This window comes from Salmo salar, chromosome ssa17, assembly GCF_905237065.1.
Source record: "Salmo salar chromosome ssa17, Ssal_v3.1, whole genome shotgun sequence".
Lineage (NCBI taxonomy): Eukaryota > Metazoa > Chordata > Actinopteri > Salmoniformes > Salmonidae > Salmo > Salmo salar.
The window spans coordinates 729851-798661 of NC_059458.1; the positions used below are offsets into that span (position 1 = coordinate 729851).

A 68811-nucleotide genomic window follows, 5' to 3' on the forward strand; every position below is an offset into this window, starting at 1 on the left:
GTTAGGAAAGCTAAGGCTAGCTTTTTCAAACAGAAATTTGCATCCTGTAGCACAAACTCAAAGTTCTGGGACACTGTAAAGTCCATGGAGAATAAGAGCACCTCCTCCCCACTGCACTGAGGCTAGGAAACACTGATAAATCCACAATAATTGAGAATTTCAATAAGAATTTACGGCTGGCCATGCTTTCCACCTGGCTACCCCTACCCCGGTCAACAGCCCTGCGCTCCCCACACAGCAACTCGCCCAAACCTCCCCACTTCTCCTTCACCCAAATCCAGATAGCTGATGTTCTGAAAGAGCTGCAAAATCTGAACCCCTACAAATCAGCCGGGCTAGACAATCTGGACCCTCTCTTTCTAAAATTATCTGCCGAAATTGTTGCAACCCCTATTACCAGCCTGTTCAACCTCTCTTTCGTATCGTCTGAGATTCCCAAAGATTGAAAGCTGCCGCGGTCATCCCCCCTCTTCAAAGGGGGAGACACTCTAGACCCAAACTGCTACAGACCCATATCTATCTTACCCTGCCTTTCTAAGGTCTTTGAAAGCCAAGTTAACAAACAGATTATCAACCATTTCAAATCTCACCGTACCTTCTCCACTATGCAATCTGGTTTCAGAGCTGGTCATGGGTGCACCTCAGCCACGCTCAAGTTCCTAAACGATATCATAACCACCATCGATAAGAGACAATACTGTGCAGCCGTATTCATCGACCTGGCTAAGGCTTTCGACTCTGTCAATCACCACATTCTTATTGGCAGACTCAACAGCCTTGGTTTCTCAAATGATTGCCTCGCCTGGTTCACCAACTACTTCTCCGATAGAGTTCAATATGTCAAATCGGAGGGCCTGTTGTCCAGACCTCTGGCAGTCTCTATAGGGGTGCCACAGGGTTCAATTCTCAGGCAGACTCTCTTCTTTGTATACATCAATGATGTTGTTCTCGCTGCTGGTGATTCTTTGATCCACCTCTACGCAGACGACACCATTCTGTATACCTCTGGACCTTCTTTGGACACTGTGTTAACTAACCTACAGATGAGCTTCAATGCCATACTACTCTCCTTCTGTGGCCTCCAACTGCTCTTAAATGCAAGTAAAACTAAATGCATGCTCTTCAACCAATTGCTGCCCGCACCTGCCCGCCTGTCCAGCATCACTGCTCTGGACGGTTCTGACTTAGAATATGTGGACAACTACAAATACCTAGGTGTCTGGTTAGACTGTAAACTCTCCTTCCAGACTCACCTTAAACATGTCCAATCCAAAATTAAATCTAGAATCGGCTCCCTATATCGCAACAAAGCATCCTTCACTCATGCTGCCAAACATACCCTCGTAAAACTGACCATCCTAACAATCCTCGACTTCGGAGATGTCATTTACAAAATAGCCTCCAACACTCTATTCAGCAAATTGGATGCAGTCTATCACAGTGCCATCCGTTTTGTCACCAAAGCCACATATACTACCCACCACTGCGACCTGTATGCTCTTGTTGGCTGGCCCTCGCTTCATACTCATCACCAAACCCACTGGCTCCAGGTCATCTACAAGTCTCTGCTAGGTATAGCCCCGCCTTATCTCAGCTCACTCGTCACTATAGCAGCACCCACCTGTAGCACACGCTCCAGCCGGTATATCTCACTGGTCTCCCCCAAAGCCAATTCTTCCTTTGGCCGCCTCTCCTTCCAGTTCTCTGCTGCCAATGCCTGGAACGAACTGCAAACATCTCTGAAGCTGGAGACTCTTACCTCCCTCACTAGCTTTAAGCACCAGCTGTCAGAGCAGATCACTGCACTTGTACATAGCTCATCTGTAAATAGCCCATCCAATCTACCTCATCCCCATACTATATTTATTTAGTTATCTTGCTCCTTTGCACCCCAGTATCTCTACTTGCACATTAATCTTCTGCACATCTACCATTCCAGTGTTTAATTGCTATATTGTAATTCCTTTGCCACCATGGCCTATTTATTGCCTTACCTCTCTTATCCTACATCATTTGCACATGCTGTATGTAGATTTTTGTACTGTATTATTGATTGTATGTTTGTTTATTCCATGTGTAACTCTGTGTTGTTTTATGTGTCGAGCTGCTTTGCTTTATCTTGACCAGGTTGCAGTTGCAAATGAGAACTTGTTCTCAACTAGCCTACCTGGTTAAATAAGGGTGAAATAAAATAAATACAATTAAAATGAATCCATCAGAAGCGATGGTCCTGCTCCATTTTTTAGTAAAGTGGGAGACTTCTTCTGGGAGGGGTCCCTGGAAGGCATTGGCCATTCAGTCAATGAGTGTTGACATGGCGGTGATACTCTCAGCACATCGGAATGGTGTCCAGTCTGGGGAGTAGACAAGGAGAAGGTAGTGCTTTCCCCAGTAGATTGTGTAAATTCTTAATGTGTTTGCTAAGAGTAGACACTTCTTCTCTATAGTTCTCTGCGAGTAACCAATTGTGGCATTGGAACTCCGGTTGGTCCACATTGTCCTGGCAGAGAGCGTAGTAAATACAGCTCCTGCAGCGCACAAATATTTCTCCTTCCAGTCAAAGAGTGGGTGTTTCTCAGGGTCAGTGAATACCCATACTCGTGTCCTAAATAGTATCCCGTTTGAGTATGAGAAAAATGTATGTTTTTAAAAGTATGCAGCATTTCCAAAATTTAGTATACTTGAAATGCCCGCGTGTCATACTCATTTTGGCTTTGACCACAGCTGATCAATTAGATATGGGGATGCGCTATCGAAATCAACGAATAGTTGGAAACAACGCAATTACACATGATGTATTCTCAGTATGCGAAAATAGAATGTTTAATAGTATGCAACATTTCGAAAATCGAGTGTGGTTTAAATGCCAGGATGTCATACTCATTCCAGCTCTTCATCTAGTAGAATTAGATGCACACTTTTCCACAATGCATTGGAAGAGGTGGGCTGTGAGTGATGGGCCCTAGTTCTCTTCAAGTAGCCAACAACAAACTAGGCTACTTAATTGGGATGATGCCTGAAGCTTCTGTGTTGGTGTTCAAATGTAGGCTAAGTAATTTTTGTTCTCCTTAAAATGATCACAAGTATTGCATTGTAGGCCACATCTTTGAGAATGTAAGTGTTTTTATTTAATTTTTACCCAAAGTGGATTTCTGTTTTCTCACTGAAAAGTGTTTATTGTTCTCTTCATCAGAGCTTTTAGTCTTGTCCGTCTATGGCAAACAGAAAGTGTATTTATTTAAAATCTATGAATTATTTTAGATAAATGGCTATAAATCTTCAGTGGATATAAAAAGTCCACAAAAACCTGGCTTTTTAACAGGGGTGTGTAATGTAAAAGAATGAGACAAAGATAAATCATGTCAGAACTTTTTCTACTGTTAATGTGACCTATAATGTGAACAATTCAATTGAAAAACAAACTGAAATCTTCAGGGGGGAAAATGAAAAATAAAAACCTTACAATAACCGGGTTGCATAAGTGTGCACACCCTCTTATAACTGGGGATGTGGCTGTGTTCAGAATTAACCAATCACATTCAAACTCATGTTAAATAGAAGTCATTACACACCTGCCATCATTTAAAGTGACTGTGATTAATCACAAATAAAGTTCAGCTGTTCTAGAAGGATTTTCCTGACATTTTCTTAGTTGCATCTCAGAGCAAAAGCCATGGTCTGCAGAGAGCTTCCAAAGTATCAGAGGGATCTCATTGTTGAAAGATATCAGTCAGCAGAAGGGTACAAAAGAATTTCCAAAGCATTACATATACCATGGAACACAGTGAAGACAGTCATCATCAAGTGGAGAAAATATGGCACCACAGAGACATTACCAAGAACTGGACGTCCCTCCAAAATTTATGAAAAGACGAGAAGAAAACTGGTCAGGGAGGCTTCCAAGAGGCCTACAGCAACATTAAAGGAACTGCAGGAATTTCTGGCAAGTACTGGCTGTGTGCTACATGTGACAACAATCTCCCGTATTCTTCATATGAATGGGCAATGGGGTAGGGTGGCAAGACGGAAGCCTTTTCTTACAATAAAAAAACATCCAATCCCGGCTGAAGTTTGCAAAAACAAACATCAAGTCCCCCAAAAGCACGTGGGAAAATGTGTTATGGTCTGATGAAACCAAGGTTGAACTTTTTGGCCATAATTCCAAAAGGTATGTTTGGCGCAAAAACAACACTGCACATCACCCAAAAACACCATACCCACAGTGAAGCATGGTGGTGGCAGCATCATGCTTTGGGGCTGTTTTTCTTCAGCTGGAACCGGGGCCTTAGTCAGGGTGGAGGGAATTATGAACAGTTCCAAATACCAGGCAATTTTGGCACAAAACCTTCAGGCGTCCGTTAGAAAGCTGAAGAGGAAGTTCACCTTTCAACACGACAACGACCCAAAGCACACATCCAAATCCACGAAAGCATGGCTTCACCAGAAGAAGATTAACGTTTTGGAATGGCCCAGCCAGAGCCCAGACCTGAATCCAATTGAACATCTCTGGGGTGATCTGAAGAGGGCTGTGCACAGGAGATGTCCTCGCAATCTGACAGATTTGGAGCGCTTTTGCAAAGAAGAGTGGGCAAATATTGCCACATCAAGATGTGCCATGCTAATAGACTCCTACCCAAAAAGACTGAGTGCTGTAATAAAATCAAAAGGTGCTTCAACAAAGTATTAGTTTAAGGGTGTTCACACTTATGCAACCAGGTTGTGAGTTTTTTATTTTTCCCTTTCAAAGATTTCAGTTTGCTTTTCAATTGAATTGTTAACGTTATAGGTCACATTAAAGGTGGAAAAAGTTCTGACATGATTTATCTTTGTCTCATTATTTTACATCACAAAAACCTGGCATTTTAACAGGGGTGTGTAGACTTTTAAATCCACTGTATGTCAGTGGCTGCGATGTATAGTTCAGCCAGGAGTTGATGGACAGTCGGAAAAGTGAATGAAATGGTAGGCGGGACATCCCAGCTTCAAGTGGTTTCAGATTTCACATCTTATGTCACACGGGCTCAGAAATAACACTGCGTCCATGGGAACCAGGGCTATTGCTCAATTCAAAACATTTCGATCTATAAACGAAAATGTCAGCTGGAACTGGTACCAGAACCACGCAGGTCCCCTAAATAGGGGACCTTACATCTAAGTTAATATGAGATGAAAGGAGAGTTCCTAACGAAGTTCAGGAAGCCGAGCTAGAGCTCTGTGAGACTTTCACATTAACGGGGGAAGATGTTTTGACCAAGAGAGACCTTTAGAAAATATGCACATTTTCTCTAATACTAAAGATACAAATATGTATTTTACAGTTATAAGGAAGGTGAAATCTTATAGTTAATCATTTTATAATTTGATTATGCTATATTTAGAAACATAAGTAAATTCAAGCCTTATTCATAGTTTTGTTGAATAGGAAATACATCATACTGTACATAAAATGTGTACTGTGTACTTAAATCTATGTCCTTAAAAGTGACTACACCTCAGCAATTTATAAAACATTTTACTAGAAAGGTGAGATTTCAACCTTTCTTTGAGCATGCAACATTACTAGTTATTGTTTATTGCCCTTTCATGATAAAAAAATCACTTTTATGCCGATTATGGGGATTATACCGCTTTACATTTTCAATCCCATTGAACTGTTTAATGAGGCAGTCTAGACAGTGCAGGTAGGCCTAGACATAGCATGTGTTTGGTGGTTGCAGCCCTGTTCCACCCCTTTATGTTACTTTATTAATATATTCAAATGAACCCATTGTATTTATGCTAACTAGGCACGTATACTGTTCTATATTCTAACACAACATATTGTAAAAAATACCTGATACCATTACAACATTTATATATGAGTGTGTTCTAAGAAATCAAAGTGAAATTGACAATACATTGAATACCTGAATGTTCATCATAATCTCTGAACTTCATTAATTATTTGTCTGTGCCAGCAAAATGTTATATGTGCTATAATTTGTTCAATATCTGATGGATTTAAAACATTCTAAAAGTTTGAAGTATCTTCATCCATTGTCCAACTATTGCATTTATTAGAATTGTTTTTAAAACCTTTTAACAATTTTGATTACCGTTATTAAGGATATTATCACTGCCACATTTAAACTCAGGCATACATTATCAGGAAATTATCATGACATTATCATGAAATTAGCAGGATATTATCATGACATTAGTAGGACATTATCAAGACATTATCAGGAAATTATCATGACATTAGCAGGATATTATCAGGACAATGATGATTAAGTACAAAATTGTATCCACTCACTACTGTAAGTCGCTCTGGATAAATTACAATAAAAAAAATATATATATATATATATATATATATATATATATATATATATATATATACACTGCTCAAAAAATAAAGGGAACACTTAAACAACACAATGTAACTCCAAGTCAATCACACTTATGTGAAATCAAACTGTCCACTTAGGAAGCAACACTGATTGACAATAAATTTCACATGCTGTTGTGCAAATGGAATAGACAACAGGTGGAAATGATAGGCAATTAGCAAGACACTCCCAATAAAGGAGTGGTTCTGCAGGTGGTGACCACAGACCACTTCTCAGTTCCTATGCTTCCTGGCTGATGTTTTGGTCACTTTTGAATGCTGGCGGTGCTTTCACTCTAGCGGTAGCATGAGATGGAGTCTACAACCCACACAAGTGGCTCAGGTAGTGCAGCTCATCCAGGATGGCACATCAATGCGAGCTGTGGCAAGAAGGTTTGCTGTGTCTGTCAGCGTAGTGTCCAGAGCATGGAGGCGCTACCAGGAGACAGGCCAGAACATCAGGAGACGTGGAGGAGGCCGTAGGAGGGCAACAACCCAGCAGCAGGACCGCTACCTCCGCCTTCGTGCGAGGAGGAGCAGGAGGAGCACTGCCAGAGCCCTGCAAAATGACCTCCAGCAGGCCACAAATGTGCATGTGTCTGCTCAATCGGTCAGAAACAGACTCCATGAGGATGGTATGAGGGCCCGACGTCCACAGGTGGGGGTTGTGCTTACAGCCCAACACCGTGCAGGACGTTTGGCATTTGCCAGAGAACACCAAGATTGGCAAATTCGCCACTGGCGTCCTGTGCTCTTCACAGATGAAAGCAGGTTCACACTGAGCACGTGACAGACGTGACAGAGTCTGGAGACGCCGTGGAGAACGTTCTGCTGCCTGCAACATCCTCCAGCATGACCGGTTTGGTGATGGGTCAGTCACGGTGTGGGGTGGCATTTCTTTGGGGGGGCCGCACAGCCCTCCATGTGCTCGCCAGAGGTAGCCTGACTGCCATTAGGTACCGAGATGAGATCCTCAGACCCCTTGTGAGACCATATGCTGGTGCGGTTGGCGCTGGGTTCCTCCTAATGCGAGACAATGCTAGACCTCATGTGGCTGGAGACTGTCCAGGAGTTGGCGGATGCTTTAGTCCAGGTCTGGGAGGAGATCCCTCAGGAGACCTTCCGCCACCTCATCAGGAGCATGCCCAGGCATTGTAGGGAGGTCATACAGGCACGTGGAGGCCACACACACTACTGAGCCTCATTTTGACTTGTTTTAAGGACATTACATCAAAGTTGGATCAGCCTGTAGTGTGGTTTTCCACTTTAGTTTTGAGTGTGACTCCAAATCCAGACCTCTATGGGTTGATAAATTGGATTTCCATTGATTATTTTTGCGTGATTTTGTTGTCAGCACATTCAACTATGTAAAGAAAAAAGTATTTAATACGATTATTTCATTCATTCTGCTTTAGGATGTGTTATTTTAGTGTTCCCTTTATTTTTTGGAGCAGTGTATATTGAATTAACACATTATCATTGTATTAAGTGTGATAATCGTTGTCATAATTTTTCCTCTGAGGAATATTTAGAATGATAAAAGGAATTTGACAAAGTTTAAAAACCAACTTCAAATGGTTTGACTGTGTCTCTGTCTTTTTTCTCCTCCAGAGCAGGGAGGGTTACGACCTGCTGGGCTGCACACAGAACACTGAGGTCAGTACAACCAAAGTGTTACAACTAACATTCCAATATGGCCGATGGTGTTTCTACCTCGTAACATTGCTTGAACGAGAACGTTTGATGATGATTCTTTTCCTTCAAATTCTATAACAATGAATCCCATCAGCGGCAGTATGAGACATCAGTCTATCGTGAGCTAAAGATGGATTACACAGAGATTACATCCTAAATGAGACAGAGGGGGTATACATGGGAGCCAATTATTCCCATCTATTCACTGTGTTCCTTTTACTGGGAGGGCTCCCATTTGGCTCCCTGTCTAAGAACCTAGAGATTTATGACATCACCACCTAAATCTGTCTTCATCTCCTCCCAGACACACATACATGGCTCTGTTGAGCAGTACTATAGATAGATATCGTCACAACATCCTTGTTTACTGCTGAGACATATTACAGAGCCCTGGATTGCTTTCATACAGTGCTAGTGACTGTAGGTCTTCCTCTAGGTAGTTTATTGTTCAGTGCAAGTTATTGAACATGCATGTTTGACATGGAGTAGGTTATTTGGCAGGGGTCCTGTTAATAGAGTGATATTAGTAGTGTTTCCTTTAGTGATGTTGGTTCCCACAGTAGCATATGGGATTGGCAGGTGGCTAAGTTGTTATCCCTGTCGGCAAGCTACCTCAGGTAGACCAATTTAAAACACACAACAACTGAAATAGACTTTCACTATTCCAGGTCGACCTTGGAAAGGATAGCTGTAATTCCTGCCCAGATAGGTTAGTGTGGGGACACAGTCACTGGAAATAAAACGGTGTGCGTGCGTGCATGTCTGGGAGTTAGGTCAGTGCTAACCAGCCAGGTCTCATTTATTTACCATAGACAGTGTTGTACCTGGCCCCCCAGTGAACCCTGCAGCCCTAACGCTCTGCTGTGTCGTTACATAACTCTGTCTCCCGCTGAGAGCTGACCTGCAGCCTTGCACCATAATCTAGCAGGTTCATTTGAACACCCTTTGAAAAGGTAATACCCTTATGGGCAGCCCCAGCCCCGTCAATATATCATACTGAAATATCAACGCTGCCCCCAGGCCTTCCCGCTGCCCCAGGCCTTCCTGAACCTTTTGTCTTCTGTACCTCCACCAGAGAGGTGTGGCGTGTTCAGGAAAATCCACTTCCCTCCTTATTCACAGGCTGACGTCTCAGGAACCATTAGGTGGATTTGTCGTTGTTTCCTCTCCATGCTCTCAAACGTCACAGCTTCTCATTATGCAAGACTGCAAGCTGATACAGTGCAGTCAACTGGTGGCAGAGGGAGGGTGTGTGTGATGAGGAAGTTTGAAAATATGTAACTTTAGCATGGTAAAATGAGTCTAGCAAGAGAAGAGGTGTGTGTGTGTGTGTGTGTACAGTACCATCCCCCTGCGGCGCATGGAGATATGGGCTCAGAGACGTGCAGATTCAAATCCCCATACCTGAGGCAGAGTACACAATTAAGTAGAGGGAATTTCATTTAAGTTAACAACAGTTAGGGGTTCAACTTTTTTATCCACTCACCTCCTTGCATGCATGCACACACACACGCACAAGCACGCACATTTTACTATCCTTGTGGGGACAAGGATAGTAAAAGGATAGTAAACCTAACCCTTACCCTAACCTTAACCCCAAACCTTAATATAGCGTTTGTCCTTTTGGGAACCTGTCTATTTTCTTGTTTTTCTATCCTTGTGTGGACTTTTGGGGATTTCCGTTACCTACGAGGATAGTAATACACACACACACAGCTCAAGCAATTTCTTCAACTGTCAACACATTCAAAAATGAATAGAGGACGTGTACCGGAGATGCGTTGGTTGGGAATTGTGCAGAGGTGCGCGTTCGGGCTGTGTGTCCTTCGCGGATGCTGGTGTCAGAGCGACATAGCTATGTCACAATCGGATGCTGGACTATTGCGTCTCAGCCTATCTAGACTATGATTTAGGCTTAACTGCCTGCCTGCTTGCCTGCCAACCTTCCTGCGTGTGTATATGCATGTCTATGTGTCTGTCTCTGAGAGCAGGTAACAGTGTGTTAACCGGGGGGATCAAGGCAGCAGGTAGTCAGCAAATTTACCTCTGTCTCATATTTAATTTACTGTTTCCTCTGCATAATGCAGTCAGTGGCACAATGCCTGCTGGGGTGGTGCTGCTGGCTGCCTCTCGCTCACTCGCTTCAGCCAGGGCCCATATTAGGAGCACCGAACACACACACACCTTCCGGCAGCATCCCTTTTCCTGCTTCAGAAAATCTAGAAAAGTACACATTAAAGCTGTCACAGGGAGGCCAGGAACAGACAGAAATGCATGGGAAAAACTAAGCTGTTGGCCTATTTCTTTCTTTCTCCTGCTCTTTCCATCTTTCCCTCTCTCTCTGCCTCTCCCTCCCTTTGTCCTTCTTGCTGTCCTTTCACAGCATTTTAATTGAATTACCGTATGTATCATTGCCCAGGAGCTCACTTTACCTGACTTTCCTTCACAACCGTGAAAGGCGCAGGGCATTGAAACTCCTGCCGTTTGAATGCCACAGGCCCTCTCTCTCCCTCCCTTGCTTTCCTCCTTGTTACATTACTTTGGAGTAAAAAAAGGGTGAAAGTAAACAGTAGCAGTGCGTGAGTAAAATCACTCGGGAGCCCAGCCAGAAAAAAAGCCAATCTACAACCTATGTGTTGTGATAATTGCGTTGTTTGCTCTATATCCTGTTAGTTCATATGCCTTGCGACCGTGATACAGAGGCCTAACGCCAAGACGATAAGAAGACACAGTGGCAGAATAAATTCATCCACACCATTGTTTCATCACAAAATCGGAGAGTAACCTCTGTCCGATGAAGTCCACAAAGCATATTGAATGTAACAAACAGTTACATGACCTACAGCATGGTCAAGCAAGTTAATGTTTCTGACATTTTCAGACCACTAAACAACTATTGATTTAGAACCATGGGACGTTACTGCAAGTCGCAAAGAAAACAGGAGCTGCCTTGACTATGCCAGCGCCAATTCAACTTCAACATCATCAAATCACCTAAAAGATACCAAAAACGATTTAGTCCAATCAAAGTAAGCTAACTATGATGTGGCTGTCCATGGTTCTGATTTGTGTCTGTGTGTGTGTGTGTGTGTGTGTGTGTGTGTGTGTGTGTGTGTGCGCAAGTGGAAAAACATGATGACTCACCCTACTTGTAGAGAAACGCCAATGCCATCCTCCGCTCGTTCATATTGACCAAGCGGTCTATGACTCTGTCATACAGTACACGCTTTTATTTTTTGTCGTCCTAGGCTACCTGGCTAAAATTCTTGCTTGCAAGCCTAAATTCCTTTCATGGACAACAATGCGCCAGGCCAGCTAGTAAACATTAGCCTACTACATCTAGCTACATGTTTTACCATCCTCTCAGGCCAGGGGCACAATGTAAGAATTTATGGTTGAATCAGAATCAGATTTTTCTTTGCTCTCAATGTGATGTGATTGGAGTGAAGCCAAATCCAAACTGGTTTCCCTTGACACTTTTTGGGGCGTTCGTCAGGACCATTCACAGTTGAGCTCACTTAGTTTAGCTCAACGCTGATTTGCTATTTATACTTTTTTTTTAAATCAAGGGAGGCCAAGTGCTTGCTGGCTTCTCTTGCATTCAATGCTATGCGTGGCAACAATGTCATGTTACTTTTGACCAGACAGCATCAGATAGAGGATCTACACATACAGAGAGTAGAAATGTATTGCTCGCTTGGATGCTTTCTCCAATGAGATACATTCAGCCTCTTGTGAATTGAAGGAAAATTATGAAACAAAGGCAATTGTTTGGGGAAGCCTGGCTTCCCTTGGCATCCATGAATACACGCCACTGAAAGTAAATAAAACATGTTACCTCTCCTCTGTTGAGTTAGTGGGTAATTTGGAGAATTTGATTGCTGGCAGAGAAACGCCGATAACGGAGAGACCGAGAGCGCAGAATGGGGCTTTGGATCTCCCTGGAAAAGTGTTCATTTGGAGTGGGGCCATTGTTGCCAGAGGGAGGGACTGACAGTTCAAAGTCATTTGCTCCTAATGTTCCATTAATGCTTTTTTAGCCCTTTTAGAAACATTACACAGACCCTGGGACTGGGGAGTAGCACCAGCAGGACCTATATGGGAGGAGATGACCTTCACAGAAAGTTTCATAACAAGTGTACACAGAGATGCGCAGTATGCATTTTAAATATGCATTTCAGTTACTTCTGAGTATTTTTTTCATTCGTATTGTGCTGGGCTGAACTACACCAATGTATTTTGTAACAAGATACTTTCGAGAACTCTAATTAGTATTTTCAAAATACCAAGTACTTTTCTATACCACTTGTTTTATAGTGGTTCACCATTTTTTGGCCCCCTTTCACCTTGCATTGGTATCAGAAGTCTGATGGCACTCTGTTGTGTTATTTTTTTGTTTTATTTTATTTCACCTTTATTTAACCAGGTAGGCCAGTTGAGAACAAGTTCTCATTTACAACTGCGACCTGGCCAAGATAAAGCAAAGCAGTGTGACAAAAACAACAGCACAGTTACACATGGGATAAACAAACGTACAGTCAATAACACAATAGAAAAATCTATATACAGTGTGTGCAAATGTAGAAAGGCAATAAATAGGCCATAGAGGCGAAATAATTACAATTTAGCATTAACACTGGAGTGATAGATGTGCAGATGATGATGCAAGTAGAGATACTTGGGTGCAAAAAAAACTAAAAAACAATATGGGGATGAGGTAGTTGGGTTTGCTATTTACAGATTGGCTGTGTACAGGTGCAGTGATAAGTAAGCTGGGTCTGCTAAATTGACTTAATGCGTATGTAAAAATGGACAATCTCAAAGCATGCAGAGTATTATTCTTATGAGCTCCGCCCTGAAACAAGGTTTTGCCTAGAAGGGATATAGCTTTTGTAAAAATGTACTTTTCTTGGCAGATTTAGGGAACTTACACAGCAGGTTAGGAGAATTAACATAGCAGGTTAGGAGAATTAGGTTAAGCTGTATCTCATCTAGACATGACCCTGAAACAAGGCCAATAATAATACCCAGTGTGCTTTGTAGTTCATTTTGGTATGTTCATTTTCACATATACATTAACATTTTGGTCATTTAGCAGACACTCTTATCCAGAGTGACTTACAGTGCAACCAAGGTTGATAAACAACAACATATCACAGTCATGGTAAGTAAAACATTTCTGTAGCCGTTACGGAGAATGTTGTTGCTGCTCGGGCCGGCTACTTGAACATTTATTCCTATATTTTAAAATACATATATTTTAATTAAATACATTTCAAAATACAAGTATTTTGTCTTTTTATTTTAATGCAATTACAAAATACCCTGAAGATCAATGTATTTTGTCATTTTTGCCCATCCCTGAGTGTACAAGCCTTAGATGTTTTCTAATCTTCCGTAGCCGTTAGGGCATATGTATGCTAAATATTTCAAATTTATGCATGACTATGAGTTCAAGTGATCGTTAAAGAAAATTGTAAACACATACAGGCTTTAGCTGTTTTGGAGCTAAGTAGGTAATGTTTTCCTGTTTCTTATAAATGGCATGATTAGCTGGTTGTGTCTTTTGCTTTGGTCTATTTCTGAGTGTTGGCTCTGTTAGCATTCTCTATCAGTACTAATTGGTAGCACCACGTTCTGAATCTCCAACCCCAAAGGAGCCACTGTCCGTTGTCAATTTCATTGGAGTGTACACTGTATAGACTTCTGCAGTCATGTGCACAGCACTCTCTCTCTCATGACCAATGTTTAAGACATTTGCTATATTTAGTCAAACACAGATCACAACTCTTCTCTGTCACATGTTGATACCAAAGAGCCGTTCCGTCTTTATCATTTTGATACCAAACAGTCGTTGTCTGTCTTCGTGTAGCGTCAGAGGCACAGTGGCCCAATCAATGCCCACACACTTGCCAGTGCCCTCTCTATCTCTTTCCCTCCCCCTCCCCTTGTTGTGCCCTGTACCCTCTCGCTCACCCCCCCCCGGTGGCTCCATTTGGAGGCCTCAGTCTGCTCCAGTGTAAATTAAGATTAGCACGCATGGCTGCCTCCCTCTCACTATCAGGACTACCAGGGAGAGAGGTCCAAGGGCAGAGGGCCATGCTCCATAAACAGCCAGTGCTAGGAGCGTGCCCCATCCCCTCTGGTGCAGTTGTAGGGACCCGGCAGAGGGCATGGGGGTTCACTGGAGGCACCGGAGGATAGTAGAGGTGGTGAGAAAATGTGTCACCGTGTCAGATTGATGACATGTACACAGCAAATTTTCGATCAGAATTTCACCACACACAGTGTTACATTTGAACACTTTCTTAGAAAGTATATTTGACCATCTGAAATAGTTTTAAACTAATAATTTTCTAAGTGTTGACAAACTAACATGGGTGTTACACATTCCGACTTAAATTACAGGAGAAGTTACATTTTCTACAACCAGATCTCTATTTTTTATGTAAATGGTATATTATGGAAGGGTCCAGAAACCTTTTTTGTGATTTCACGTTTTTGAGAAACCTTATGTAGCATGGGGTCCCGAAAACACATGAACAAAGGCTCCCAAAACACCCAAATATGTCATTTCAGAAACAGCAAAGCTCTCAGTATAGTGATGCAGGTCTTTAGATGTTGTACACATGAAATTGTGTCATTCCAAACTTTATCTGTGGGCTGGCAGCGTAGCCTAGTGGTTAGAGTGTTGGACTAGTAACTGAAAGGTTGCAAGTTCGAATCCCCGAGCTGACAAGATACAAATCTGTCGTTCTGCCCCTGAACAAGGCACTTAACCCACTGTCCCTAGGCCGTCATTGAAAATAAGAATTTGTTCTTAACTGACTTGCCTAGTTAAATAAAGGTACAAATCTGTAATGTTATATTCTGTTTTGCGCTACTCAAGCCGATTCCCCTATCCAGTTGCTCCATTCTCCATGTATGCCTGCTGCTACAGGTAATTGCCAAAATAAAGGAAACACCAACATGTCTTAATAGTGCGTTGGGCCACGACGAGCTGCCAGAACAGCTTCAGTACACCATGGCATAGATTTTACAAGTGCCGTGCTTTCAATATACAAAAGGTGTCTTGACCCTTCTATAACATGCCAATTACATAAAAAATAGAGATTTGGTTTTAAAAAACACTTCTCCTTTAACACTTCATTAGAGCTGATGCTGTTACACTTTCTCAGTGTTAGGGAATTAGTAACTCGTTTTGGGTTGTTGTTTTAACACTAAGGTGTAAAGCCTTATTTCCATATTTATTTCCCAGGGTGCCTTTTGAGTGAATTTTAGAGGTACCAGTACCACCCATGACTGTGTTTGCTAGTGACAGAGACATGATTGTTGCAGTTGATGGCTTTCATGCTACCCTCCAGTCCCTAGACTTCCTGGCGCTGACGGAAACATGGATTACCACAGATAACACTGCTACTCCTACTGCTCTCTCCTCGTCTGCCCACGTGTTCTCGCATACCCCTAGAGCATCGAGCCAGCGGGGTGGTGGCACTGGAATCCTCATCTCTCCCAAGTGGACATTCTCTCTTTCTCCCTGACCCATCTGTCTATCTTCTCATATGAATTCCATGCTGTCACAGTTACCAGCCCTTTGAAGCTTAACATCCTTATCATTTATCGCCCTCCAGGTTCCCTTGGAGAGTTCATCAATGAGCTTGACGCCTTGATAAGTTCCTTTCCTGAGGATGGCTCACCTCTCACAGTTCTGGGTGACTTTAACCTCCCCACGTCTACCTTTGACTCATTCCTCTCTGCCTCCTTCTTTCCACTCCTCTCCTCTTTTGACCTCACCCTCTCACCTTCCCCCCTACTCACAAGGCAGGCAATACGCTTGACCTCATCTTTACTAGATGCTGTTCTTCCACTAATCTCATTGCAACTCCCCTCCAAATCTCCAACCACTACCTTGTATCCTTTTCCCTCTCGCTCTCATCCAACACTTCTCACTCTGCCCCTACTCGGATGGTATTGCGCCGTCCCAACCTTCGCTCTCTCTCTCCCGCTACTCTCTCCTCTTCCATCCTATCATCTCTTCCCTCTACTCAAACCTTCTCCAACCTATCTCCTGATTCTGCCTCCTCAACCCTCCTCTCCTCACTTTCTGCATCCTTTGATTTTCTCTGTCCCCTATCCTCCAGGCCGGCTCGGTCCTCCCCTCCTGCTCCGTGGCTCGACGACTCACTGCGAGCTCACAGAACAGGGCTCCGGGCAGCCGAGCGGAAATTGAGGAAAACTCGCCTCCCTGCGGACCTGGCATCCTTTCACTCCCTCCTCTCTACATTCTCCTCTTCTGTCTCTGCTGCTAAAGCCACTTTCTACCACTCTAAATTCCAAGCATCTGCCTCTAACCCTAGGAAGCTCTTTGCTACCTTCTCCTCCCTCCTGAATCCTCCTCCCCTCCCCCCTCCTCCCTCTCTGCGGATGACTTCGTCAACCATTTTGAAAAGAAGGTTGACGATATCCGATCCTCGTTTGCTAAGTCAAACGACACCGCAGGTCCTGCTCACACTGCCCTACCCTGTGCTTTGACCTCTTTCTCCCCTCTCTCTCCAGATGAAATCTCGCGTCTTGTGACGGCCGGCCGCCCAACAACCTGCTCGCTTGACCCTATCCCCTCCTCTCTTCTCCAGACCATTTCCGGAGACCTTCTCCCTACCTCACCTCGCTCATCAACTCATCATTGACCGCTGGCTACGTCCCTTCCGTCTTCAAGAGAGCGAGAGTTGCACCCCTTCTGAAAAAACCTACACTCGATCCCCTCCGATGTCAACAACTACAGACCAGTATCCCTTCTTTCTTTTCTCTCCAAAACTCTTGAACGTGCCGTCCTTGGCCAGCTCTCCTGCTATCTCTCTCAGAATGACCTTCTTGATCCTAATCAGTCAGGTTTCAAGACTGGGCATTCAACTGAGACTGCTCTTCTCTGTGTCACGGAGGCTCTCCGCACTGCTAAAGCTAACTCTCTCTCCTCTGCTCTCATCCTTCTAGACCTATCTGCTGCCTTTGATACTGTGAACCATCAGATCCTCCTCTCCACCCTCTCCGAGTTGGGCATCTCCGGCGCGGCCCACGCTTGGATTGCGTCCTACCTGACAGGTCGCTCCTACCAGGTGGCGTGGCGAGAATCTGTCTCCGCACCACGCGCTCTCACCACTGGTGTCCCCCAGGGCTCTGTTCTAGGCCCTCTCCTATTCTCGCTATACACCAAGTCACTTGGCTCTGTCATATCCTCACATGGTCTCTCCTATCATTGCTATGCAGACGACACACAATTAATCTTCTCCTTTCCCCCTTCTGATAACCAGGCGGCGAATCGCATCTCTGCATGTCTGTCAGACATATCAGTGTGGATGACGAATCACCACCTCAAGCTGAACCTCGGCAAGACGGAGCTGCTCTTCCTCCCGGGGAAGGACTGCCCGTTCCATGATCTCGCCATCACGGTTGACAACTCCCTTGTGTCCTCCTCCCAGAGTGCTAAGAACCTTGGCGTGATCCTGGACAACACCCTGTCGTTCTCCACTAACATCAAGGCGGTGACCCGATCCTGTAGGTTCATGCTCTACAACATTCGTAGAGTACGACCCTGCCTTACACAGGAAGCGGCGCAGGTCCTAATCCAGGCACTTGTCGTCTCCCGTCTGGATTACTGCAACTCGCTGTTGGCTGGGCTCCCTGCCTGTGCCATTAAACCCCTACAACTCATCCAGAACGCCGCAGCCCGTCTGGTGTTCAACCTTCCCAAGTTCTCTCACGTCACCCCGCTCCTCCGCTCTCTCCACTGGCTTCCAGCTGAAGCTCGCATCCGCTATAAGACCATGGTGCTTGCCTACGGAGCTGTGAGGGGAACGGCACCTCCGTACCTTCAGGCTCTGATCAGGCCCTACACCCAAACAAGGGCACTGCGTTCATCCACCTCTGGCCTGCTGGCCCCCCTACCTCTGAGGAAGCACAGTTCCCGCTCAGCCCAGTCAAAACTGTTCGCTGCTCTGGCACCCCAATGGTGGAACAAGCTCCCTCACGACGCCAGGACAGCGGAGTCAATCACCACCTTCCGGAGACACCTGAAACCCCACCTCTTTAAGGAATACCTGGGATAGGATAAAGTAATCCTTCTAACCCCCCCCCCCCCTTAAAAGATTTAGATGCATTATTGTAAAGTGGTTGTTCCACTGGATATCATAAGGTGAATGCACCAATTTGTAAGTCGCTCTGGATAAGAGCGTCTGCTAAATGACTTAAATGTAATGTAAATGTTTCAGTCTTGTAGCCTTCACCAACCTGAGTGCCTATGTCAATATTTTATCATAAAAATGTAATTATTTATGACTATACATTACTTTGTTTTACAATACCATACTTTAACATACTCATTTTACCCAAACGCAGTGGTCTGAAACTCCTGGTTTGCAGGCCACATTGGCAAGTCACATTTTTCTGGCTTGCAAAGTGGTATATCATTCTTATTGGAATCCAGCCACAGTTAGTATAGCCAACAATTGGACCTTTTTTTCACCCACAACTCAGTTAGAATCGGTGCGAGAGAAGATTACTATATGAGACTACCTAAACCATCTAAATTGGAACAACAATCTCAATAATGGGTGAAATAAGTTGAACCACTTACAGATTGGAATAGTTTAGAAAAAGTTTGGATACACCTACCCATTCAAGAGTTTTTCTTTATTTTTACTATTTTCTACATTGTAGAATAAAATGCCAAGAGTGTGCAAACTCTCATCAAGTTAAAGGGTGGCTACTTTGAAGAATCTCAAATATAAAATACATTTAGATTTGTTTAACACTTTTTTGGTTACTACATGATTCCAAATGTGTTATTTCATAGTTTGGATGTCTTCACTTTTATTCTACAATGTATAAAATAGTAAAAATAAAGAAAACCCTGGATTGAGTAGGTGTGTCCAAACTTTTGACTGGTACTGTATATTTAAACGTTTTTGGAAAACGTGGTCGCATTAAAACAACTGAGGGATATTTTACTGTAACTCTGTTACCAAACTTTACTTCTGCACAGTTCTTGTGAAATTTTCTGTGTAAGTTATTCAAGGTAGTCCTTGTGTATTTTTTTAACCTTTATTTAACTAGGCAAGTCAGTTAAGAACAAATTCTTATTTACAATGACGGCCTAACCCGGATGACGCTGGGCCAGTTGTGCGTCGCCCTATGGGACTCCCAATCACTGCCGGATGTGATACAGCCTGGATTCAAACCAGGGACTGTAGTGACACCTCTTGCACTTAGATGAAGTGCCTTAGACCGCTGCGCCACTCGGGAACCCATATAGAGTTTTATAGATTGTTAAACTTTGAAATTAATGTTTTTTTCAAAATGTATGCCAAAGTGAAAAATCAGAGCCAAAGCGTAATTCCATTGCCGTGGAATTGCCCGCCAATAGCTGAAATGGGACAGAAAAAGTAACTTCTACAATCAGTACACTGGTTCTGTGCCTACTAATTTGCTGTGATTGGATCGCCTGGAATCAGAATGAATGATGGACCTTTTTCAACTCCCCGCATATGAAGGAAGTAAATCAAAATGTTACATCTCTTTGTTGAGTTAGGGGAGTAATTTGGAGAATCGGATTGCTTGTGCAGAAATGCCAATAACTGACAAGACTTTCGTCCCCAATGCCCCCAGCTTTGGCAACTTCTGTGAAACAGCTCCACTGGAGCAATTATGGGGAGGGGAGGGATCAGGGGAGGGGAAGGATGAGTGGAGGGGAGGGTAGATGTGGGAGGGAAGGGAGGTATAAAGATGTGAGATGACGGAAGGCATTGAGGGGCATAGGGGGTGCCAGGGGACCTTGACAGGGGCTGTGCGGTGCTCCTCAACGCTTCACCATCTACGTTGTCGTGTTGTGTTGGAGGCAGAGGCGTCCCAGTGAGGGGCCTGCTAGTGGAGGTGTCATATTCTAATGAGTCATAGCTAAAGAGAGCTCGGCGGCCTTTAAGATGGGAAATGGATTAAAAGGGAGTCTCAGTAAGCAGTTCAATTGCCCTGAAAGCCAAACAGATGGCATGGCAGAGGGGCTCTGAAGACTCTATCTGCAGACTGGAGCCATGGAGGAGAGCCTGGGGAGAAGATGCACCATGCCAGGCTGCAGCCAGGTAGCCACCACATGGCACAGACACAGGGCTGGCTCAAGGCTTTTGGGGGCCCTAAGCGAGATTTGGTTGGGAGACCCCCCCCCATCTTGCGGCAAAACATTTTGGTGGCCCCTCTCTTCAAGGTGGAGAGAAAATGTTTAGTTTTTCCCTGCAATTCTAAACATTTTGCCTTGGGGCGTAGAGAAAATATTGTAATTTTAAAGGAAGTATTCTGCAATTCTAGTATACATTTTGCCATGGGGCAGAGAGAAAATGTAGCAGTTGTATAACACATTTCATGCGATTCTACTCATTTTACCATGGGGCAGAGATAAACAACTTGCAGTTTTACAGCTAATTTACTGCAATTCTACACATTTTGCAATAATTTATGCCATGTTAATATGATATTTGAGGGAGAATGACTAACAAAATCAATAGGAGCCCCCTGGAGGTAAGGGCCCCTGGGCATGTTCTTATTGTCATGAGTCTTGTCCTGGAGGACAACTGAGTGATTTCCCCTGAGATAGGCCACCTGCAAAGTCCAAATTGGCTATATTGTAAAAATTCATGAAAACCAACATTTAGATTTTTGGTCTTAATTTAAGGTTAGTTAGGCATTATGGTTAGCAGTGTGGTTAAGGTTTAAAAACAGATTTTTATGACTTTGTGGCTGTACCAGCTAGTGACCACTCTGCAGAGCTGCCTCTAGAACAAGATTCATTACGAAAAACGCTATCCTGCTCCTACATGCCCGGTCGATATTCGGGCATAATTACTACAAGTTTAGATAGCTGGCTAGACTAACTACCAATCTAAAAAGTGATAGCTGACATGACTAATTGAGTGACTGTCACTGACTGACATAACAAGAGAGAAACTGCTGATGCACAACCACATTTTGAAATTGCACCTAGTGTATTCTACTATTCTTACTCTCAATAGTAAGTTGAGACCCCTAGCGACCGGGGGTCCTAAGCGACCGCTTATGTCGCTTATGCCTTGAACCGGCCCTGCACAGCGAGAGAGGAAGATCATTAATATGACACTCCGAGAGCGAGAAACAGAGAAAAAGAGGAGGTTGAGGCCACATCCCCTTTTCACTCTCACTCTCTCTCAATTCAAATCAATTCAAAGGGCTTTATTGGCATGAGAAACATATGTTTACATTGCCAAAGCAATTGAAATAGATAATTAACAAAAGTGAAATCTTTGTCTCTGTCTTTCTCTCTCTATCCCTCTCTCTTCGTCTTTCTGTCGCTCTCCGTTCCTCCTTCTCTGTCACCTTCTGGCTCTAGTCTTTTACCCCATCATCCTCTGTTATTTTATAATCTCCCCGTCTCTCTTTTGCTTCTACATTTATGCACTGGCTCTCACGTCTCTGTCTCTTTTCCCCATTTTAGGTCTATATCTCAATAATTCATATCCTACAAAGGTAGTTCATTCAAGTTCATTTGAAATGACAGTAATGTATCTCCTCACCTTACTGAACCTCTCTCACTTTCTTCACCTTCTCCATATTTGACCTTCTTCCTCTCTTTCTTCATCTTCCTAACACACTCACCTTCGTTTCCATCTTAAGGCTGGTTTATAGTCCGTCTAATAACATGTCTATAGACCATTTGAATGCGACATGTGTTGTTGACAAAAACAACATAAATTTATAATAAGGGGCGAGTGTCTGTAGACTGTCAATGACACTATCAAATCAAATCAAATGTATTTATATAGCCCTTCGTACATCAGCTGATATCTCAAAGTGCTGTACAGAAACCCAGCCTAAAACCCCAAACAGCAAGCAATGCATGTGAAAGAAGCACGGTGGCTAGGAAAAACTCCCTAGGAAAAACTCCCTAGAAAGGCCAAAAACCTAGGAAGAAACCTAGAGAGGAACCAGGCTATGAGGGGTGGCCAGTCCTCTTCTGGCTGTGCAGGGTGGATATTATAACAGAACATGGTCAAGATGTTAAAATGTTCATAAATGACCAGCATGGTCAAATAATAATAATCATAGTAGTTGTCGAGGGTGCAACAAGCACGTCCGGTGAACAGGTCAGGGTTCCATAGCCGCAGGCAGAACAGTTGAAGCTGGAGCAGCAGCACGGCCAGGTGGACTGGGGACTGCAAGGAGTCATCATACCAGGTAGTCCTGAGGCATGGTCCTAGGGCTCAGGTCCTCCGAGAGAAAGACAAAAAGAGAGAATTAGAGAGAGCATATTTAAATTCACACAGGACACCGGATAAGACAAGAGAAATACTCCAGATGTAACAGACTGACCCTAGCCCCCGACACATAAACTACTGCAGCATAAATACTGGAGGCTGAGACAGGAGGGATCAGAAGACACTGTGGCCCCATCCGATGATACCCCCGGACAGGGCCAAACAGGCAGGATATCGCACCCTCTCATCCTCCTCTTCTTCCTCTAATTTCTTCACATTCTCCTTCTATCTCTCTCCAAAAGTATTTGAACTGAAATATTTACCATATCTTTCTCTCTCTTTCTCCTTCCCTCTGTCTCTTCAGATGTCTACAGAGCAGTTGGAGTCGTATGTCAACAGTCAGTTTGATGACCTCTACCGGCTGGTTCGTTTGGAGGAGAAGAGGACCATCCACCTGGTTGACCTGAAGGAAGCATTCCTGACTGCCGCCGCCGCTGAGAATATTGCTGAGATCACCGTCCACACCAAGCAGCTCCAGGAGGAGATAGCCTGCATCACACAGCAGCTGGGCCAGCTGGACAAGGCCGGGGCACAGCCTGGGGCCGCAATAGCAGCCCTAGTTCAGGGAGGAGCACCTGGCCCGAGCCCCAGACCAGCGGTGAGGCCTCTCTCCCTTATACACCACCATGGTCAGGGTAGATGTTACCACTATAGGCACTGATCTTGGATCTGTTTACCATCCCTAAATATAATAACCTTAATCATTGGGGGGTAAAGCAGCAAAGACTTTATAACTGACCCATCACAGGGATAAAACTGACCCATCACAGGGATAAAACTATGGTGGGTTCTTAGATGTAAACATGTTTAGCACTGCATAGCCAAGGGCTTAAGTGTAGCTGTGTATGTCCTCTGACTGCACACACGTACGCACCCACACACACACACACACACACACACACACACACACACAACAGCTGGAAATACTCTACCACCTATTCTACATACCAATCTCTACCAAGGTTAAGTTCTCACATGCCCACACCATTACTCAAATACACAAATATACACAGATATGTATTCTCACTTACACACACACACACACACACACACACACACACACACACACACACACATGCAACAATTTCAATGATTTTACTGAGTTACTGTTCATATAAGGAAATAAGTCAATTAAATTCATTAGGCCCTAATCTATGGATTTCACATGACTGGGCAGGGGTGTAGCCATGGGTGGGCCTGGGAGGGCATGGGCCACTTGAGAGCCAGGCCCACCCACTGAGGAGCCAGGACCTGCCAATCAGAATGAGTTTGTCCCCACAAAAATACTTTATTAAAGACAGAAATACTCCTCAGTTTCATAAACTGTCCAGGTGGCTGGTGTCAGACAATCCTGCAGGTAAAGAAGCCGGATGTGGAGGTCGTGGAATGGCGAGGTTACACGTGGTCTGCAAATGTGAGGCCGGTTGGACATAGGGCCAAATTCTCTAAAACAACGTTGGAGGCGGTTTCTTGTAGAGAAATGAACATTCAATTCTATTGCAACAGCTCTGGTGGACATTCCTGCAGTCCGCATGCCAATTGCATGCTCCCTCAAAATACATCTGTGGCATTGGGTTGTGTTACAAAACGGTACAGTTTAGAGTAGCCTTTTATTGTCCCCAGCACAAGGTGCACCTGTGTAATGATCATACTGTTAAATCAGATTCTTGATATACCACACCTGTCAGGTGCATGGATTATCTTGTCAAGTGAGAAATGCTCACCAACAGGGATATAAACAAATTTGTGCTCAAAATTTGAAAGAAATAAGCTTTATGTGCATATTAAACATTTCTGGGGTCTTTTATTTCAGCTCATGAAACATGGGACCAACACTTTACATGTTGCGTTTATATTTTTGTTCAGTATATACACTATATATACAAAAGTATGTGGACACCCCCTTCAAATGAGTGGATTTGGCTATTTCAGCCACACCTGTTGCTGGCAGGTGTATAAAATCGAGCACACAGTCATGTAATCTCCATAGGCAAACATTGGCAGTGGAATGGTCTTACTGAAGAGCTTAGTGACTTTCAACGTGGCACTGTCATAGGATGCCACCTTTACAACAAGTCAGTTTGTAAAATGTCTGCCCTGCTAGACCTGCCCCGGTCAACTGTAAATGTTGATATTGTGAAGTATAAACGTCTAGGAGAGACAATGGCTCAGCCATTGGCTCAGCCGCCGAGTGCTGAAGCATGTAGAAATCATCCTCGGTTGCAACACTCACGACCAAGTTCCAAACTGCCTCTGGAAGCAATGTCAGCACAATAACTATTCGCCGGGAGCTTCATGAAATGGGTTTCCATGGCCGAGCAGCCGCACACAAGCCTAAGATCACCATGCGCAATAGCAAGCATCGGCTGGAGTGGTGTAAAGGTCGCCACCATTGGACTCTGGAGTAATGGAATGTCTTTTTCTGGAGTGATGAATCACGCTTCACCATCTGTCAGTCCGACGTACGAATCTGGGTTTGGCGGATGCCAGGAGAACGCTTAACTGCCCGAATCCATAGTACCAACTGTAAAGTTTGGTGGAGGAGGAATAATGGTTTGGGGCTTAGTTCCAGTGAAGGGAAATCTTAAGGCTACAGCATACAATGACATAATAGACGATTCTATGCTTCCAACATTGTGGCAACAGTTTGGGGAAGGCCCTTTCATGTTTCAGCATGACAATGTCCCTGTGGACAAGGCGAGGTCCATACAGAAATGGTTTGTCGAGATCGGCGTGGAAGGACTAGACTGGCCTGCACAAAGCCCTGACCTCAACCCCATTGAACATCTTTGGGATGAATTGGAACGCCGACTGCGAGCCAGGCCTAATCGGCCAACATTGGTGCCCGACCTCACTAATGCTCTTGTGGCTGAATGGAACAAGTCCCCGCAGCAATGTTCCAACATCTAGTGGAAAGCCTTTTCAGAAGAGTAGAGGCTGTTATAGCAGCAAAGGGGGACCAACTACATATTAATGCCCATAATTTTGGATTGAGATGTTCCACGAGCAGGTGTCCACATACTTTGGGTCATGTAATGTACAGTACCAGTCAAAAGTTTGGAATAAGCTAACATTTTGTAAATTATTCAGATTGTTTTTCAACTGCAAACCAAAGACATACATACAGTATCAGTCAAATGTTTGGACACACCTACTTATTCAAGGGTTTGTCTTTATTTTTACTATTTTCTACATTGTAGAATAATTGTGAAGACATCAAAACTATGAAGTAACACATATGGAATCATGTAGTAACCACAAAAGTGCTAAACAAATCAAAATACATTTTATTTTGAGATTGTTCAAAGTCGCCACCCTTTGCCTTGATGACAGCTTTGCACGCTCTTGGCATTCTCTCAACCAGCTTCACCTGGAATGCTTTTCCAACAGTCTTGAACGAGTTCTCACATGTGCTGAGCACTTGTTGGCTGCTTTTCCTTCATTCTGCGGTCCAACTCATCCCAAACCATCTCAATTGGGTTGAGGTCGGGTGATTGTGGAGGCCAGGTCATCTGATGCAGCACTCCATCACTCTCCTTCTTGGTCAAATAACCCTTACACAGCCTGGAGGTGTGTTGGGTCATTGTCCTGTTAAAAAACAAATATTAGACCCACTAAGCGCAAACCAGATGGTACTGCTGCAGTATGCTGTGGTAGCCATGCTGGTTAAGTGTGCCTTGAAATCTAAATAAATCACAGACAGTGTCACCAGCAAAGCACCCCCAACACCATCACACCTCCTGTTCCATGCTTCATGGTGGGATCCACACATGGGGAGATCATCCGTTCACCTACTCTGCGTCTCACAAAGACACGGCAGTTGGAACCAAACATCTCACATTTGGACTCATCAGACCAAAGGACAGATTTCCACTGGTCTAATGTCCATTGCTCGTGTTTCTTGGCCCAAGCAAATCTCTTCTTGTTATTGGTGTCCTTTAGTAGTGGTTTCTTTGAAGCAGGCCTGAATCACGCAGTCTCCTCTGAACAGTTGATGTTGAGATGCGTCTGTTACTGAACTCTGTGAAGCATTTATTTGGGCTGCAATATCTGATGCCTGTAACTCTAATGAACGTATCCTCTGCAGCAGAGGTAACTCTGGGTCTTCCATCCTGTGGCGGTCCTCATGAGAGCCACTACACTGACTGACATTCATGTCTTAAAGTAATGATGGACTATCGTTTCTCTTTGCTTATTTGAGCTGTTCTTGCCATAATATGGACTTGGTCTTTTACCAAATCGGGCTATCTTCTGTATACCACCCCTACCTTGTCACAACACAACTGATTGGCTCAAACGCATTAAGAAGGAAAGAAATTCCACAAATGATCTTTTAACAAGGCACACCTGTTAATTGAAATGTGTTCCAGGTGACTACCTCCATGAAGCTGGTTGAGAGAATGCCAAGAGTGTGCAAAGCCGTCATCAAATAAAAAAAATAAAATCTCAAATATAAAATAGATTTAGATTTGTTTAAAACGTTTTTGGTTACTTCATGATTCCATATGTTTTATTTCATAGTTTTCATGTCTTCACTATTATTCTACAATGTATAAAATAGTCAAAATAAAGAACAACCCTTGAATGAGTAGGTGTGTCCAAACTTTTGACTGATACTGTGTATGTATTCTCACTCACATGCACACACACCCCTTCTCCACACACTCCTCCTCCCTCATACTAGTTAAGAGAAGGTTCTTATTACTTACAGGGTTAAATTAAAAGATCCTGCTGGCCCATTACTCACCTGCTATAGTTTAACTACTTCAGGCTCCCAGTCAGGCAGTCAGGGAGAGAGGAAAGGTGGGCTGTATTAATGGCTGTGGCCGGCCTGCAGATTGGTTTCCTGGTTTGAGAAATGGGCCAGTGGTAGGCCGAGTTCATTAAGGCCCTAATTGGATGGTGATGGTTGCCCTGTTTGTTCTCTCCTGGAAGTCATTGCTGCAGTGAGTAATGCCTGCTGAGACATTGAGGAGAGAGAGAGTGACAGCGAGAGAGAGACTGTCTGAGCTCCTACAGTGGCACTTAGGTGTGTGTGCCACCGTGCTTCTACATCTGCATTGTTTGCTCTTTGGGATTTTAGGCTCGGTTTCTGTATAAGCACTTTGTGACATTTGCTGATGTAAAACATTTCATTGTGTGTGTGCATACGTGCGCATGATGAGGTACAAATAAAAAGTGTGTGTGTGCATGCATTTATATCTCTGTGTGTGTGTGCAAGAGAAACGAAATGGAGAATGAGATAGAAAGAAGCCCTTAACACCAACTTATACACACAATCAAATCATTCTCCAGCGAGTTTCAGTTCTCTCTGTGTGTGTGTGTGTGTGTGTGTGTGTGTGTGTGTGTGTGTGTGTGTGTGTGTGTGTGTGTGTGTGTGTGTGTGTGTGTGTGTGTGTGTGTGTGTGTGTGTGTGCTCGCTAAGCAGTTAGTCTGACTAGAGGCAAGACTGATAAAGAATGTTATGGCAGTTGCTGTGTACATGTATTACAGAAATGCATTGGCTCCTGTTTTGCAGTGTAATCTACAGATCTGTCATTAAATCAATAGAGAGCGGTGCGGGCAGTAGGTAAGCAGCTGTACAGACGTACGCCGCTGTGTTTACCCTCCAATCACCACACACCATGATTACTGAGCACTTATCTGTCACCCCGGAGGAAACCATCTCTCAGGCTGTCTCACAGAACACACACACATGCACACACATCACCTCACGTAGCATACACAAATAGTCAGAGAACAAACACACTTTCACACACACACATAGCAGAGTAAATCCGGACGAGCACACACACTCATTTACCTATGCTTACGTTGAACTGTACTGACTGCCAGGAAAGTACCAAAATGTATTTGCTCTATGTGTGTACAGTACACATAATCGTGTTGACACAGACACCGATTAGACTTTCTGAAATACACATTTTTGTCACACTCACACATATTCCAAGAGTGACACAGACAGGAAGGAATGCCTCCACCCATACAGATAGACAGTCATGCACACTGACTCTCTCACATGCCCCAATGCATCAATACACAAAGAAACGCATTTCATTGAATTGTGTGAGGTGTGTTTGCACCCGTATGAGTCTGTGTTATTGTGCGTACTAGAATGCGTGTGGCTGTTTGTGTAAGCAAGTTACAGTAGTGTCCACATTTCTATGTGTGCCTTTGTGTGAGCAAGTGTGTGTGTGTGTGTATGAGTTTGGCAGAGGAGTGTATAGTCAGCTGGTCCAATCAGCCATTAGTCAATCATTAAATGCCAGGTGTGCGGACTGTGTTGACCCAGGCCTGAACTGGACCTAACCTGGTCCTGACCTGGTCCTGAACCAAATCTAACCTTGTTCTGACCTGGTCGTGAACCAGACCTAACCTGGTCCTGACCTGGTTCACATTGAGGGGCAGATGGGCTGATCTTAGACAACCAATAGTCTAGAAAGTAAAGCTCATAGTGACTGAACAATTACTGCCATCACTGTAGACCACTCATTCTACAGTATGTTTTCACCTAAATCGGACATGGGTTACAATTAAGTGATAATGCCAGAGAAGCTGGTGTTTGGAGGATATATTGGTACAGGTTTTGTTAGGCCCGAGACACTGTTCTAATCCCTTGCTTTCTAGCTAGCCAACTACGGCTAACTTACAGTCACGTCAAACAGTGCAGCCAGAATAACTGCAAAGTAGCTGCATTTGTGTTTGTTTAAGCTGTTTCCTAGTGACATTTATTTGGCACATCCATAACAATGAGCTAATGATGCGCGATTTCGACTGTTGTAGAAAATGTGCAATATCGTCAGAACACTGTTGTTCAGAGGAGCTAGCCAACAACACAGCTAACACAATCACTTCAATCTGAAGCTGGAAAGACAGCAAACTAGCTACACTTCATTTCGTTTGACCTGTTTTCTATTGATAGTTCTTTGTATAGATCCATAAAAATGATGCTGATTCATGATTTCGACTGGCTGAGAAAAGCTGCCTTCCTGTCTGTCTCATTCCGAATTCCGACACGTTCATTACTATGGGACAGCTAGAGATCGAATTTGAATATTGAAACAATGTTGCAAATGTTGGAGAGACAAACAGCAAGGTTTATACAAATCTCTGCTGTTGAAAACAAAATGTTAGTCTAAAAGAAATGTGAGATAATGTCTAGATGCTTTTCATAGTGGAGATCAAGTATATAAGTTGCCTGGTTGGGCTGATGAGACAGTGGATTGTGCAGTCAGATGGAACAGAGTAAATAGGCATTTTAACGTCATGGATTTAGCCGGTGGTGGAATAGGCGCTGACTGGAATGCGTTTTTAACAAATCAGCATTCAGGATTAGACCCACCCGTTGTTTAATAGTAAACTAAACACCACCCTGCCTCACAATATGTTCTTATTTTTACATTCACCTTTTGAATTCATTTGAATTCTGCACCTATTCCAATGAGATGTGGGAAGAAAGTGGGAAGTGGGAACTAAGTGGGAAGAAATATGGCAGTATTCTGTTGTCTTGTTTTAATAAAAAGCAGAGAGATGGCATTAGCGGCTCAGGGCCCTTTGAGGGAAGATACAGTACAGTGCTGTATAGTTAGTCTCTGTGGTCCTCCTCTAGCTGGTGTCTGGGCTGGTGGCTGCTAATTAAAGTGTGAACAGTGTCTACTGTCAGAGTAGAGCTCCACCGCTGTATTAATTTACTCTCCTCTCATGTGACACAATGATATGTGAAAGCCACTGTCTCACACTCACAGTCACTCAGTAAAACGGTCACACGCTTACTAAGTCACACTGTAAAGCTGTCATTAAGGCACTGTCTCAAAGTCAGTATCATACAGACACTCATACTCAGACACTTTCTTAAACCCTTTTTTCTCCTTGGGTAGTATACGTCATCTACAGGTATATACAGTAAGTATATAATAATTCCTACAGTGTGAATGCATTAAAGAACTGCTAAGTGTCTGTAAATAGCTTTTGATTTGTGAAGGTTTGCCAGCTGTGTAGCTACAGGACCTCTGTGTTATTGGCCCCTGTATTAAAACTGCTGTCTCCCTTGTCTTTTCAGCAGCGCAGAATTGAGGCCAGGCCAAGGTAAGTCTGATTAATAACATTCTCAGCATCTAGCAGAGCAGGGAGAAAAATACATTTTCAAATCCCCACACTCAGGTGGTTTTACAGTGGGTTTACAGGGAGAGGGGATCAGTATACCACACACATCCATGCTCACACTCACATGTACAGTAAACGTGCATGCTCTCTCTATCTCTTTCACACACACACACACACACACACACACACACACACACACACACACACACACACACACACACGCGCTTCTCTCTCCAGCCCTTGAACATTGTATCTCCTCTCCTCCTCCCCTGTAGTCCTGTATAGACCTTTTCACACTGCATTGTTCTTAGCCCCGGGCTAGACTGTCCCTGGGCTAGATTAGCCTGTGCTCAAACAAGCATTTTTTATCCCTGGGCTAAGCATTAGTCATACTTGTATTCCAAAGCCCTGGGATAACGGACAAACACAACATGCAACCAACATTCTATCTCGACACGCAACCAATGTTATAAACAATACATTAATTAACACATTAGTTCCTCTAGCTTCGAGCCTAGCATTTGATTTCCAACTGTGATGGTTTGTATAAACCGTACAAACTTTGATATTTGCCTGTCTGACTTTTTTTTATATAAAAAATAAAAATGATTTCACCTTTTATTTAACCAGGTAGGCTAGTTGAGAACAAGTTCTCATTTGTCCTCCTCTTGTCGTGTTCCGTGTGTGTATATAGCCACTCCTGGGCTACAATCACCTATCTGGACCCGTTTTACTGCCGATGCGGAGCCCCATCGGGCCTTCACGACTGGACTACCGACATTATCTGCCCGAGGGAGTTATCCAACTGGCCCCTCCGTCGCGACGTAACCTGAACGCCCATCTGGGGCCCGCTAATCGTTAGCTGTCTTATCGGCTGCTATCTGAATAGGTCTATCGGACAATTTTCTTGGGCCACTATAACTATTTTGCCAATTAGACTGGTCCCCCTACCACACAGAACCCCACTAATCTACAGATGGAAACGCACGAGGTGGCTAAAAACAGACCTCCCTCCATCTTCTGCCAGCTTGCTACCTATGGCCCAGCTAGCTTTCTGAATCTCACTGGACCCTTATGATCACTCGGCTAAGCATGCCTCTCCTTAATGTCAATATGCCTTGTCCATTGCTGTTCTGGTTAGTGTTTATTGGCTTATTTCACTGTAGAGCCTCTAGCCCTGCTCATTATACCTTATTCCACCACCCACACATGCTATGACATCTTCTGGTTTCAGTGATGTTTCTAGAGACAATATCTCTCTCATCATCACTCAATGCCTAGGTTTACCTCCACTGTATTCACATCCTACCATACCTTTGTCTGTACATTATACCTTGAAGCTATTTTATCGCCCCCAGAAACCTGCTCCTTTTACTCTCTATTCCGGACGTCATAGACGACCAATTCTCATAGATTTTAGCCGTACCCTAATCCTACTCCTCTGTTCCTCTGGTGATGTAGAGGTGAATCCAGGCCCTGCAGTGCCTAGCTCCACTCCTATTCCCCAGGCGCTCTCTTTTGATGACTTCTGTAACTGTAGTAGCCTTGGTTTCATGCATGTTAACATTAGAAGCCTCCTCCCTAAGTTTGTTTTATTCACTGCTTTAGCACACTCTGCCAACCCGGATATCCTAGCCGTGTCTGAATCCTGGCTTAGGAAGTCCACCAAAAACTCTGAAATCTTCATCCCTAACTACAACATTTTCAGACAAGATAGAACGGCCAAAGGGGGCGGTGTTGCAATCTACTGCAGAGATAGCCTGCTGAGTTCTGGCCTACTATCCAGGTCTGTACCCAAACAATTTGAACTTCTACTTTTAAAAATCCATCTCTCTAAAAACAAGTCTCTCACCGTTGCCGCCTGCTATAGACGACCCTCTGCCCCCAGCTGTGCCCTGGACACCATATGTGAATTCATTGCCCCCCATCTATCTTCAGAGCTCGTGCTGCTAGGTGACCTAAACTGGGACATGCTTAACACCCCAGCCATCCTACAATCTAAGCTTGATGCCCTCAATCTCACACAAATTATCAATGAACCTACCAGGTACCACCCCAAAGCTGTAAACACGGGCACCCTCATAGATATCATCCTAACCAACTTGCCCTCTAAATACACCTTTGCTGTTTTCAATCAAGATCTCAGCGATCACTGCCTCATTGCCTGCATCCGTAATGGGTCAGCGGTCAAACGACCTCCACTCATCACTGTCAAACGCTCCCACATATGGTGTCCAGGGCACAGCTGGGGGCAGAGGGTGGTCTATAGCAAGCAGCAATGGTGAGAGACTTGTTTCTGGAAAGGTGGATTTTTAAAAGCCTCGGAAACAATGTTTCACTTTTGTAATTCGCCCCTGTACAGAGAATACTGTCAACAAACTAACTTTTCTGATCTAGGTGAAATCATGCAAAACTATTATTATCATGGATATATCCAATTAAATGTTATTACAAAAACTATGAAAACAGATGAAAATGAAGTGTTTGCTGCCCTTCCAGCTGTAGAGTTTGAAGCTTTAGTTGGCTAATAGAGAAGACGTTAGCCAGCCGGCATAGCAACCATTTTTGTTAGGCATACTAATTAAAGTTTTTAGGTTTTTGTCCCCAGATGGAAGGATGAAATAGTATGAATCAAAATAACGTGCATAATAATTATAAGCATCACAAGTATATGTAAATTAACTTCCCTGGGCTATCGTCCCACCCTAGTCAACAGCCAGGGGAATCGCTTGGTGCAAAATACAAATACCTCAAAATGCTATAACTTCAATTTCTCAAACATATGACTATTTTACACCGTTTTAAAGACAAGACTCTCGTTAATCTAACCACATTGTCCGATTTCAAAAAGGCTTTACAGCGAAAGCAAAACATTAGATTATGTCAGGAGAGTACCCTGCCAAAAATAATCACACAGCCATTTTCAAAGCAAGCATATATGTCACAAAACCAAAACCACAGCTAAATGCAGCACTAACCTTTGATGATCTTCATCAGATGACACTCCTAGGACATTATGTTATACAATACATGCATGTTTTGTTCAATCAACTTCATATTTATATCAAAAACCTGCTTTTTACATTAGCATGTGATGTTCAGAACTAGCATACTCACCCAAAACCTCCGGTGAATTTACTAAATTACTCATGATAAACGTTCACAAAAAAACATAATTATTTTAAGAATTGTAGATACAGAACTCCTTTATGCAATCGCGATGTCAGATTTTAAAATAGCTTTTCGGCGAAAGCACATTTTGCAATATTCTGAGTACATAGCTCGGCCATCACGGCTAGCTATTTTGACACCCACCAAGTTTGGCGCTCACTAAACTCAGAATTACTATTAGAAAAATTTGATTACCTTTGCTGTTCTTCGTCAGAATGCACTCCCAGGACTTCTACTTCAACAAATGTTGTTTTGGTTCCAAATAATCCATAGTTATATTCAAATAGCTCCATTTTGTTTGTGCATTCAGGTCACTATCCGAAGGGTGAAGCATGTCACACGCTGTTTAAAATCAATTTTTATGCTATTTTTCTCGTAAAATAGCGATAATATTCCAACCGGGCGACGTTGTATTCATTCAAAGGCTGAAAGAAAAAAATTGAGAATTCTGACCAGACTGACCACTCACAAATTCTCCTGCTGTTCTTCGGCCAGAGACAGCAGACACCCCATTCCACTTTCTGGCGCCTTCTGAGAGCCAATGGAAGCCTTAGAAAATGTTACGTTACAGCACAGATGCTGTATTTTCGATAGAGATGCAACAGAAGGACAACAAATTGTCAGACAGGGCCTTCCTGTATGGAATCTTCTCAGGTTTTGGCCTGCCATATGAGTTCTGTTATACTCACAGACACCATTCAAACAGTTTTAGAAACTTTCGAGTGTTTTCTATCCAAATCTACTAATTATATGCATATTCTCGTTTCTGGGCAAGAGTAGTAACCAGTTTAAATCGGGGACGTTTTTTATCCGGCCGTGCAAATACTGCCCCCTAGCCCCCTAAGTGACAATGCAGCTTTTGTGATTGGACGGTGAGCATTCTAGGTATTGTTCTAGACCCCGTTTTACACTGGCTATTTTGGCACCATGTTTCTTGGGCTAACCCCGAAAATTCTGTGCTAACCCTGCTCCAGGGCAGGGTCAGCCAGCCCTGGGCTAAGGTTGGGGCTAGCCCACTTTAGAATGTGCAAAATATAAACTTTTGGAACCTAGAATGTTGGCTGTCAGTATGTTTACATTGTAATACTTCTGTCTGCATATTTCAACACATGGCATATGGGGGAGTAGTGAGATATCCAATGGGATGGACTATTCTTTTCTCATCACTCATCTTGATAAAACGTATAATAAAAATGTGGAAATCAATCAATCCGACCATTAATTAACACAATGAAAAATCTGTGGCAAACAATAACACAGGCACTAAGGATGGGGGTGTGAGCATGCGGGTCTGGGCAGATGAGATGTAGTCATGCTTTGTGTGCGTCTGTAAGTTGTTGTTTGTATGTATACGTTTGTATATGGAGTAAAAATAAAAAAATGTAGCCCGGGAACACTTGCTTAGGCCCTGGCTAAAATCTTCCTTATCCCAGGGCTAAGGTGCATTATGAATGTGCCTTATGTGTGGCACATCCATGGCCCAGCCAGCATTTAGCTGCTCTAATCTCTATGGCCGCTGGAATTTAACGCTCAGAGAGGTGACGATCTCCCTACTCCAATCACACGGCCACACAGTGACCTGCCCCATCCCGCTCCACTGGTCACTGGGCCAAGCCAGGCCAGGCTGGGCAAATGGAGAGACATACTGTCCACTAGCATGTGGTCTAGCTGTAGTTTCATTATTGGGGTCAACCCAAGCCCTCTGGTGGAACAACCGTGCTTAGGCGGCATGGTCTGTGTTGTACTAAGCTTGTCTAGAAGGTAGTCGTGTGAAAGGTCTGTGTCTTGTCTGCTTGTCTGCCTGAATGCCTGTCTACTTGTCTCTATCTCTGTCCATCTGTTCATCCTCTTGTTCATTTGTCTGACTGTCATTTTCTCTGTCTCACTTGTAGAGGTGTGTAGGTTAGTGTGTGAGACGGTGTGTGTGTAGGTTAGTGTGTGAGACGGTGTGTGTAGATTTGTTTGTGAGACAGTGTGTAAAACAGTAGGTGTAACAGATAGCCTTTACCCAGTCACACACATATTGATCCCCTGACACTGACATGGCTTTCAGGAGTCGCTCGCCTGGAGAAACTGCCTTCCCATCACCCCCTGCTATGGCCTGTCCCTCTGGTGTGTGTCTCTCCAGGCCTGGATGTCAGGCTTCCCACCTCACCACATCTCTCACACACACACATACACACACTCAGTAATGGTCTGAGACACAGGCAGAGCCTGCCTGTCTGCCTGTCTGAGCTGTGCAAATGTCAGCCTCAGCATCTCGGGTGGGAAAGAAATGCTTTATCTGAAAGGTACTATCTGGGTGAATAATGGTTAAAGAAGAAAATGTCTGATAAGACAGACACCTACAAGCTTTAATCTAAAAGTTTTGAAAAATAACAGAGTGCTCAGTGTTTTATCTTTGGAATGTTGTTGGATTTTCAGAACATATGTATAAGTGATAACCAAATAACAGCTATGACGGGGAAACTGAATACACACTAACATCAGCCTGCATTGCCTTTGCCTGCTACACTCCTTATGACTGAAAAAGCCAGTGTAACAAATAAATATAGGAGTTGAGGATTTATTTTGGAGGAATATACAGTATTTGTAGATATTTGCCGATTCTAGTGTTTTGTTTTTAACGGCCCTGACCCAGTCATGGAGAAGCCCAGTATAACTGCCATCTCAGGGGCTGTAGGAGCTTTAACCTGCCAATGGTAATGCTTAGACCCAAGCACAATCCACTGCTCTCTACTCCAGACCAGATGGCTGCAATTTGGGACCCCAGGGTGGCATAACGCTTCTGCAATGCCCTTGGTCAAGGTTAACACACACAGACATACACACATACACATAAAAGTATGCGCAGACACACATGAACGCACACACACACACACACACCACCTTTCTCCATCTTCATAAAACGCCTAGGTTGCAGAATCCAGCCCAGCTCCCTGCCTGAATAAAGACATCAGATAATGACTGGTATAAAACATAATGAACTCATCATACAAGAAGGATGAGAGAGGGAGAAAGGGAGGAATGTGACTGGGGGAGAGGAGGGAATGCAAGTATTTTTATTGTCTGAAGGGTTAGTTTACAAGCTCGGGAAGATGGGGATTGAGGCAGTGGAGAGGAGAAAATTAATTGGAGGAAGAATGGGAGAGAAAGATTTGTATTTATGTATTAACTTTTATTTATTCAGGGGAATCCAATTAAGACCAGGGTCTCATTCTCAATGGTGCCCTGAGAAGAAACAATTCACAAATCAACATAATTCAATAAAACAGCAAAAAAGAAACTACAGATACAGCAGTTACAGATGCATTACAATTCAACAACACAAATAAATTCTTACAATCAACAGAAACACTCGCAAACCTCAGTGGATTCCTTCCTCATCAGCGTTCTAAACTGCCCTATTGGCACCAGGGATTTGTATATTATGGGGGGGCATTAAAACTAAAGGCTGATTTACCTAGGTTGGTAGAGGCATGAGGGACCTCAAGAGTTAATCAACCCTGTGAGCGGGTTTGGTGCTAGATTGGTGCACATGAAGAATATAATTTGAAATTAACAAAGTTACTAGCTGACTGTTTGTGATTCCAATATTTGAGCAAAGCAAGATAGTTTAGAAATTGGGCAGTAATTACAGTATATAGGTCAGAAGGATCCCCGCCTTTGTGAAGGGGGAGGGCCTTCATTGCCTTCTAGATCTTAGGGATAGCACCAGAAGCAATCGTTAAACAAACAAAAAAATGTGGGTCAAAGGTTTGACATTGAGGGGGCAGAAAGCTGCAGTAAAAAGGGATTAAGCGAATCAGCTCCTATGATTTTTTTACATATATTTTTTGCAAGGCACTTCATTGACATCAAATGGTTCAAATGAAGAAAAACAAAGTCCGTGCCTGGAAGTGCATCATTCTCTGCTATCTGTTTAGAGGTGAATAACTTGAGGTGTTTTCAGAAACTATTCTTTCAAATAGTTGACCAGCTGAGGCAAAATGGTCATTAAAAGCACCATACATTTCATTTTTAACTGTTATGGGACCAAAGGCTGTCACAACCTGCTGGGGCAATTTGTGGGTGAGTTTTGTTTAAAAGATTTTACCACTTTCCAGAATTTAGCTGAATTTCCACCACTCTCAGATATACAATTCAAGAAGTATGTTGGCTTTTTAAAATGTATATATTTAAACTCAGGACCCTGTCTTTCAAGGATAGTTCCTAAAAATTCGAATAACTTCAGTTTCCCATGCTTGTTCAATGAACCATAAACAATTAATGAACATGCACCTGTGGAACGGTCGTTAAGACCCTAACAGCTTACAGACGGTAGGCAATTAAGGTCACAGTTATTAAAACATAGGACACTAAAGAGGCCTTTCTACTGACTCTGAAAAACACCAAAAGAAAGATGCCCAGGGTCCTTGCTCATCTGCGTGAACGTGCCTTAGGCATGCTGCAAGGAGGCATGAGGACTGCAGATGTGGCCAGGGCAATAAATTGCAATGTCCGTGCTGTGAGACACCTAAGACAGCGCTACAGGGAGACAGGACAGACAGCTGATCATCCTCGCAGTGACAGACCACGTGGAACAACACCTGCACAGGATCGGTACATCCGAACATCACACCTGCGGGACAAGTACAGGATGGCAACAACAACTGCCCAAGTTAAACCAGGAACGCACAATCCCTCCATCAGTGCTCAGACTGTCCGCAATAGGCTGAGAGAGGCTGGACTGAGGGCTTGTAGGTCTGTTGCAAGGCAGGTCCTTACCAGACATCACTGGCAACAACGTCGCCTATGGGCGCAAACCCACCGTCGCTGGACCAGACAGGACTGGCAAAAAGTGCTCTTCACTGATGAGTCACGTTTTTTCTCACCAGGGGTGATGGTTGGATTCGCGTTTATCGTTGAAGGAATGAGCGTTACACCGAGGCCTGTACTCTGAAGCGGGATCGAGGAGGAGGGTCTGTCATGGTCTGGGGCGGTGTTTCACAGCATCATCGGACTGAGCTTGTTGTCATTGCAGGCAATCTCAATGCTGTGTGTTACAGGGATGACATCCTCCTCCCTCATGTGGTACCCTTCCTGTAGGCTCATCCTGACATGACCCTCCAGCATGACAATGCCACCAGCCATACTGCTCATTCTGTGCATGATTTCCTGCAAGACAGGCATGTCGGTGTTCAGCCATGGCCAGCAAAGAGCCCAGATCTCAATCCCATTGAGCACGTCTGGGACCTGTTGGATCGGAGGGTGAGGGCTGGGGCCATTCCCCCAGAAATGTCCGGGAACTAAAACATATTCAAAGATGACAAAAATGTAATGTGACACAATTTTGGTGGAAGAGTGGGGTAACAGCTCACAGCAAGAACTGGTAAATCTGGTGCAGTCCATGAGGAGGAGATGCACTGCAGTACTTAATGCAGCTGGTGGCCACACTAGATACTGACTGTTACTTTTGATTTTGAGTTTATATATTTTAGTTGTATTTTACCCCCTTTTCTCCCCAATTTCGGTCTCATCGCTGCAACTCCCTAATGGGCTCAAATCAAATGAAATCAAATTGTATTAGTCACATGCGCCGAATACAACAGGTGTAGAGTGAAATGCTTACTTACTAGCCCCCTAACCAACAATGCAGTTTGAAAATATACGGATAAGAATAAGAAATAAAAGTAACAAGTAATTGAAGAGCGGCAGAAAAATAACAATAGCGTGACTATTTACAGAGGGTACTGTTGCAGAGTTAGTGTGCGGGGGCACCGGTTAGTTGAGGCCCATTTCCTGGGGAGGCGGGAGGCGAAGGTCGAGTCATGCGTCCTCCGAAACATGAGCTTCAAACTGCGCTTCTTAACACCCGCCCACTTAACCCGGAAGCGAGCCGCACCAATGTGTCGAAGGAAATACTGTTCACCTGACGATCAAGGTCAGCCTGCAGGTCCCCAGCACGTCACAAGGAGTCGCTAGAGCGCAATGAGCCAAGTAAATCCCCCCGGCCAAACCCTCCCAGGACGACCTTGGGCCAATTGTGCGCTGCCCTATGGGACTCCCAATCACGGCCGGTTGTTATACAGCCCGGGATCGAACCAGGTTCTGTAATGACGCCTCTAGCACTGCGATGCTTTTCTAACCCGAGTAAGACATCTATTTCTCAAATGTCTGAAGGACTGCCAGTCAGTGGTAGAATCAGTCAATCTAGCCTTGGCCCAAGCTAAGTTTCTTTCATGAAATCTCTCAGACAATTAATGCGTGAAGCATGATTTAGATCGGTCCTTTAACCTTAATATTTTCTATGGGGCATGCTAATCTACAACAGAGTTAAACAGAGAGTTAAGGGCCTAATCCAAATCAGAGATTGAGGACATACCCTCCCAATCATACAACCACAGGTCATACAGCGATGGTTGCTCATTGAACCCCCCCCCCCAAAATGCGCTGACATGATTTAGGATTTCTTACAGGCAATGGTCACTGGTCACTGTGCTTGTTAGCAAACAGGGGCGTTTGTTTGAATGATTTCCAAAATAGTATATTTTTCAGGCTGGTTTAGTTGGGACAGGTTGGTTTAGTTATCAGATGAGGTAAATTTAGCTCAGTACAAATATCTTTCAGTCCATCTGAACCAATCCAGGTAAAGATCATCGAATATTAATCATTCAGATTTAGCATAGTTAAACAGCAAGTCAGGCTATTTGCTAAGAGCAATCGGGAGGGCTGAGGGAGGATGATAAACTCCCACTAACGTTAGTTGGGCATTATTACCAAGGCACATATTTAGGACAAGACATTCAAATTGCTTGGGGACAGAGGTGGTAATACACACAGCAACATTCAAGTTGTTCTTTATGAAATGACAACACCCCCACCTCTGCCAGCTCTGTCAGATAAATAAACATTATATCCATTCAGAGACACATCAGTCTGGCACAGACTTTTTAACCAAGTCTCAGTAATTATCAAAATATCTGCTTTGGTCTGAGAAGCTAGAATTACAATAAGATCAATTTTCTACATTTACATTTACATTTAAGTCATTTAGCAGACGCTGTTATCCAGAGCGACTTACAAATTTTCACCCAGTTGTCTCCCCTCACACACATACACGTACATAGGGTCACGTGTTTTGCAGATGCTTGTATGGGGTAACTTGACTATATAAATGCTCCTGTACTCTTTGTACAGGGAGGCTCACTCCATTTCACCTGCGTGGGTGGTGCGACCAGCCACCTTATTATAATATGTTTTTAATAAAAGTAATACCTTGATTGATTATTGATTTCGCCTCTCCTCATTATTAGTTAAAAGGTAGAATTGACATCACACTGTTCAGCTGTCTGATCCATTGGGTAAATAAACTTGGTTTGAGCTTTTCCTAGTTGTCCGTTAGGTTCTAAATAAACAGAGTAAAAACTAACAGTTGTCATCAACATTGTTGCATGTGCTGCATTCACCATTCAAATACCGTTATAGAAGATAAGGTAAAAAACTAGAGGTCGACCGATTATGATTTTTCAACGCCCGATACCGATTATTGGAGGACCCAAAAAGCCGATACCGATTAATCAGACGATTTTTAGGTATATATTTGTAATAATGACAATTACAACAATAAAGAATGAACAATGAACACTTTTATTTTAACTTAATATAATACATCAATAAAATCTATTTAGTATCAAATAAATAATGAAACATTTAATTTGGTTTAATAATGCAAAAACAAAGTGTTGGAGAAGTAAAAGTGCAATATGTGCCATGTAAAAAAGCTAACTTTTAAGTTCCTTGTCAGAACATATGAAAGCTGGTGGTTCCTTTTACACGAGTCTTCAATATTCCCAGGTAAGAAGTTTTAGGTTGTAGTTATTATAGGAATATTTCTCTCTATACCATTTGTATTTCATATACCTTTGACTATTGGATGTTCTAATAGGTACTTTAGTATTGCCAGCGTAATCTCGGGAGTTGATAGGCTTGAAGTCATATACAGCGCAACGCATTGCGAAAAGCTGCTGGCAAATGCAGGAAAGTGCTGTTTGAATGAAAGCTTACGAGCCTGCTGCTGCCTACCACCGCTCAGTCAGACTGCGCTATCAAACCATAGGCTTAATTATAATAACACACAGAAATACGAGCCTTAGGTCATTAATATGGTCAAATCCGGAAACTATCATTTCGAAAACAAAACGTTTATTCTTTCAGTGAAATACGGAACCATTCTGTATTTTATCTAACGGGTGGCATCCATAAGTGTAATTATTGCTGTTACATTGCACAACCTTCAATGTTATGTCATAATTATGTAAAATTCTGGCAAATTAGTTTGCAATGAGCCAGGCGGCCCAAACATTTGCATATACCCTGACTCTCGTGCAATGAACGCAAGAGAAGTGGCACAATTTGCCTAGTTAATATTGCCTGCTAACATTAATTTCTTTTAACTAAATATGCAGTTTTAAAAATATATACTTCTGTGTATTGATTTTAAGAAAGGCATTGACATTTATGGTTAGGTACATTCGTGCAACAATTGTGCTTTATTCGCAAATGAGCTTTTGTTAAATCATCCCCGTTTGGCGAAGTTGGCTGTCTTTGTTAGGAAGAAATGGTCTTCACACAGTTCGCAACAAGCCAGGCGGCCCAAACTGCTGCATATACCCTGACTCTGTTGCACAGAACGCAAGAGAAGTGACACAATTTCCCTAGTTAAAAGAAATTCATGTTAGCAGGAAATATTTACTAAATATGCAGGTTTAAAAATATATACTTGTGTAATGATTTTAAGAAAGGGGTTGATGTTTATAGTTAGGTACATATTGGTGCAACGACAGTGCTTTTTTTCGCGAATGCGCTTGTTAAATCACCCGTTTGGCGAAGTAGGCTGTGATTCAATGATAAATTAACAGGCACTGCATCGATTATATGCAACGCAGGATACGCTAGATAAACTAGTAATATCATCAACCATGTGTAGTTAACAAGCGATTATGTTAAGATTGATTGTTTTTTATAAGTTTAATGCTAGCTAGCACCTTACCTTGGCTCCTTGCTGCACTCGCATAACAGGTAGTCAGCCTGCCACGCAGTCTCCTCGTGGAGTGCAATGTAATCGGCCATAATCGGTGTCCAAAAACGCTGATTACCGATTGTAATGAAAACTTGAAATCGGACCTAATTAATCTGCCATTCCGATTAATCGGTCGACCTCTAGTAAAAACCCAAACTGGTGTGAGAGAAAAATGACAAGATAATGTTATAATACTGTTTACGCAACGAATTGTTGTTTTATGCAATATTTTAGGGTTTTTTGAACTTTCTCATCCGTGTGGTTTGACTGAGCCTGGGGGAGTAGAACATAATCCTTCATTGTCTCAAAATCATCCTGGCATCTGGAAAACTAAGCCAAGGTGGGGTTAAGACAATAGGCCCCAGTGCAGATAATGATAGGATGAACCCCGAGTGGCTTATGATCCCCCTTAATCGATTTTTAACAAAGATGATTGTTTGAAGAAATGACAAAGTCTCTCTCACTTGATTAGAATATTCCACCACACCGGGCCGTGCATCAATACCGTTATATCGCAAAATACGGTATACCGCCCAACCCCAAGACAACACAAACACGCACACTTTTACACTTTTTTTCTAAATCAAACTTCTAACATGTACATGAATCAGTCCAAGGCCACTGTTGTGGTATTTCAGATCAGACTGAGTCTCTAATACAAACATGCTATGATCAGTAGATAACCCTCTATATCAAATTGCCATGGGGTTGTCTTGAAATGGTATACAGTATCGTAGATACAAGATTGCTTAGAACTGTGCCATTTCGTCTATGCCTCAAACTAGGACGTGGATTAAAACAAGAATCAATGAGTGTTACCTGTTGCGGACAAGGACTGATATCCCATCGCTTTTTTAGTTCCCTTTCGATGTTAGCGCTCAGCATCCAAGCTCCTCTCCTGTTCAGGTGCAGGCCATCCCTTTTTAGGAACTGTGGTTGCTCCCGAAACAAATCCAATGCTTTTTCTGAGTCCTGATTTCATCCAAGAGTCCAGTGCAAATAGTCGGGAGAAGTGATCAATTCCACGACCTAGGGAGAGGGAGAGGGAGAAAGAAAGAAAGAAAGAAAGAAAGAAAGAAAGAAAGAAAGAAAGAAAGAAAGAAAGAAAGAAAGAAAGAAAGAAAGAAAGAAAGAAAGAAAGAAAGAAAGAAAGAAAGAAAGAAAGAAAGAAAGAAAGAAAGAAAGGGGGATTTTTTAAAAGAAAACAAATTAAAAATCCTAATCAATCGAGTCTCTCTGTCTTTAAAAGTTGATAATTGCTTGTCTCTGTAGGATGTTTTTCAGCCTGTGTGAGTTGCAAATGATCATAGACAGGCGTTTAGGGAGTCTGTCCTTGGGGATAAGGTTTCTGTTAGTTTTCTGATAAAGACAGAGGCAGGACATTCACTGAGGCCTATGGCACTTGGAATGCTTTCTGCTTTCTTTCTTCGGCTCACTCTATTCAGTAGTTGAGATGTCCCCATTCAGAGTTTTGGAATAAGAATGCCCTAATAGAATATTCTGGGATTGTTCAAAAATCTTGAGCTTTTCCTCGATCAAGGCTGCAGAGGATCAGGAACACTTGCGTCACAAGCTGTCCCCGTTTCACGTTATAATCGTTCTCTCTTTCTGTCTCTTTCTGTCCGTTCATCTTTCTCCACCCCTTGTTCTGTGTGGTGTCTTTCCATATCAAAGGTTCAATCAGATACAGTCTATAAATAAAGAGAAGAGAAAACAATGAGATCCGGTCAAAGAATATACCAGCTTTATCCAATATAAGATTTGGGAAACTTTTCTCATTTTAATAAGATAATACGTTTTATTGTCACATACACCGCATAGGTTTAGGGAAATGTGTTGTTTTACAGGGTTGGGTTGGCAGTTGCGTCTTCCATTGCAGTTGTGCTATTTACAGCATCTCTTTTTCTTTTTTTCTGGGTTATATATCACTGTATCCCTTTTTAGCTGTCAATGACATCACTGAGCGATGGCCCCGAGGGATGAAATGTACTTCTACAAACAGTGCCTTCAGAAAGTATTCACACCCCATTGACTTTTTCCACATTTTGTTGTTACATTTACATTTAAAATTGATTAAATTGCGATTTTTGTATCACTGGCCTAAACACAATAACCCATAATTATTCAAGCCCTTAATTATGGCAAGCCTAAATAAGTTCAGGAGTAAACATTTGCTCAACATGTCACATAATAAGTTGCATGGGATCACTCTGTGTGCATTAATAGTGTTTAACATGATTTTTGAATGACTACCTCATCTCTGTAGCCAACACATACAATTATCTTTAAGGTCCCTCAGTCGAGCAGTGAATTTCAAACGCATATTCAACCACAAACACCAGGGAGGTTTTCCAATGCTTCGTAAAGAAGAGCACCTATTGGTAGATAAAATAAATTTAAAAAAAGAAGCAGACATTGAATATCCCTTTGAGAAACGTGAAGTAATTAATTACACTTTGGATGGTGTATCAATACACTCAGACACAACAAAGATACAGGCGTCCTTCCTAACTCAGTTGCCGGAGAGGTAGGAAACCCGCTCAGGGATTTCACCATGAGGCCAATGGTGACTTTAAAACAGAGTTCCATCGCTGTGATAGGAGACAACTAAGGATGGATCAACAACATTGTAGTTACTCCACAATACTAATCTAGATGACAGAGTGAAGGATGCATGTACAGAATAAAAATATTCCAAAATGTGCCTCCTGTTTGCAATAAGGCACTAAAATAAAACTGCAAAGAAATTACCTTTATGTCCTGAGTACAAAGCATTATGTTTGGGGCAAATCCAACACAACACATCACTGAGTACAACTCTTCATATTTTCAAGCATGGTGGTGGCTACATGTTATGTGTATGCTTGTCATCGGCAAGGTCTACTGAGTTTTTTTAGGAATACAGCTAAGTATAGGCAAAATCCTAGAGGAAAACCTGGTTCAGTCTGCTTTCCAACAGACATTGGGTGACAACTTCACCTTTCAGCAGGACAATAACCTAAAACACAAGGCCAAATATACACTGGAATTGCTTACCAAGACGACATTGAATGTTCCTGATCGGCCTAGTTACAGTTTTGACGTAAATAGACTTGAAAATGGGTGTCTAGCAATGATCAACAACCAACTTGACAGAGCTTGAAGAATTTTTTTAAGAATAATGTGCAAATATTGTACAATCCAAGTGTACAAAGCTCTTAGAGAATTACCCAGAAAGACTCACAGCTGTAATCGCTACCAAAAGTGATTCTAACATGTATTGACTCAAGGGTGTGAATACTTATATAAATGAGATATTTCTGTATTTCATTTTCAAAAAAAAAGGTTTTCACTATGGCATTATGGGTTATTGTGTGTAAATGGGTGAGAAACAAAATACATTTAATCCATTTTGAATTCAGGCTGCAACACAATAAAATGTGGAATAAGTCAAGGGGTATGAATACTTTCAGAAGTCACTGTACACTGTATATATATGGCAGGTAGCCTAGTGGTTAGAGCGTTGGGCCAGTAACTGAAAGGTTGGTAGATCGAATCCCTGAGCTGACAATGTGGAAATCTGTCTTTCTGCCCCTGAAAAAGGCAGTTAACCCAAATTGTTCCTTGGCTTTCATTGTAAATAAGAATTTGTTTTTAATTGACTTGCCTAGTTAAATAAAACAAATATATATATTTACCAGTAGGCATTGCTGTGGTGGAGCTTTTAAAGTGCGTTGGCTCACACCCTGTTTAGCCAACACTGCTCCATTTAAGCAACCACTCCAGGAACAAAGGACATACAATATGTGTGTCAAAGAGCTACGGGACTGTGATGTGCATAAAGTCTGCTTAGCAGGGGAGGCTTGGCAAGCATATAAATCATGCAATGTAATCACACTAATATGATAGGCACTCTGGGGTGTCTGGCACTTCTAATGATGATAGCAGGTCCCTCCACTTATTCCTCCACTCTGTCACGTTTCTCTGCTCTGTCCCTGTCTCTGGAGCCATGAAACATCCCCTGACTTCCTCTCCTGCTTTATCATGCATGGGACCTACACACACACACAACCTCTGTTTTATCATGCATAGGACCTGAGGAGAAGTAGCGTTACCTCAGAGAATAGCGATAAGAGGGCTAAGGGCTATCGCTCTCACCAGAGCCTTTAAACACGAACACTATCTCTCTCTCCTACTCTCTTTCTCTCTTTCTTTCTTACCCCCTCTCTCTCTCACTCTCACTCTCGCTCTCTCAAACACACACACACTAACAGCAGGACATTAATTTAAACACACAGTCTGAGCTGTAGTGGCTCACGTCCAACTACCTATTTTGTTGTTGTTTTGATCATCTCCATGAATCGGTGGTTAGTTAGTAGTGTTCTGGTTGAATGGATGGTTAGTTAGTAGTGTTCTGGTTGAATGGATGGTTAGTTAGTAGTGATCTGGTTGAATGGATGGTTAGTTAGTAGTGTTCTGATTGAATGGATGGGTAGTTAGTAGTATTCTGTTTGAATGGATGGTTAGTTAGTAGTGTTCTGGTTGAATGGATAGTAAGTTAGTAGTGTTCTGGTTGAATGGATGCTTAGTTAGTAGAGTTCTGATTGAATGGATGGGTAGTTAGTAGTATTCTGGTTGAATGGATGGTTAGTTAGTAATGTTCTGGTTGAATGGATAGTTAGTTAGTAGTGTTCTGGTTGAATGGATGGTTAGTTAGTAGTGTTCTGATTGAAATGATGGGTAGTTAGTAGTATTCTGGTTGAATGGATGGTTGGTTAGTTAGTAGTGTTCTGGTTGAATGGATAGTTAGTTAGTAGTGTTCTGGTTGAATGGATGGTTAGTTAGTAGTGTTCTGATTGAATGGATGGGTAGTTAGTAGTATTCTGGTTGAATGGATGGTTAGTTGGTAATGTTGTGGTTGAATGGATGGTTAGTTAGTGGTGTTCTGGTTGAATGGATGGTTACTAGTGTTCTGGTTGAATGGATGGTTAGTTAGTGGTGTTCTGGTTGTGTTCTTGTTGAATGGATGGTTAGTTAGTAGTGTTCTGGTTGAATGGATGGTTACTAGTGTTCTGGTTGAATGGATAGTTAGTTAGTGGAGTTCTGGTTGAATTGATGGTTAGTTAGTGGTGTTCTGGTTGTCTTCTGGTTGAATGGATGGTTAGTTAGTGGAGTTCTGGTTGAATTGATGGTTAGTTAGTGGTGTTCTGGTTGTGTTCTGGTTGATTGGATGGTTAGTTAGTGGTGTTCTGGTTGAATGGATGGTTAGTTAGTGGTGCTCTGGTTGAATGGATGGTTAGTTATTGGTGTTTTGGATGATTAGTTAGTGGTGTTCTGGTTGAATGGATGGTTAGTTAGTGGTGTTTTGGATGATTAGTTAGTGGTGTTCTGGTTGAATGGATGGTTAGTTAGTGGTGTTTTGGATGATTAGTTAGTGGTGTTCTGATTAAATGGATGGTTAGGTAGTGGTGTTCTGATTTAATGGATGGTTTGTTGGTAGTGCTCTGGTTGAGGTCTGGTTCTGTGGATGGAGGGTGTACACGGAGAAGAAGTTGGAGCTCTCTGGCGTTACCTTCCTGTGTTCAGTTCAGTCAACACATCCAGGGTCAGGTGAAGGAAGGGTGTGGTGTTGAGATGAGTTGCCCTTCAGATGGTCAAACAGACCAGTGGAGGATGGGAAGAAAGAGAGAAGTGAGAGAGGAGTGAAATGGTAGAGGACAGTGGATGGACCCCTGAGATGGAAACACAGTGAAATATTTACATTACCCAGAGAGAAGAAAAGGCACTGCGGCCTCCCACTCTCTCTCCCCCTCCCCTCCTTCATCCCTCCATTCTCCCCACCTCATCACATGTGTGCTGTATGCCGCGGTATAATCAACATGCACTCACTTAAGTGGCTATAGGCTATGTAACATCAGCCAACAGGGTTTTAGTAAGTGCTGCTGGTGTGTGTGTGTGTGTGTGTGTGTGTGTGTGTGTGTGTGTGTGTGTGTGTGTGTGTGTGTGTGTGTGTGTGTGTGTGTGTGTGTGTGTGTGTGTGTGTGTGTGTGTGTGTAGATGGGCCCAGCTCGCTGCTGTGGTTGGTGATGGAAGATCATGTTTCTCTCCTCCACCTCACACTCCTCTCCTCTCTTATTCACACTCCAGTGGGACTGTGGATGTCACATTCTACTTCACACTCTGCACTATCCTGCTTACACCATACACACACACACTGGCATGTGCACACTAACATGCACACTGGCATAACACCTTTCATTTCATTCTCTGTGCATGCACAAATACACACACACACACACACACAAACACCAGTCATTGAATGTCACGCCACAAATAAACATGCATTATTCATTGAAAAACTCACATGTACTAGACACAGCGCACACACACTTCTTAAGGCTCATGTCACTGGTACTCACTCTGAGGGCCACTATCAAAAAAACATCAACAAGGCAGCCTAAGCAGCACATATCTTATGCATGTGTGTGTGATCTTTCATGTGTTCCTTTAGAAGATGACTAATGGTCAGGTTTTCTTTATCTCTCAGGGATTCACTGGAATACATAAAAGGTCATTTTACAACAAAGAAAGCTTCTGATAACCATCGCAATTTAATGTTGGGAGTTGCCATAGCAACCTGTACATTATGGTTTTGTATTTTGTTCTCTTCTACAGACGTGGGCCTTTAATGGAAAGGGTAGTGCTGCAAAATTACAGCTTTTCAGATGAACAGAGTTTCTGAAATGGCACAATCTGAATCATAAAAATGTGTTCTCCCACGTCAAAAAAATGATCCACGATAATGTTTTTTCATAAAAGATGTAACAGACAGTGTCTGGTTCTATAATGAATGTTGCTGTGGACGAGCTGCCTGATAACTCTGGTTGAGTTCAGTTGTAGATAGGAAGACTTGCAACAACACACAGCCTAGCAGTAGCCTGTGTATGGAGCAACGTTTTGAATCCTAATATTTGAAGTCAATACTGGACAATATTGGTGTTGTTTTCTGCATTGACCATCACCCCCAGCACAGATGTAGGATCTTAATTTGATCACCCTGTTGTAGGATAACTTTCTTACAATGCAGGACATTTAATAGTGTATTTGAGGTTTTAAAAGGTTTCGCAAGTTTGTAATTTCCCTTACGAAAAATGTATTAACCCTGACAAAAAAGTCCATTAATTATAATTCACATAATAATTCACATTTTCTGTTGCTGCATGATTATTTTCCTGCTGTAGCAAACTGGCTCAAATTAAGATCATACATCTGTACCAATCACAGACTAGTATACTGTAGTACCAGGACTGTGATCTTAGGAAGTGTACTGAGTGAACTTTCCTGGTTAAATAAAATGAAATAAGCATATAGTGTCTGTAAATAATGGATTGTCTTTTTCTGAGTGTGTTTGTCGGTGTGTGTCGGTTTGTCAGTGAAGTATATGTACACGCTGTGTTTGCCTACTCATTCATTTGAAAGCAGTTATCCTCAACATTTTCTGGTGATATTGAAAAGGAGCCAGGAGAGGATGTACTTCAACTATCTAACAAGGGAATCAAGAGGGTACCGCTTTAAGTATTCAAGAAGATGAAATCCTGTTTAACTCAGAACAGAGAAGGGAAAGAGGGGAGATTGTAGCTTTCTGGGCATGCAGTAATATAGAGGAATAGGGGATGAAAAATGGGAGCAAGCCTAGTGAATCATACAGTATCGCATAGGGCTCCAGTGCACAAAACAACAACAATAGGTTAGTCTGACAGCAAACTTCAGTGTGTACGGTGGTATAAACAGTTTGCTATCTTCTCCTGTGTTGCACATTGCGTTGTATCTGCCTCCAGGGATGCTCTTGCTGATAAGCTTGTGTTATCCAATATATTACCAAGTATTACACTTCCTACCAAGTCCATGTACTGTACTGTGGCCTCGTGAGCTCAGTACAACTGTTTGACTCCAATCAAATCAAATTGTATTGGTCACATGCGCCGAATACAACAGGTGTAGACCTGACAGTGAAATGCTTAGTTACGAGCCCCTAACCAACAATGCAGTTTTAAAAAATACGGATGAGAATAAGAAATAAAAGTAACAAGTAATTAAAGAGCAGCAGTAAAATAACAATAGCGAGACTATATACAAGGGGGAACCGGTACAGAGTCAATGTGCGGGGGCACCGGTTAGTTGAAGTAATATGTACATGTAGGTAAAGTTATTAAAGTGACTATGCATAAAAGTTAACAGAGAGTAGCAGCGGTGTAAAAGAGGGGGAGAGGGGGCAATAGTTTGGGTAGCCTTTTGATTAAGTGTTCAGGAGTCTTATGGCTTGGGGGTAGAAGCTGTTTAGAAGCCTCTTGGAACTAGACTTGGCGCACCGGTACCGCTTGCCATGCGGTAGCAGAGAGAGCAGTCTATGACTAGGGTGGCAGGAGTCATTGACAATTTTTAGGGCCTTCCTCTGACACTGCCTGGTATAGAGGTCCTGGATGGCAGGAAGCTTGGCCCCAGTGATGTACTGGGCCGTTCGCACTACCCTCTGTAGTGCCTTGCGGTCAGAGGCCGAGCAGTTGCCATACCAGGCAGTGATGCAACCAGTCAGGATGCTCTCAATGGTGCAGCTGTAGAACCTTTTGAGGATCTGAGGACCCATGCCAAATCTTTTCAGTCTCCTGAGGGGGAATAGTTTTCGTTGTGCCCTCTTCACGACTGTCTTGGTGTGCTTGGACCATGTTAGTTTGTTGGTGATGTGGACGCCAAGGAACTTGAAGCTCTCAACAGGCTCCACTGCAGCCCTGTCGATGAGAATGGGGGAGTGTTCGGTCCTCTTTTTCCTGTAGTCCACAATCATCTCCTTTGTCTTGATCACGTTGAGGGAAATGTTCTTGTCCTGGCACCACACGGCCAGGTCTCTGACCTCCTCCCTATAGGCTGTCTCGTCGTTGTCGGTGGTCAGACATACCACTGTTGTGTTATCGGCAAACTTAATGATGGTATTGCCTGGCCGTGCAGTCATGAGTGAACAGGGAGTACAGGAGGGGACTGAGCACGCACCACTGAGGGGCCCCTGTGTTAAGGTTCAGCGTGGCGGATGTGTTGATGCCTAACCTTACCACCTGGGGGCTGCCCGTCAGGAAGTTCAGGATACAGCTGCAGAGGGAGGTGTTTAGTCCCAGGGTCCTTAGCTTATTGATGAGCTTTGAGGACACTATGGTATTGAACACTGAGCTGTAATCAATGAATAGCATTCTCACATAGGACGGGGCCACAGTGTCTCCTGACCCCTCCTGTCTCAGCCTCCAGTATTTATGCTGCAGTAGTTTATGTGTCGGGGGCTAGGGTCAGTCGGTCACATCTGGAGTATTTCACTTGTCTTTTCCGGTGTCCTGAGTGAATTTAAATATGCTCTCTCTAATTCTCTCTTTCTCTTTCTTTCTTTCTCTCTCTCGGAGGACCTGAGCCCTAGGACCATGCCTCATGACTACCCGGCTTGATGACTCCTTGCTGTCCCCAGTTCACCTGGCCGTGTTGCTGCTCCAGTTCCAACTGTTCTGCCTGCAGCTATGGAACCCTGACCTGTTCACCGGACGTGCTACCTGTCCCAGACCTGCTGTCCCAGACCTGCTGGAACCCTGACCTATTCACCGGACGTGCTACATGTCCCAGACCTGCTGTTTTCAACTCTCTAGAGACAGCAGGAGCGGTAGAGATACTCTGAATGATCGGCTATGAAAAAGCCAACTGACACTAACTCTTGTGTTACTGACTTGTTGCACCCTCGACAACTACTGTGATTATTATTATTTGACCATGCTGGTCATTTATGAACATTTGAACATCTAGGCCATGTGCTGTTATAATCTTCACCCGGCACAGCCAGAAGAGGACTGGCCACCCCTCATAGCCTGGTTCCTCTCTAGGTTTCTTCCTAGGTTTTGGCCTTTCAAGGGAGTTTTTCCTAGTCACCGTGCTTCTACACCTGCATTGCTTGCTGTTTGGGGTTTTAGGCTGGGTTTCTGTACAGCACTTTGAGATATCAGCTGATGTAAGAAGGGCTATATAAATAAATTCAATTTGATTTGATTTGATTTGACATAGGTGCTCCTTTTGTCCAGGTGGGAAAGGGCAGTGTGGATTGCAATGGAGATTTCATCATCTGTGGATCTGTTGGGGTGGTATGCAAATTGGAGTGGGTCTAGGATTTCTGGGATAATGATGTTGATGTGAGCCATGACCAGCCTTTCAAAACACTTAATGGCTACAGATGTGAGTGCTACGGGTCTGTAGTCATTTAGGCAGGTTACCTTAGTGTTCTTGGGCACAGGCATGATGGTGGTCTGCTTTAAACATGTTGGTATTACAGACTAGGACAGGGAGGGGTTGAAAATATCAGTGAAGACACTTGCCAGTTGGTCAGCACATGCTCGCAGTACACATCTTGGTAATCCATCTGGCCCTGCGGCCTTGTGAATGTTGACCTGTTTAAAGGTCTTACATGATCACACAGTCTTCTGGAACAGCTGGTGCTCCCATGCATGTTTCAGTGTTATTTGCCTCGAAGTGAGCATAGAAGTAGTTTAGCTCGTCTGGTAGGCTCGTGTCACTGGGCAGCTCTTGGCTGTGCTTCCCTTTGTAGTCTGTAAGGGTTTGCAAGCCGTGCCACAGCCGACGAGCGTCAGAGCTGGTGTAGTATGATTCAATCTTAGTCCTGTATTGACGCTTGCCTGTTTGATGGTTCATCGTAGGGCATAGCGGGATTTCTTATAAGCTTCCGGGTTAAAGTCCCGCTCCTTGAAAGCGGCAGCTCTAGCCTTTGGCTCAGCGGATGTTGCCTGTAATCCATGGCTGCTGGTTGGGGTATGTACGTACGGTCACTGTGGAGACGACGTCATCGATGCACTTATTGATGAAGCCAATGACTGATGTGGTGTAGTCCTCATTGCTGTCGGAGCAACCCCAGAAAATATCAAATCAAATCAAAGTTTATTTGTCACGTGCACGGAATACAACAGGTGTAGACCTTACATTTAAATGCTTACTTACAGGCTCTAACCAATAGTGCGAAAAAAAAGGTGTGTGTGTGTGTGTGTGTGTGTGTGTGTGTGTGTGTGTGTGTGTGTAGGTAAGTAAAGAAATAATAAAATAAGAGTAGCAAGGCTATATACAGACACCGGTTAGTCAGGCTTATTGAGGTAGTATGTACATGTAGGTATGGTTAAAGTGACTATGCATATATGATGAACAGAGAGTAGCAGTAGCGTAAAAAGAGGAGTTGGCAGGTGGAGGGACACAATGCAGATAGCCCGGTTAGCCAATGTGCAGGAGCACTGGTTGGTCGGGCCAGTTGAGGTAGTATGTACATGAATGTATAGTTAAAGTGACTATGCATATAAGATAAACAGAGAGTAGCAGCAGCAGTGTAAAAGAGGGGTTGGGGGGGCACACAATGCAAATAGTCCAGGTAACCATTTGGTTACCTGTTCAGGAGTCTTATGGCTTGAGGGTAAAAACTGTTGAGAAGCCTTTTTGTCCTAGACTTGGCGCTCCGGTACCGCTTGCCATGCGGTAGTAGAGAGAACAGTCTATGACTGGGGTGGCTGGGGTCATTGACAATTTTTAGGGCCTTCCTCTGACACCGCCTGGTGTAGAGGTCCTCGATGGCAGGGAGCTTTGCCCCAGTGATGTACTGGGCCGTACGCACTACCCTCTCAAGTGCCTTGCTGTCGGAGGCCGAGCAATTGCTGTACCAGGCAGTGATGCAACCAGTCAGGATGCTCTCGATGTTGCAGCTGTAGAACCTTTTGAGGATCTGAGGACCCATGCCAAATCTTTTAGTTTCCTGAGGGGGAATAGGCTTTGTCGTTCCCTCTTCACGACTGTCTTGGTGTGTTTGGACCATTCTAGTTTGTTGTTGATGTCCTCAATGCACTTATTGATAAAGCCAGTGACTGATGTGGTGTATTCCTCAATGTCATCGGAAGAATCCCGGAACATGTTCCAGTCTGTGATAGCAAAACAGTCCTGTAGTTTAGCATCTGCTTCATCTGACCACTTTTTTATAGACCGAGTCACTGGTGCTTCCTGCTTTAATTTTTGCTTGTAAGCAGGAATCAGGAGGATAGAGTGTGGTCAGATTTACCAAATGGAGGGCGAGGGAGAGATTTGTATGCCTCTCTGTGTGTGGAGTAAAGGTGATCTAGAATTATTTTTCTCCTCTGGTTGCACTTTTAACATGCTGATAGAAATTTGGTAAAACGGATTTAAGTTTCCCTGCATTAATGTCCCCGGCTACTAGGGAGCGCCGCTTCTGGATGAGCTTTTTCTTGTTTGCTTATGGCAGGCCATGAAACCAAATTAAACAATTGTTAATGTGTTTTGTCATTTGCGTGTGTAGACTATTTAAAATATGTTTAAACCATTAATTTGGTTTCATGGTCTATCATGCCCCCAGGAGAGAGAGAGAGAAAGGTGTTAGATGAAAAGATAAGTAGGTATATAACGCAGTAAACGTGCTAATTAAAACAATTGTCCTGAAGGAAACATATACCTGATATTGTTGAGTAGGGAGAGAAAGAGAAAGTGTGAGAAAGAAAGAGCAAGCTTGAGACAGAAAAAGGATGTGCATGTCAGAGAGAGAGCCCATATGAGAGGTAGACAGCAGGAGAAGGTGGGAGCAGTGTATCGTAGAACACAGATGTGTTGTGATTCTCTGTGTAGTTTGACTAGTCAACATCTGGAGGGAAGCATTCTGTTACAGCGTGACGAGACCAGGCAGGGTCATCATCGTCACGGAGCGGACACAGTAGCAATGGAGAATATGTAATGGTCTCTAATGGACTACGATGGTTATCAGAGCACTGGCGACGTACGGCATCCATTTCAACTAGCAGCTAAAGGTCAGTGTAGCAGTCTAAGTCTCCAGGCTGATAGAATTGTGGGTCTTACACAAGGCGGGCCTATTGGTTTTGAAAAGACAGTCAATGTCTGCTTAAGTGTTTTCTGGGACAGAGTTTTTTAAAGTTGGAATAACTGGGCACTGGGACTCAGTAACTGGGGATAACTCTCCCTCCTCCTTTGTCTGTGAAAACACACGTACAGAAACAGATACAGAAAAGAGCAAGTGCACAATCTCTCCTTTCTTTCTTTGAGTGCCGGTGTGCTTCCCAAAGCAGATTGCCACCCTGTATCTCTGTAGAGAGTACTCCCACACATACACACTCTAGAAGTTACAGCACATAGAAGCATTATTCATGCAAACAGTCACAAGACTGAACACAACACACACACTACTGGAGTGTTCATGCTCATTTTTTGTCTTTCTGTCTCGCTCGCTCTCGATTCTCTCTCTCTCGATTTCTCTCTCTCTCGATTTCTCTCTCTCTCTCTCTCTCGATTTCTCTCTCTCTCACACACACACATTCACTCACACATACACACACTGCGACCGATCGAAACACACAGTGCAACAAACCCTGACACCCGGGGTAATGTTCTAGGTTTGGTGTCAGCTCAGTGGAGATGCTGGAGGATGATAGCAGTGAGCTGAACAAAGGCTGATGAATCAGCTGCTTATCAAACTCCAGCCCCTCGTACGAACTGTCAACGCGGCAGCAGCAGAGCCACATTATCACCCAGCACCACCGCAGTGCCACATCACAACCCCTCATCCCCCAGCCGCAGCCCCACTCCCGTCCCACTGCAGGCAGGGGCCCGCTTCGAATCGCGTGACATCACAACACACAGTTCAGCAGGGTAGAAAAGCCGAAGATGTCTGTTCCTCCTCTCCTTTCCTCCCTCCCTCCCTCCATCCAGAGAGAGAGAGGGACAGCGTGAAGATTGTCATGGCATGTTTAATTCAGCAGCCTCCCGACAGTCGCTGTCACAGTGGCGATTTATGTGTTGCCGTGGCGTTGTGTTGCCTCCCACCTCAGCATCAGTATTCGGCGGCGGAGGGAGAAGGCAACCTTGAGTGGAATGTAGGGGCAGGGAGGAGTAGAGCGAGTGGAGGGAGCCAGTTTTTAATTACCCTGCTATAGGGGGTGTGTTAGTATGCACACCACATAACACACATCCTCTCACTAGTCAAACATCCAGACAGCTTTTTTCTTTTTTACTATTTTCACTTTTTTATTTTTTACTATTTTCACTGTTGTTTTTTCCCCGCTTTGGATTGACCGGGGCTGTTGAGGCAGACTGCTGATTCGTTTTTCTTTGTTTGAATTACATGTTTGAGGTGAGGTGAGAAGGAGGTTGTTATCGTGGTAGTTTTTATACTGTAGATGTGAATGTTTGCTGGTTGCTGTGAACTTGCACTGATTTAAATGACAGCGTCGTTGTTTCCCCCCTAGCCTCCATTGAAGGTATTTCTGTGGTTGTGTCCTGGTAGTAGGGGTGTGTTTTTACTAACAGGCATGGATGGACAGGCCGCTGGCTTTTCCAAAACACTTAAATTGCCTTCTGTCTAGTGCTATCCTGAAATATCATCGGGGGGGTTTAACTCCAGGAGTTGGCATGCTTTTATGACAGACGCTTTACAAGATGCATTAGCACACATAAAAGTTTATTAGTCATCCAGCTAGCAGCTAACACTGTGGAGCTGTCAGGCCCCAGTGGCAGTGTCTCTGCTTGTTTCTCTTTCTGTTCCTGTCTCAGCTTCTACTACAGGAACCACAGACACTGGGACCAGGCATACACACATACTCACAGCTCTATTCTGTTCTGTCTGGTTCATTATGAGGGCACGGATTGTATGCTCAAACATGAAAAGTTATGTAATCAATGATATCCCCAGTGGTTAGTATTCAGGGCAAATTCTGTCAGTCGATTAAAAAAATATATTTATGAGAGGACATGTGGAACTGAGGGACGGGGGACATTTATCAGGAGAAGAACGTTTTGACAGCAGCACACAGGCAGGCAGAGAAGATGGTATAGGCTTCCTGTGTGTCCTTCAGACTAGGGCTATGTACGTGTGGATGACAGGACTTGTATGGGGGGAGTGTTCACATGACAGAAGGCTTTGCCTAATAGCCAGGCTGTCACTTCTCCGCCACACTCTCTCTCTATCCTCCTTTTCTGCTACCATATGTGCCTCTGCCATCTCTCCATCTCTGACGAAGGGAGAGAAGGCGAGAAAGTGATTTCCATAACATCGCGCCAAGAGAGCACACTCAGACAGCATTCGAAGCATTCCCGGACAGCTTGCCTCGGCACCTGGGTGATTCTCCAATGGTGGTGGCGCCAGTAATCTGCCGTTAGGGGAAGGATGGAGGGAGGGAGGCAGATGTGCCAGTCTGCGTGAGTGAGTGCGTGAGTGAGTGAGTGAGTACGTGCAATGTTTGTGGGCGGGAGGACGCTGTGACCAGTCACTCTTCATAATGGCCTGGCGCCTATACATCTCATAACATACATCACATGGGCCTGATATTCATATCACACCAGGGGAGTTCCCCTCTAGTAGAGCAAGATTGATGGCTCTTAGAGGCACAGAGAAGAGGAGAGGAGGGAGGGAGTGTGGGGATGGGGGATGGTTTTACTGTTATTTATCCCCTGTTAGCTATTGATTTCTCAGCACAGCAGAGGTGTGGTTTAATAGAGGGATAGATACAAGTTTATCTCCATGCTGTTTTTCTCTCTGCTGTCCTTGAATCTCCAACTTTCCGGAGAGAAGTTTAAGACATATTTAGAGTAGTGGTGAAGAAAGAGGCTTTTTCAACTGAGATGAGGAAAATAAACCTGGTTTAAAGTTTGGATCATTGGCAAGAAGCTGGAGAGAAAAGACAAAGGTTCCTCCAAACTCTGCTCTCCTCGGTAGAAATGTCAAAGTTAGCCGCAGAAAGATCCAAATACTTTATTTTACTTTCTTGCCACCCATTTCAGGTGTGCAGCCCACACAAACACTCACATTCGTGGAGCGCTAACTGAGTGTGAAGGATTTTGTTTCAGTGCTTCTCCGAAACACCTGATTCAGCTAATCAAGGTCCATCTCTGCTATAATTAAATGGTTAATGTTGTGATCAAATGCTATGGTTACACTACAACACAGTTGGCAGCATTGGGCTGCAACACCGGCACTTGGTCACATTGGAATTCCCATGACCCCCTCGTCACTCCAAATAGCCTTTTCTCCATTCAACCACGTGCTACAGCTTATCATTTCCACAATGTTCCAGAACCCAGTGTGACCGTTCTGTGACCTCCCAGCAGTTCCATAAGAGTGGCTTGTCCAAGCTGGTTATAGCCTCTGCTCTATTACCCTCTGACACAGGGTGGGACTCTACACTCTACAGTCATCATGTGCGTCCCAAATGGTACCCTATTCCCTTTATAGTACAGTACTCTTGACCAGGGTCCAGTCATCGTCTGGGAGGTGGTGAGTGGTACAATACCATACTGCTCCAGGACTTGTTCCCATATGCAGTCCCAATGAAACCCAGGACCAAATGGCATTGCACACTCTGGGGACAAGTCTTTATAGTGCATCGTGAACACAGAGGGCTCCAGTACTATGCAAGGCCTTGGTTGTTATGGGTCCTTCACTTCCCTATTTCCTGCCTGCCTGCCTGCCTGTCTGCCTGGTGTGTTCTGCAGGCTGCTTGCTTGGGGGATCCCGGCACATTGGCCTACATTAAACTACAGCATTACTGTAGGCACTGATATGCTCCATTTCTCCATCTGGCCCCAGACAGAATGAAATGAATCTCATCTTCTTTTCAGGCCTGCTCCATAGCTTCCACTAGAGACTTCGCTCTCCTCTCTCTCTCTCTCTTTCTCTCTCTCTCCTGTTTCTCCTCCTTCTCCTCCTCTTTCTATACCTAGGCCTCCACTTTTATGTTTGTTTTTCTCTCTCCCCTCTCCACTCTTCTATAGGAAGCTCTTTAGAAACTAATGACAGCTAATAGGACTTTAACGACTCTGGAGGTGGTATAGGAGGCAGGCACAGGCTCAGCCCAGGATGTACTCTAATTGTTTATCGTCTATTTACATCTCTGTGAAGAATTGCTTTATGGGGGAATTATCAGCCACGTGACATGTGCTACACAAACATCCCTCCCTGCCGAGCCGCTAGGCCGCTTTGTGTCATTCTGTTTAGCCCCAATTTTTATTTCACATTACTTATTAATGAGCGATTTTATTTATTCGCCCTATGCAGGCGGCAGCATTTCTCGATGCAACTCTCCTCAATTAATTCCTCAATTGCCCCTGTGGCAACAGTGATTGATAAAGCACTAAATTAACCTATGTCAGATTGACTCTTTACCATGATTAATGCTCTTATCAGAATGTCTCTTTGTTCATTCCTGTAAACGATTAAGGCAGGTGCATACATTGTTGACGCGCACAGGAAATTGGCTCTTGGTGGATAACAGCTGTAACACTGCTACTAACACACACAATCTATCTCCTCAATGATTATTCAGATTGGATGAACATCAACTACGCTTGATTTAATTCCACATCACTGACCTTATGTGTTCCAGCGTTGTGGTTTAGAGCCGGTAGCACACAGAGGCATATTCAGGCTATTGTATGCTACACGTAGTGGGTAGATTGCATGGATATCTTCTTGGGCAAGTGATTGGTAGCATCCAGTGAATTTTATAATGTACATTTTTACGTAATGGCATGCATGAACATGAGCTGGAATCAGGGCAGCTGGAGGCTGTGGGACAGTAAGCTAATGATATGGATTCTTTCCCTACTGTACTGAGCAGCGTTTTGCTCACATCAATCACTTGCAATGTAAACTACAGGTTATAAGAAGCGGCAGCTCCCTCCGCTTTTCTGCCTGTAGCGAACAGATTATATCTTACTACGTGTAAGTGTAATCATAGTTACATTATTTACCTATGAGATGTTCTCCTGGCCCTGTGAGTGAATAGACTTCAGTCACCATTAACAGTACAGTACTCTATACATGTATGTATGAGGGAATGCAGTATCAATATTGCTGTGATGACATGGCTAGTAAAATAGATTGGTATAGTGATGGATAGTGATGGAGTGCTGCATCAGTGCTGCATCAGATGACACTCCATCACAATCACCCAACGTCAACACAATTGAGATGGTTTTGGATGAGTTGGACCGCAGAGTGAAGGAAAAGCAGCCAACAAGTGCTCAGCATATGTGGGAACTCCTTCAAGACTGTTGGAAAAGCATTCCAGGTGAAGCTGGTTGAGAGAATGCCAAGCGTGTCCAAAGCTGACATCGAGGCAAAGGGTGGCTACTTCGAAAAATCTAAAATATAACATTACTGAACTCTGTGAAGCACTTATTTGGGCTGCAATTTCTGATGCTGGTAACTCTAATGATCGTATCTTCTGCAGCAGAGGTAACTCTGGGTCTTCCTTTCCTGTGGCGGTCCTCATGAGAGCCAGTTTCATCATAATGCTTGATGGTTTTTGCGACTGCATTGACTGACCTTCATGTCTTAAAGTAATGGCGGACTGTCGTTTCTCTTTGCTTATTTGAGCTGTTCTTGTCATAATATGGACTTGGTCTTTTACCAAATCGGGCTGTCTTCTGTATACCACCCCTACCTTGTCAAAACACAACTGATTGGCTCAAACACATTACGAAGGAGAGAAATTCCACAAATGATCTTTTAACAATGCACACCTGTTAATTGAAATGTGTTCCAGGTGACTACCTCCATGAAGATGGTTGAGAGAATGCCAAGGGTGTGCAACGCTGTCATCAAGGTAAAGGGTGGCTACTTTGAAAACTCTCAAATATAAAATATATTTTCTATTTGTTTAACACTTTTTGTTACTAAGTGATTCCATATGTGTTATTTCCTAGTTTTGATGTATTCACTATTATTCCTAAATGTAGAAAATAGTCAAATAAAAACCCTTGAATGAGTAGGTGGGTCCAAACTTTTGACTGATACTGTATGTGTTACATCATATGACAGGCTCCCATCTGGGTTGCCTCCCACAATTTTCAAATGTTCCCGGCTGAACATGTCTGTAGTAATTGAACGTCAGTTTGGCATAGAGCAGGGCTCCCCAACCCTGTTCCTGGAGAGTTATCGTCCTTTAGGTTTTTGCTCCAACCCTAGTCTTTTAATAACTGCATTTCGCAATGTTCTGACATGTCTGCCTCGTGATTTGTTGGGAGACCCACCCAGATGTATTTTTTTACCCTTATTGAAGTTGCCAAAGTGTCCGTCATTGAAACCAGACCCTAATCACAGCTGAAGCCTAGGGTCATGTTTCTGAGACTCCTTGTAGATTCAGGATGTGATTGGGTGCTAGACAGCTTTTTTTTTTCTCTCTCTCTCTGCTGCAACTCAGTCTTCAGATAGCTTTATCAAAGGAATTGTTGAAAATAATGTTCTGGGAATTATGTCAAGCAACGCTCTGAATGGTTTGCGCTGATATCTCCTTTATCATGGAATAGTACCTCTACTCATGTCTTTTTTCCCTCTGCGGCTTTGTTTCACAGCTTTATTAGGCCATCTGTTCTGTCTTTGTCTCTATTTTAGTGGGTGCGTGTGTGTGTATACAGTATGTGTATGTGTGGTGGCTGCTGTGAAGTGAAGAGTGAGATGATGATGAGTGAGTGGACTGGCCGGCAGGTGTTCACTCCCTGTCAGGTCGGGGAAGGTTGCCTCAGCAAGCCGCTTCAGTTTATAATAGACACTCCAACGTCAATAGCAGCTGTATGTAGAAAGATCCACTTACTGAATAGCTATTCACAGCTCTTATCTAGAGGCGATGTGGTGGAAGCATACATTTACAAAATCCTCTCTTCCCATTCAACCTATGAAACTCTACGCGCTGACACAGACACACACACAGACACACAATCTCCAATTTACATTATAGCAGTTCCTCCTGCTTCCTCTGAATCATTCTGACAGAGAATCCATTTCCTCCTCAGGCTTCATGTGAAGCAGTGATCTTTTTTTCTCTTCCTCTCCACCTTTCCATGTCTCTCTCTCGCTCATTCCCTACGTCCCTCCCTTCCCTCCTTCCATCCACTCTGCATTTCTTCTCGTCACACTTCATCCCCAGCTGAGATTCTCCATGGCAGGATGATTGCAGTACAAAGTGCTGGAGACTGGCACAGGGTTTCCCAGGGACAGGTGGATGAGCAGGGGCCATTTCTAAATTACACATTTTTCACAGAACAGCTGTCGGATGAATGGTGGAGGACTGATCTACTGACATTAACCAGAAAAGAGAGAGAGATTGGGATGGTGAGTGGAAGAGAGAGGAAAGGAGAGGGAAAGAGAGACAGAGAAAGGAAGAGAGTGAGACCGAGAGAGGAAAAGAGAGATGGTGTCCTGCAGGACAATGGTCAATTAGACCCAGTGGATCGTTCGCTGTGATAAGTCAAATTACCCATCATACCCCTGCTTCCGTTTTCCACAAGGGACCGCCATCTGCCCAATGGAAAAAATACTATAGTGCCTCTGAAGTCCGCAAAAACACAACAGTGAATACTGTAGTATTTACTGCAGTATACTGTTGAATTTACTGTTTTTTAATCGCACCCTTCAGCTACCCTCAACCCCTCCTATTTATCTCTGAAGGTCATCCAATTTTGATTTCTAATTGCCATCTTTTTTCAACTGTGCTGTGATGTTTTAGAAAAGTTAGAAAACCTTTCAATTCTCATAGTTTCTACAGATAAACATTTTTGCTAAGAGTATTATATAATGGATTAAGACACACCCAGCAGTGCTATCTGCAGAGTTAGCTCCAGGTAAATGTTGCAATTCTTCAGTCATTCCTGGACCTGCGACCAAAAACATGCTACATAAGGTGCAGTACCAAAACAGTGATCTCATGATTCTGTCACTTTGTTGCAAAATCCGCAGCGCTGATAGGATTTACTGTAGTGTTTTTGCTGACTTTCATTTTTACTGTAGTGTTTTGGGGTACATTTCTGTATTTACTGAAGTGTTTTATTATCTTTGATGTAGAAGTGGGTGGCTTTCTCCTTGAGGAAACCTACTGGATAAAGACTAAAAGAGCAAATGTTCCATAGCCTGTAGGTAGGACTGGGTTCTGAATGGAGAGTTTAGGGCTTCTGTAGGGAACAGAATATGACATATACTTGGCATGTAAGTTTCTCAGTTATGGGTTGCACAAATTGGGATACTGTAGTATTTACTATAGTTAAAAAAATGTAGTGTTTTTGCGGACTGTAGTGTTATTGTGGACATTTCTGTAGTATTTACTACAGTATACTACAAAATGATATACTAAGTACTACACATGATTGGGGGATACTACAGTGTGTAGTATAGTATTCTACAGTTTACTGCAACATTTTATAGTAAGTACTGTAATATTCTATAGTAAACTTTAGTTTTTTTATGTGGGTGGACTAACTCTTTCTTTTCTTGTTCTCACTCATACTTTCACTCATTCTCTCTCTCCCTTTCTCCTTCCTTCCCTCTACCACTCTCCCTCTCGATCAGTCCATGTCTCAGAGCTGTTTGTGATGTTATATCCTCCCGGGGAAGCTACAAATTTTACTTCATTAAGTAGCGGCACTGCTTACTGGAGAGCTAGGATAAGAGGCTGTCCTGGGGGCCCTATCAATATCCGTTAAGGATCCTCTCTCATTACGGCCCCTCTCCTCGCAGGCCCTTGGGGCCCCTGAGAAATGGGCCTCTCTCTCCCTGCCTAATGTTATCGAGTAGGGTCAGTTGGCGGCCCTGCTTTTTGGAAATGCAAATGGCGATATTTATTTAACCCACGGATGACTGCCATGAGTGCCTCTCCTCTGCATCTCTGTTCCCTCACACAGGTTAGCATTTTTCATCATGAATCTTGTTCTGGAGGCAGCTCTGGCACACTAACTGGCACAGCCACAGTCTCAATTTTGATTGATTATGCATGGTGCAATAAGGCTAGATTTGTCAAACCAACCTTCGCTTTGGCTGCCCCTCCTGTCCAGCTCAGGCATTCGGCGTCGCCGGCCTTCTAGCTGCTGCCGAACCTGTTGCTGGCAAACGCCCTTCACTCATCAACCCCGGACTTGTCTCGTCATCATTACACACACCTGGTTCCAATCCCCACTCTATCACTGTATATATACGCAGTCATTGTATTAAGTTGCTTGTTTTCCTGAGAGGAATCTCTCCTAGTATTTCCTGAGTACTTTATTATTTTGCACTTTGGGTTTCGTCCCGCTTTTCTATATGGTGCTTTAATAAATCTCAGTAGTTCTAAACCTGTGACTGCCTCCTGCCTACTCCTCTCTACACTTGTGACAAGATTGAGGAGGCAAGGCTGGAGCGTGATGGGCGCATTTCCGGATGATGACTTAGAAGCCCTGCGGTTTCTAGGCCAAGAGCAGGGAATTCAAACTCAATCAGGGCACAGCTCGCTCCCCTCCTCCCTCTCTGCATCTCTCCCTCCCTCATTCCCTCTCTGTCTGTCTCTATAGACCTCAGCAACGACGCCAGAAAAAGAACAGAGAGAGAAAAGTGTGTCGGCAACATGGTGCTTGATCCTACTCTCTGGTTCCTTGCGGGGCACCTAAAGTTTTCCAAAATGAGTGATGGGTTCATTTTAGGGGTGACTGGCTAGGCATTTCCAAATTAACCAGTCAGTGGATATTAGTACGATTTGGAGACGTTTGACACTTTCAGCAAATTTTTCCCCCCACAGCACTCTCTCTTTCTCAGCTTTGTCTCTCACACACACACAAGATACACATCCAACCCCATCTCTCCGTCCATCACCCAGGAGCCCCAGGACTGTCCCAACCCCAGACTCTGCAGTGAGCTCCGCATTGGGCTTTTCAGCTCAGCCTGCCCCCTATCCATGGGCCACGGTCATAAGCAAGGGGAGGAGGAAATGATTGGTTGTGATCAATAATGCATCGACTACATTAAAGCCCATAAATAAGAAATGGCTGGTAAGAACCCGGAATGTCCTCTTTAAGATAGCACTTCCCCACAACTCGACTGTTCTAACCAGGGCAGAGCGGAGGGAGAGATGGAGAGGTGGTGGAGAGAGCTGGAGAGAAAGAGAGAGAGACAGAGAGGTGATGGGGAAGTGTGCATGCATGTGCGTGTGTGCATTTCCAGAGAAACAGAGAGAGACAGGTAAAAAGAAAGAGGTATTCTAACCTTGTAGGGAATATTTATCTCTTTATTCTGACATTTCTTCCATGTTAACTCTATCCCTGCTTTCTCTCTTTCTAGACAAAATGGCCTCTCTCCTGCGGGTCGGGTAGAATATACTGTTTAAGTTATTACATACATGGCTCCTAGGGCTGAGCCAGGACAATTGCAATAGAAATAGTTCATTTATCAACGTAGGGGAGCCATGTAAATATATTTGTAATTATGTCAAACAGCAGGGAGACTTTTTGGTTGACTGGAGATAAAAGATGAAATTGCCTAACACAAAAAAGCCTTTCTGAGTTTCTCCCTTAACTCAGCTTCTCCCCCTCATGTCAGGCATGGGGGAATGGTGTGTGTGTGTGCGTGTGCATGTGCATATGTGTGTTTGTTTGAGTGTCTACTCTTTGATGAGGTGCCCTTGTTGGCTGAGAGGTGTGTTGAGGTGCAGAACCAGAGGAAGCAGCTCTTTATATCTGCAGCCAGAAGAGAAGTATGCACATACACAAAACAGAACATACACAAACACTGCAGAGCATACACACATGCGCACTCACACATACATACACACACTGCAGAGCAAAACAAACAAACACAAACACACAGAGGTGGGCTTAGTAGGGCTCAGGGATAGCTAGCTGCATGCCTGGTCCTGGTTAATGGATGTGGTGCTCTGCTGCCTAAGACAGCACCTTAGTCTAAAGCTGGGGAGCAGGAGAGGGAGGAAGGACAGAGGAATGGGTGGTACGGGTTGTTAAAAGAGGAGAGAACAGAGGATAGGCTCTTTGACCAGATTCCAACAAGAGAGGATAGGAGAGAGAGGGGAGAGAGGGATGTTTGGATTCAGACAGAGTAAGCGCCAGCAGATATGTGGTCTTTGGGAGGGGAAAGGGGCTAAGAAGAGAGAATGGTTAGAAGTACAGAGAAAGATCAGTTAGCAGAGTGGGGAGATAGAACGTTTGAGGGGGAAGAGTAGGAAGTGGGTAGAAGGAAGGGAGGAAAGGATAGAGAGAAAAAGAGAAGGATAAGTGTGCAGACATGAGAAGTGAGGAGGAGTATGTCTGTTTCTTGTCTTCTCTCTCTCAGGGAGGAATGGGGAGAGGTAAGAGGAGGGATGAGAGGAGGAGGATTAGAGCAGGAGGGGAGAACTATGTATTTTTCCTCTCCCTTCTCTGTCGTTCTATCACCCTCAGAACGTTGTCCAATTAAGGGATATGATTAGTGCAGCCTGTCCCCAGTGGAATGGAATCTATTACACTCTCTCTGATTGCTACAGGCTCCACCAATTTGGCAATCACTTTATCTGCGTCACTCGACAGCCACTAAGTAGAAAGATTTCTATACAAAATGTCAATATTAAGACTTGATTGGTGACATGTAGTTTGTGCGTCTGTGTGTGTTTGCGTGTGTGTGAGAAAGAGATTTTCTTCTCACGAAGATGTTCTTGTGTGTCTCGTTCCATCAGACTCCCTGAGCCGAGACGAGACCCCAGGGACTATGGAGAGGGCAGGTCTGGATCCTCAATGGGACACGCCCCCTGACAAATCTCCTCTCTCTCCTCCTACCTCTGTCCAGGAGACCAACACTAGAGAGAGTCTCCTTTTCTCTTCATGTCTGCTCACATTGGAGTGACCTTGAAGAAGGCTGCTGGTGGTGTAACAAAATGGATCTTATTGCTTTCAGAACTTTTAAAACTACAATAACTATTTTAATTGAGGAGCATGACATCCATGCAATCAATTTCCGTCAGGCTCAATTTTCACACCCAATCAGATCCTTGGCTGGTGAGCTTGGCTTAGAGAGGACTATGGGTAGGAAAGCGTAGCGGCTGAGTGCCTGCTAAAACCCAGCTGAGGTCAGGAATAGAACATGAAATCCTTAATGTGACACGCTGTGCTTTACTTTAATTTCTTCTGTATATTTTGTTTTGACAAGCAGCCTTGAAAATAGAAAAGTTGACTGGTGACAAGACTTAGATCAGAGGAGGAACATAGAATGTACAGGACAAGGTGGGTGTTCCTGTTTTATACTCTAAAGGGAAATGTATTACAGGTGTCTCGAAAATCTTCCTTGACATACAAATACAACCTAGCACTCACCTCTCATGTCCTCTCCTCTTCTTCTTCTACCTCACCTTCAAATTCTCCCCACTCCCTCCTCTTGTGTGTGTGTTTGTCAGATCCATCATCAGATGAAGCATTGACACATTATTAATTTGTGAGAGCTGCGGAGTACATGCTAGGTGAAAATCAAAGTGTATCTTACCTGTATGTAATAGTCCTCTGTGCAGTGTCAGCATTCTCTAATACCACGCTTCATTACCCCGAGACAATCTGCACAGACATGTCACGATCGTCGTAAGAACTGGACCAAGGCGCAGTGTACGTAGCGTTCCACATCTTTATTATAAAGTGAAACTTCAGCAAGTACAAAACAATAAACGAACAAACGAAACGTGAAGCAAGTGAAGTGATCACAGGCAACTACACAAAAACAAATCAAGATCCCACCAAACACAGTGGGGAAATGGCTGCCTAAATATGATCCCCAATTAGAGACAGCGATAAACGGCTGCCTCTGATTGGGAATCATACCAGGCCAACATAGTAATAAAACAACCTAGATTACCCACCCTAGTCACACCCAACCTAACCAACATAGAGAATAAAAGGCTCTCTATGGTCAGGGCGTGACAGTACCCCCCCCCCCCGAAGGTGCGGACTCCGGCCGCAAAACCTGACTCTATAGGGGAGGGTCCGGGTGGGCATCTAGCATCAGTGGCGGCTCCGGTGTGGGGCGAAGTACCCACTCCGATCATGGATCCGCCAGCATCGGTGGCGGCTCTGGTGCGGGACTTTGCCCCCGCCCAGACCACGGGTCCGGCCATGGAGCCGGGTAGAACGCCATGCCCGGACTGGCCCTCGGCGCAGAGGAGGACCCCGGCCATGGAGCTGGGTTGAACGCCGTACCCGGACTGGGCACCGGCGCCGAGGAAGGCTCCGGCCATGGAGCT

The 68811-nt window shown here is 43.7% G+C and overlaps 1 protein-coding gene across 2 annotated transcripts; it reads left to right on the forward strand.

The window, feature by feature from the left end:
• Positions 1-7760: 7760 nt before the first annotated feature.
• Positions 7761-52198, forward strand: LOC106561313 (uncharacterized). 2 transcript variants are annotated; one of them, XM_045698699.1, is made up of 4 exons: positions 7761-8026; positions 22703-22996; positions 30458-30483; positions 52156-52198. In XM_045698699.1, exons 2-4 carry the CDS (start codon positions 22703-22705, stop codon positions 52160-52162), a joined length of 327 nt encoding a protein of 108 aa, XP_045554655.1. In that variant the 5' UTR covers positions 7761-8026; the 3' UTR covers positions 52163-52198. The 2 variants fall into 2 exon arrangements, with proteins under 2 accessions (XP_045554655.1, XP_045554656.1); XM_045698700.1 differs by having other exon boundaries at positions 30461-30483; positions 52156-52191.
• Positions 52199-68811: the final 16613 nt, after the last annotated feature.

What these genes read in the sequence shown, in the direction of transcription:
- LOC106561313 (XM_045698699.1), top strand. Translation starts at nt 22,703, where the DNA reads ATGTCTACAGAGCAGTTGGAGTCGTATGTCAACAGTCAGTTTGATGAC. An exon ending in GCCCGAGCCCCAGACCAGCG is followed by an intron (nt 22,997 to 30,457) that starts GTGAGGCCTCTC and finishes TTGTCTTTTCAG; the next exon opens with CAGCGCAGAATTGAGGCCAG.